General features: G+C 37.9%; 1 protein-coding gene and 1 long non-coding RNA gene across 2 annotated transcripts; both read right to left on the reverse strand.

The window, feature by feature from the left end:
• Nucleotides 1-34818: 34818 nt before the first annotated feature.
• Nucleotides 34819-44423, reverse strand: LOC145126636 (uncharacterized). Its single transcript, XM_079061965.1, has 3 exons — nucleotides 44180-44423; nucleotides 43806-43933; nucleotides 34819-35385 (listed from the first exon to the last, which is right to left on the reverse strand). Exons 1-3 carry the CDS (start codon nucleotides 44421-44423, stop codon nucleotides 34819-34821), a joined length of 939 nt encoding a protein of 312 aa, XP_078918091.1.
• Nucleotides 44424-55300: 10877 nt separating this feature from the next.
• LOC145123231 (uncharacterized) lies at nucleotides 55301-57731 on the reverse strand. Its single transcript, XR_013715059.1, has 3 exons — nucleotides 57627-57731; nucleotides 56805-56898; nucleotides 55301-55454 (listed from the first exon to the last, which is right to left on the reverse strand). It is a non-coding gene; the product is annotated as an uncharacterized LOC145123231 (long non-coding RNA).
• Nucleotides 57732-72089: the final 14358 nt, after the last annotated feature.

Genomic DNA, 72089 nt, shown 5'->3' on the forward strand with positions numbered 1-72089 from the left:
GGATATGAGTGGGTCATGTACCCCATCAAAAGTCGGGGGATTCGTATTGTTGAAGTCCCGATACTAAAAAACCCAACCCGATCCAACCCCTGCAGCCGCAACAATTGCAGTGGTTGCAGCAGCAACAGTCTCAGACAAAGCAGCATAGCGCTCATCAAAGGACTCAATCATGGCGGTCTTGATGGACCCAAACATCTCTGGCAACTGAGCTTGGAAACGAGCAACAACCTCCTCCTGCAGGATCTCCCTAATCCTGTCATCCAACGCAACTGACTCACCCAGATGGCTAGCTCCTGATCCCGAACCGGATCCTGCCTCAACTCAACGTGTAGTCGTCATACTGAAAATAAACTAGGAGCATATCAAATAACACGCATATCTTAACGGGGAACTAACTCCCAACAAATCCCTAGGGGTTGTGACTTCCTTGTTACGCATATGGGTCTTGTGCTTTTAGTAGTACGGGCCCATACTACCTTCCACACATACCCGTATTTGTCTCAGAGGATCATCACAACACCATAGCAATACTCGATAACATAATCATACACTCAATCCTCACTCCTTAGAGGAAAAGCTAAACATCTTGATACTGGTCGGGTGACCCCACACAACTCATCCATGAAACTTCCACCAACCATGTTGCACTCGTGTATGCTATCCATACATAACACTGGACCCTATAGACAGTCGAATATATGATCCTACCCTAAGCCCTTAATAAAACAAGAAACAGGAAATAAGGTCAGACCAAACATTCTCAGGCTATAAAATCTTAGTTATGCATGGCCATGATGCATACACTAAGCAACTACAGTAATGATGTCAATTCCATTAGAGAAGAACCCTAGGCTATTAGGCATCATATAATCAGGCAATTCTATCTTGCAAAATCCTGAAGATCCCTAGCCTATCGCTAGCATGCTGTTCTAACATATCACAATAACAAATAACAGTATGGTATTTTGGGGTCTACTTACTAGCTCCGACTGATCATACATATCGCATCCTCCTTGATTATTTTGAAAACCATTTGAAAAATCTTTTTCCTTAGTTTGAGACTGGATTCACACGAGTTTTCCTCCAATTCACTCAAACCAAGGCTCTGATACCAACTTGTCACATCCATAACATTTTATAAAAATTTAAACTTTTTCAAACCAACCAAAAATCATAATTGTTTACATTGTAGTTTTCAAAACAAGTTTATCATCAGAGTTTTCCCAAAATCACAAACACAACATGAGGAGGTGCACGATCAATCCTTTGCCTTCCTACGATCATCTAGGGTACCGGAAACATAATCTAAACTGTAAGCCCAAAGCTTAATGAGTTTCCCCCAAAATACCAATACACAAATAAATAGCACAAATATAATAACAACATGCAATGGGTCCATAGCTAACAAAATGGATTACTCATGATCCCACAGCATAAATCTGGCTTGTCCCGTGGGCCTATAGCTTATGTCTGGCTTGCTCCCCGACCTGATAAGTCCTGAATACCACTAAGCCCTCAGTACGAGTCTGGCATGTGCTTCCCGGTCCTCATCTAGTATTTGGAATGCTCATGAGCCCTTAGTATTAGCCATGTTAAAAATACCCGATACCCGAATTACCCGCCCGATTTTTTCAGGTATCGGATAAATCGGGTATCAGGTTAATTTTTTCGGGTATTCGGGTAACCCGATTTTGTTTCAGGTTGGGTAAAGGGTACATTTGTTGGGTTTCGGGTACACCCGGATTACCCGAATTATTTTAATTTTTTTTGTTTCGTAGAGCTTGTACTGTGTATGAAGTATTTGATCACGCTTAAACTAATTATCATTATTGTAAAATATGAATCTTTTTTATTATGACAGTATGACAACAAAAATATTAAAAACAATTGTTTATATGTCACCATGTTCTTTAAAACTTAACTGTTTTCTAGATTATAGTTTTTATTGCAACTAACAAACTCATTATCTTGACGAAAAATCAGAACATGGCAAAACTTATGGCTACAATTATCTTAAACATTTTAAACTTGTAAACTAAGATCTTTAAGTATTTGTTTTTTAACTTCTTATTAGATTAGATTAAGTTTTTAAAAAACTACTTGATATCTCAAGTATTATTGACTAAAAAATCTCAATGTTCAAAGTTTCAGTAACTTCGTTTATGTCTCGTTTGTTTATATAAACAAGAATAATAGAGCACGACATATTTATTTCATTAAATTTATTTTCAGGTGCCATTCAGAAAAAAAATATTATATTTCGGGTAATACCCGAATTATCTGAATTTAATTTGGGTCGGGTAACTGGTATTTTTTTTAACATGAAAAACCCGAATTACCCGATCCGAATTACCCGAAACCCAAAAAATTACCCGATCAACACCCCTACTCAGTATGAGTCTGGCATGCCCTCCCCGACCCTCAACTCATATTTAGTATGCTCCAGAGTTTTGTTGCCTACAGCACGGAGCAGTACAACATCAACCCAACCCACACAATATGTCAACATATAGCATATAATATCATATACGGATAAACCGACCGTATTAGGGCTGGCAATTCTCGACACGACCCGCGACACGACACGCGACACGACACGAAATAAATGAGTTTGGGTTGAGTTTTTCAACCCACCAACACGCCAACTCGTTTATTAAACGGGTCATATATGGGTTTCTCAAAAAATAAACGGGTTGACCCGCCAACCCGTTTATATTTTTAATAAAAAAGATTATTTTATTTTTAAATGTATTTATGTATCAAGTATTAATATTTAATAAGTATTATATAATAAATTACTTTAGCACTTGAATTATCTATGTTTTTATTAATGTTTAGTTTGAACATGTTTCTATGAATGTTTTATATCTTCATTTAGATGTTTAAGACTTAAGTGTCTAAAATTCGGATATGTTTGCGTCAACCATCAAGAATTTTTTTCATATTTAATTGTCAATTGTGTTTATGGAATCTGACCCACGAACCCACCAACCTGTGAACCCGTATAAATAAATTGGTTGGCGGGTCATATATGGGTTTATGTTCCAAACCTGCCAACCCGTGACCTGTATATTTAAATGGGTCGTGTTTGGGTTGACATATTTTGACCCGCCAACCCGCGACACGCCAAACTGAACACGAAACGATTGTTAGGCCTAGACAGTATCACATGTAGTCCTACAGATCTACCAGACTATCATATCAAAACTAGCATGCATATCTATTCCATACTCAGCATATCAACAATATCAGGTTATCAAACCAATGGGTCGGCCTTGGTGCCTTCGACCTGAAAGTACAGTGAGGAAAACTCACCTCACACAGTTGAATCACACTGAAAGCCTCCGGCTGCTAGCTCACTAAAATCCCTGCAATAACACAACAAAATAATCATCCAATTAATAATTGTATTACAATCCTTGACTAATAACCCGTACTTACGTTAAATGGCCGCTTTATCTTTTTCTAGATGGGCTAAGACCCAGGCGCAAATCTTGATCCAAAAAGGCCCAAAATAAATATTCACTCAAGGCCCACAATTAGCCTAATTTTCCAAATTGGGCCTTACTCCAAGGTCCAACACTTCACTTAGCCCAAAACACCCATTATCAGATGGACCAATAAGGGCCCAAGCATCAAAGCCCAAAAGGTGGCCCAAAGCTTGAAGCCTAAAATCGAAAACCCAATAGGTTGAGTACGTGGGGCGTACCCAGCTGTACGCTTAGCGTACTCTGCATTGACTCGGAATCGCGCCATTGACCATCTATGCCCAGCGTATGCGGTGACCATGCAAGACTTCGATTAAGAGCTTATCCCATTCAGTCCAACATCCAACTTTCAGATCTAGGTCCAAAGATGTGTTCCAAACTATAAACTTTCCAACTTTATGGTTATGCATGTCTTAATAAGTCCCACAACAAGATTCTAGCTTGTCTTAACCACTAAAGACCTCATGCATGAACCAAAAGAGCCAAGATAGCATTTTTATGACTTATTGCACCTTATTTATTCAGAAAGGATGGGTCCTTTGGCCTTATAGTAGCACATACTCATTAACACCATGAAAAGGGACTAAGAACACATAATTTCCTCATAGCAAGATCTAAAAGAAAACAAGGAAAGATTGAAGCTTTATACCTTATGGAGCTTCTTAAGAAGGTAAGAATCCCAGATCCACAAGTTGCTCCCTCACTAAGGCTTCTCCAAGAATCTTCTTCTTCCTCTAACACACCAAGAACACACCAAAAAGCACACACTTGAGCTCCAAAATGCACACTCAAAGATTAGGGTTTGCATAAACGTCCCAAAGGAGTGGAGGCTGAAAGGTGGAAAGGAAATGAGCCAATAGGATGCTTAAATACCCTTCAAACCCTGAAATTTAGGGTTTCCTCCTAACATGAGTATGCCCAGCATATGTGAGTGTACGCCCAGCGTACTAGGGCGCGCCCTAGTACGCTCCGCGTATACACATGTATGCTTAGCGTACTCCTCCAGCTCATATTACAAAAACGCCACTAGCGCTTCAAGGCATAATTCTTGGACTTAGGGATCAAATTGACTTATAATTTAAAACCAAGGGATGAATTTGAAAATACCTGAAAATCGGGGTGTTATATGTTTAATTGTCAAAGGCTAAAACTTTATGGATTGGAGTGGTTAGATCTAAGATATTGTCCTATGTTCTTCACGTCTAAGCAAGTTTGAATGGAAGGAACTCATAAAGTTGGCAACTTTATGACTCTCATGAGTCTCATGAGCAACATATATTGTAGATCCAAACTTTGGTTGGGGTTCTTGACGTTACATGATTTTTTGGTCATTTTTAGATCATTTAACCTAAAATTGATTATTGACATGTATTGGACATGCATGTTTATAAAGCTTCCATCTTTATGCTAGATCTGGTATTAGAAACTCTTCTAGAGGGTTGGGTTAAGGACTTTATCAAATTAAGGGCTTAATGGTTAAGACATTATTGTACTTAGCTTTGTTTTGACCTAGGGTTTGAGATTTTGATCACTTTGGGTGCCTTATTGGATAAAGTTGGAAACTTTATCCATCTAGACCATAAAATGGACCATATCTAAGCTTTGGAGCTCTTGGATTCGAAGGAAATGGATTAATCCTTTAAGTTGTTGGAGACCCAGTTCCCACGGCATGGCCATAGGTCTCCACGACGTGGTGATTGGGAAATCTTCGTCTCTATCATTTTATGGGGGCCACGGTGTAGCCAAGGAAGGCTAGGGCGTGGCGGTTAACTAGGGTCAACATTGACCGTTGACTTTTGACTTGGGTTAACTTTCGATCAAGATGGATGGATTTAGTGAGTAGAATAAGGTTGAACCTTGTTTGTTGTGATAAGTGTGCTTTAGTAGTGGTTGCGAGGCCTTGAGCTGTGTTTAGCTGATTCGTGAGTCATGTGAGTCTTCTCAATGTTCTTGTGGGTCGAAGGCACCAATGTCGGCCCACTAGATTGTGTTATGTAGGATGCTAGCTGTTTTTGTGACTCTTGCATGTATGATTGGGTTGAAATATATCCCAGGGTTGGGCCCATGATTTCATGTTTGGGTTGAAAGAAACCCCAGGAATGACCCATTATTACATGTTCAGATTGGAACATACCCCAAGGTTGGGCCCATTAATGTATGTTTGGTTGGAATATACCTCAGGGCTGGTCCTTACGGTATGTATGGTATGAGGTATTTTGGGGAACTCACTAAGATTTGTGCTTACGGTTTTATGGTTTAAACATTTTTAGGTACTTCCAGTTTCAAAAGGAAGAGCCCCGCTTGATCGCACTGCATCCCCCAGAGTTTTCCGCATTGGTTATTTATGATTTTTACTCTGATGTTTAAATGATTTCCGCATTGGCTATTTATAATTTTTTACTCTGAAGTTTAAATGATATAATCACTATGATTGGTTTCAGAACAAGTCATTTGTATGTTTTAAGTTTTTTTAAAATGAAAATTTTACTATGAATTTTTGGGACGTTACAAGTTGGTATCAGAGCCTTGGTTTGATGGATTCGGGCACACTCTTGGATGTGTCTGAACTCAAACTGAGGAATTGGTAATCTTTTTTGAAAAAAAAAATAAGTTTTCCAAAAGATTTTTACAAATAAAAAGGGGTGCGATACGTGCAATCAGCCGAGCTCAAGTAAATAATTCCCAGAATACCCATACACATTGATATCTTATATTATATGGAATGTTTTCATGGTAGGATAAGGCTAAGAATACCTTCAGGAATTGCATGATAGAATGGCTTGATGTGTGATGCCTTGTAGCCTAGGAGGAAATATATTGTGTCAGATTTGGAACTTATGATTGGTGAAATTGATTGCTAAGTGTATGCTTTAAAATTTGTATACAATTAGGATCATATATCCCTAGAAGAACTTATTTGGCCTATTTCATGTTCCTTGTTTGGTTGTGCACTTAGGGTAGAATCATTTATTTGACAGTCTATATAATCTCATTTTGTGTATAATTTGCATGCATAAGGCAACCGGCAGTGTGAGTGGAAGTTCCTAGCATTGTAGTAGCAAGTGAGTTTGTGATGTCCTTTGATTGTTTTATGGCTTTTGAGTGTTACTACACGAATGTTGCTTGCTTTGTGCTTTGTAGGACTCTTATTGATGTGAGTTAACTATTAAGTGAATATGTTGAGTTACATTCTGTGAAGGTTAAATAATTTTAGAATGATTAATTCATCCATATTGCACAGCTCCCGTCTGAGTCTAATCGTTTTAGGGTTGGGACTTTTAGTCTAAATGTTATTTAAGTTTTGTTGCATGTAATTGTATTCATAAAGTAGTTAGCTGACATTGGTAGGATTTCTTCAGTATCTGATGGCATGGTGAGGTGTGGATCTTAGGAGAGCCTAAGAAGTGACTTAGAGGATTTGGTGTGCTGTTTAGCGATGTGTATTCATTTGAGAGTGGGTATATGTGGTTGGATCGGATGGTTGTGGACATGAGTATTTAATTAGAGGATCTGAAACGATTCTTAAGGAAAGTACAGATAGGTGTGGAAGGTAGTATTGGACCGTACTATTGAAAGCACAGGATTCACACTCAAATCGAGGAAAATTTTAGGGATTCTAAGGAGCTGATTGAGGGTAGATTGTATGATTTGGCACCAAGATTCATTGCAATGTGTCCCTATCTTATTCGGTTTATCAGTTATGGTTGTTCATGAGGATGGGTCTAGTGATTTCTTGGGCCTTAGTGGCCCTGTCAGTTTGGGTTAAATGGTGCAGACCTATGTGAGTTAGTTGATTTTGAGGTCTCGAGGGCCTTGCTCGAGGGAATAAAGAGGGAAGTACAGATAGGTGTGGAAGGTAGTATTGGACCGTACTATTGAAAGCACAGGATTCATACTCAAATCGAGGAAAATTTTAGGGATTCTATGGAGCTGATTGAGGGTAGATTGTATGATTTGGCACCAAGATTCATTGCAATGTGTCCCTATCTTATTCGGTTTATCAGTTATGGTTGTTCATGAGGATGGGTCTAGTGATTTCTTGGGCCTTAGTGGCCATGTCAGTTTGGGTTAAATGGTGCAGACCTATGTGAGTTAGTTGATTTTAAGGTCTCGAGGGCCTTGCTCGAGGGAATAAGAGGGAAGCGATCATGATGATTGGCACAAGGATTGCAGTAGGATGCTGAGTGATTGGCAGATGGACTGGGATGTCACAATGTTCAACATGGGTTATGTTCTTCTAGCTTTCTGTGTTTGGAGGAAAGAGAGAGAAGGCATGAGATTCACAAAGTTAGATGTAGACACAGCATGGGGCTAGATGGTTGCGGATTTTGGCAGCAAGTATGGCAATGTGGGAATGCACAAGAGGATTCTTGTGGAATGGTTGCCCTGAGATGTGATCAAGGGTCTACTTTATTTGAATATAGTCAGGCCAGGTGCTATTTGATGGTTTTAGTCGATCTGGGAAAGCGAATCAGGAACGACAAATTTTGTTGTCTCTGATGTATCCCGACGATGAGAATGATACCTCTTGTATTATGAATGATCCTCACGATGGATTGATGGTTAGGGAATTGTAGACGAGATGTGTGGTAGTCCATTTGTTTCTAGATAGAGAATCGGTGCTGTGAATGGACTGTCAGATTTATTGTTCGTACATCTACATGGGATTCTTGATGTTAGAGGCAGTTATGATTGGGAAGTTTTTGAGGTCTCCATCTGAGATTTGAAATCTCTTTAAGTTTTCTAGGTCTTTATCTAGAAGATCATCTTGTGTTGTGATATACATTCCAAGGGTCAGGAATGTTATGTATATGGTTGAGGTGATTTGAGATTTGGTATGTTTGCAATGTCAGATGGTGGTAGTTTGAACCGTAAGTGGGGGAGAACTAGGTATTCTACTTGGAGGATCATCGATCTATTTGATTTTATGGTTTCGGAAGAATGGGTCACAAGAACCTGCAGTTCGGGTGTCACACCCTCGGTCGGCGGCAGAAGTGTCGAGGGGTGACGACAGTTACATAGATTATCCAAATCATAGAGCACAAACTATAAATACATTTTTATTAACAGTTTATGTTTATTAGATGGGATAAATAAAACTTATCTATCTTCGAGCTGCTAGTCCTTCCTTGCATTGATCCTTACTACACCCTACGAATAAATGCGGTTTTGAAAACGTAAACTTGATGTTGGTGAGTTCACAGGTTTAAATAAATATGTAATAAACTCTTTTTGAAAATTTTTAGGAATCTTTGTAATGACTGTGGTTATCTTTCTTGTTTCCTAGGTTTACTACATTGTAACTTCCAAAGCTCTTTTATTTTGAAACATTTAATCTTTCGGATGCTATTAATTCTAATATTTTGTATTTTCCTCTTTTCTCCTGAGGATATTTTACCAATCCTAACTCACAATATTTTTAGGATATTCTACCAATCCTAACTTACTATATATTTTTAGGATATTCTATCAATCCTAACTTAAGATACTTTATAGGATATTTTACTAACCCTAAATTATTATAATATATTTTAGGATATTTTATCAATCCTAATCTATAATATTAACTACCCGAAGGCATCCCTCTAGGTATTTGGTTCCTTAAGGTTGTCGGGTTTGTATTACCATGAGCCCTCATAATCGATGTTGTGGACTAATATTTTCCCCACACGACACTTCATCAGACATCGAATAATGCTTGTATACATAAAGAAAGTTATCCTGCCGAGATTATAGCAAGCAATCGAAGGTGGGGGTGTCAGCCCCATATAGATCTACATATATCTTTATGGCTCTCGCAAGATTAACGATTATAGGTTCGGGGTAGCCGAATTTAATCAGGCAAATGATGAATAATAAAAGCTCACTAACGCATTTAACCTTAGGTGTTTTATCTTTTCTTTAACTCTTTTACTAAATAACTCCTATAATTATCACTATATAATTCTTTTACTTTGTATTTTATAATTATAATCTATATATCTCATAATTATCTTTATATATATATATATATATATATATATATATATATATATATATATATATATATATATATATACCCTAGTTATGGTTGATTTGAAAACATGATATTTGGGAGATTAACGACTAGGTACAGTGCATATCCCTATAATTAACCAGCATTACTTTTATGTACTATGTTATCCTAGGAAATTCAACAGTATAACATCTACGTAAAATCTTTTCCTAGACTATCGGGCATCATAACTCTTAGGTATAATATCATAGCTTACAACTAGGTAGAGTATCTATGTGTATATTATCCTAAGGTTACATGCTTTATATAACTATTGATATATATAAATATATTTTTTGATAAAGCATTTTGATAAGCATGTATTCCCCCTCCCCCCCCTTAAAACCTTAAAAATAGTAAAATGGGGTCGTGAACTCGCCTTAGTAGCGAGATCAGGGATTTTCTAGCTATTGCATCTGAAGCTTCGTGCCATTGGGAGGATTTCCGAGATAGATCAAGGTAAATAGAGAGATTTTTAGGTTTTTAGGTGTGGAGAATTCAGAAAGTGAGCACCTCTATTTATAGTGCATATGTGCGTGACGCACTTCATGCGCGTCATACACACGACTCGTGGCTCCATTCAAGGCTTGCCACGTGTCACACTTTTGCTGGTCCACGTCTCTCCAATCTCGACGAATCAAGGTGTCAAACGTGCGCATCGAGCATGGCACGCACTTGGCGTGCATTGCTAAATTTTCTATAAAAAATCATATCTTCCTTATATGAATCTTGTTTCTTACCCTCTTTATATATCTTTGTAGCTCTCCACTAGTACTACAACTTTCCTTAAGGTTGCATTGTCAAAATTTAGCTTTTATTTCTAACCCGTATTTTATATTTTTCCAAAAATTGTATCTTCTTTATACGGACTCCGTTTTTGACCTTTTTCTTTTCAAAGTTATTATCTCTCAGAGTACTACGATTTTCCTTTTAATTACTTTAGCCAAAACTCAACCTATTTCTTTACACTATTTTGACATTGATTACGTTAATAATGTGGTTGATTTTTACTTTTTATAAAATCATAACTCCTCCAATCGGAGTTATATTTTTACAAAGTTTATATCCTTGGTATCACGTTACTATGTGCTTTCCAAATACACTAACCATTATTAATAGCGGTATAATGTTTTGGTCACCCATTTTTGACCATATTAACCTTTTTCTTACTTATAAATCATAGCATATCTGATCATTTTTTCTCGAAATATGAATCACTCTATTGTTACCATTTGTCGATGCTAATATTTAATGATGGTTGTTGACAAAAATTTCTCAGTTGTCTCATCGGGTATGCGAGACCTTTGTTCAAATTTGGTCAAGTCGGGGGTGTAGGGCAAGTTGCCATCAGATGTATGTGCTCAGGAATGCATGAGTTGTCTTCACGGCAAGAATCTGTTGGACGAGGAGCTCGTTGTAACAAGTGGTTCCTTTCGGGATGTTGATGAATAGATCAAGAGTCGTTTGGGTCGCTCAAATTGAGTATCCGTTGTCAAGGGATTTGTTAGCTCATTGTATAAATTTCTACCTCTAGTATAGGTTGGGCAGTTTTCAATTGGTAAATCGGCTTTAGGTTTTGGCATATTTAGTTTGGCATGGGTTTTGTTCAGTAGTGTATTTGATCATTGGATTAGTTGTCAGTGTATTCTCGATCGTTGGTCATTTTGTTTATTGTCTATAGTTGAGGTTCTTTGGAAATTTCAAGCTTTATCAGTTGAAGCTCAATGGATGCGTCAAAATATTGTCAAAATTTGTACATTTTACATTTTAGTTTCTGGGTATGGGTACCCTTAGTTGTTGGATATGGAATTATTGTTCATATCGGGCTCGAGTTCGAAAGTTGTCCTTGGTTTGAGAATGCGGACGTCGGATCGGTGTTGTTTAGTTTTCCAATTGTGGCTTTGGATCTATGTAGAATCCAATTTTTTCATATTGTGTCGGCATGGTTGGTATTTGGATTTATCCTACCAGGGTGTTAGCAACAATTCGGGATAACTTTGGAAGTTTTATCAAGCAAGTTACGTATTGGTGGAATCTTTTCAGTTTCAATCAAGGTGTGGGGATCTTGTTTCTGGCATTCATGAGGATGTTTTTGTTAAAGGTTGAGGTTCGTCATTTCGTTAGATCTGTTGGTACTTCATATTTTTGGTAAGGTTGTGAGGAAGAAGGAATGCAGTAGACCTAGGGTTGGTTATGTGTCTCCCCTCGGGGGTGTATATTATGGTACATACTCAAATATGGTCATGATGGGTGTATGCGGACTGAGTGTGATGGGATGAGAACACTTGGTTTGAATTTATTGGTATGATGTAGTTTACAGTTTTGAAATGAAACAAGAGTACGATAGTCTATCGCATTCCCTGGTTGTGTACGACCATGTTTTCTTCCGTTTTTGCATTGGTGTCAACCTGTTCTGGGAAAGGAATTATGTGTTATATAAAGGCATGGCTTGTGTTGTGTTGAGAGGGATATTTATCGGGTTCCTACAAGTTGGTGGGTTCAGGGTTGAGTATCTTTACGCCCTCATGGGTGCTGGTCATGAGTCTTCAGGACAGTGATGGAATGATGGCAAGATCGGCATAGTACCGTGATATTATCGTTCTAGTAGTTTGAGGGTGTCACGATATATTGTGAACCAGTGGTTGTATGACTCATATAGGTGGGACTCGGTAATATTTGAGACTCTTAGTTCCAGGATCGTTAGGATTATGGGTTTGGTTGGGTGTTAGTACATCTTTAGGAGTCGAGAGACTCAGTGACCAGTTGGTTTGGATCAAGTGGATAGAAAAGGGTTGTTTTGGTTGATGTATTGGTTGTGCATTGGAAGTCGTTTGTTGAATGTTTGTAATTGGGGACCCCGTTTTTTTGTGGGCTGTTTATTAGGAGTTTGGTTACCAATATTGGGTATTGATTCTGAAATCTTGAGTCATGAAGTTCGTTGTAAATGTCTCGAGTGATTTGTCAGGTGGATGTACACCTGATCTGATGAAGGATTTGGATGCAACGTAAGATTCTTGGATTTCCTATCATTATGCTCGTGGGAGCAGTGTGCTGGTGATGACTCTTCAGTAAGTCAAGTGTGTATTTGAGGTTTTTGGGCACAATTTCCGGGTTTGGGATTGGGTGAAATTCTCGATCAGGATGTTTTGAGTATTCTTTATGCATGGTTTGGTGGAGTTCCTAGTTAGGGAACTAGGGGAAGGTACGGAAAATGGATGATCATCAGTCTTAGAGTATGGTTTCTAAAGTTTAGACTGATGGGTTCCCAGTTTTGGGTAATATATTGATGGAGTTGGTTTGTGGTTATAGTTTTGAGTGTTACCGGTTTGAGTGGTTTTCACTGGAAGTTGGGTTTTTTGTTGGTAACTGTGGGTTTCCGAGTGGTCTATCAAGTCTTCTTTATAATATGCCTTGTTTTCGAAGTGGTTAGAGGAAGCTTACGGAACCGGTGAATGGTCAGGGTTACTGTTTTCTAGTATCGGAGGGATAATTCAGGTTCGGAGAGGTTTGCTTCGGTTCAGGTTGCAGTGTAGAGTCATTATGGTTATGATTTGGAAAGGTCCTATTTATCTGAAAGTCAGACATGGTTAGAGTTTTCATCTTTCAGGCAGAGCAGTTGGATTTTTCCCATAGTTGATCAAGGATGGAGAATTAAGGTTCGATTTTCATCGGAATATGTGATCTCTTCTAGGGATGGGGCTTGGATAGTAGAAATAGAAGATGTTCATCCGCATGATAGGACTTCTCATTCCAAATTAGTATCCAAGAAGTTCTGGCAGGGTTATCGGGTGTGGCAGATAAAGTTGTAAGGAATGATTTCGAGGAAGAAATCTTATTTAAGTGGGGGAGAGTTGTAACATTCGTGTTCTATACTGGTTTAGCTTTATATGTTTAGGGGCTAAAGATGGAGTTTTGGGAAAAAAAACTCTATGCCACAGCGCGTAGCAAGGATGCTCGCGACGTGACATCGAAGGAAAGCACGAGTGTTTTATTTGACCACCACGGCGTGGCCAAGGGTTTCCACGACGTGTCAGTTGTTCTGGCCCAAGCCCATGACTCTTTTAGGGTTACCTTCATATTTAAACCCCTTTAAGTCATTTCTAGGGTTCATTAGCAAACTCCAACACCATTTTACCTCAACTGATCGAAAATGGATTCTAGACATGTATTGGACATGCATGTCTATAAAGTATAAAGCTTCCATCTATATGCTAGATCTGATATTAGAACTCTTATAGAGTGGTTGGGTGAAGGACTTTTTTTGGATTAAGGGCATAATGTTTGATACATTGTTGTACGTAGCTTTGTTTGGACCTAGGGTTTGATATTTTGATTTGTTTGAGTGTCTTAATGGATAAAGTTTGAAACTTTATCGATCTAGACCATAGAATGGACCAGATATAAGCTTTGGAGGTCTTGGAATCGAAGGAAATGGCTTAATCATGTAAGTTGTTGGTCACCGAACACCCACAACATGGCTATAGGTCGCCACGACGTGGAGAATGGGAAATCACCGACTCTATAATTTTATGGGGGCCACGACATAGCCAAGGAAGGCCACGACGTGGCGGTTGACTAAAGTTAACATTAACCATTGACTTTTGACTTGGGTTGACTTTTGGTCAAGATGGTTGGATTTAATGAGTAGACTAAGGTTAGACTTTGTTTGTTGTGATAGGAGTGTTGTAGCAGCGGTTGCAAGGCCTTGAGTTGTGGTTTAGCCGATTCGTGAGTCATATGAGTCTTATCAATGTTCTTGTGGGTCGAAGGCACCGATGTCGGCCTACTGGATTGCATTATGTAGGATGGTAGTTGTATTTGTGACTCTTGCATGTATTATTGGGTTGAAATATACCCCATGGTTGGGACCATGATTGTATGTTTGGGTTGAAAGAAACCCTAGGGCTGGGCCCATTATTGCATGTTCGGGTTGAAACATACCCCAAGGTTGGGCCCATGGTTGTATGTTTGGTTGGAATATACCTCAGGGTTGGGTCCAACTATATGTATGGTATGTGGTATTTTGGGAAACTCACTAAGCTTTGTGAATACGATTTTGTGGTTTAAACATTTTCAGGTACTTCCAATTTCAAAAGGAAGAGCCCGACTTGATCACACTGCATCCTCCAGAGTTTTTCGCATTGGCTATTTATGATTTTTACTCTGATGTTTAAATCATATAATCACTCTAATTTGTTTCGGAACAACTCATTTGTATGGTTTAAGTGCTTTTAAAATGAAAATTTTACTATGAATTTTTGGGACATTACATGAATGCTATGATCCAACCATAGTCTTACAATCACTTCCGTTGCTACAGCCCAACTGCAGTCTTTCCTGCCATGATCCAATAATGGTCTTCCATAAAAGTGTTGTGAACTTGTGATCCAGCCACAATATTTCATGCAAGAGTCACAAAGACAGTCTAACATCCTTCATAGTATAGTGAGAAGACTCATCTCACAAACGCAGTCGATAGCTAACGTGCTCTCATAATTAAAAAACGGGTGCTACACACCTCTTACTAGATCATACATGGTAAACCCTTAGTCTACCTTCTAATGACCCTGACGTCGTGGCCAATCCATGGCCACGTCGTGGCTATCCAACTAAGTCGCTATTAGAATCAGCTACAACACCGTGGAAAGCATGCCACCACGCTGTGGCAGAATCTAGACGAGGAAATCATGATATTCTTTTTCGTCATGTCGTTGCAGCCACCTTGCCACGTTGTGGCTACTGCATTTTGGACTACTTAATGGATTCAAACCTTAATCTAATAAGCCTCTTGTTTATACTTTCCAGTAAGCTTCTTGGGACCCTAATGGTCCATAAAAATCCAAACTTTATGCACATGCATGTCCTTAACCTAACTAGGTCAAAAGATGAGAAAAATGACCTAAAACTCATGCATGCGTACAAATCTCATCCAACTTATAGATCTGGAAGATATTAGGCTCAAGGGACCTAGCTGAGCCATAAAGTTGCAAACTTTATCTCATTCCATCATTCAAACTCCATTTATGAACCAATATATACTAAGAAGTCTAGATCTACAAGAAAGGAATCACCAAGATGGAAACTTGAGGACTTACAATTAGTCAAGAACGTGTAGAAAACGATGGAGGTGGCTTGCTTGTTGGATTCTTGCACTAGAGACTCCTTCTTCTTCCTTCCAAGGACACAAAAACACCAAAAATGAGTTAAGAACTTCAATAGGTGGCAAGGGTTTGCTCAAGAACACGTTTGGAGGTGGTGGAGGATGAGGGTGAAGGAAAACCTAGCCATCACATCCTTTAAATATGGCCTTAAGCCCGAAAATTAGGGTTTTGCTATCCAACTGCCACCACGTTGTGGCAAGCATGTTGCCACGTCGTGGTACCTTTTAACGAAACATGTGCTTCATGTAGAATGTCACATCATGGTGATCCCTTCACCACGTTATGGCCAATCAAAGTCCTCAAAATTACCAAGTTAAATTTTTACCTGAAACCGGGCGTTACAACTTACAAGCACCCATAGTTTCATCTTCGTACGAAGTTTCTCCCGTTGTTTAGTCAGCTTCAACACATGTTTACCAAGTAATTGTTGTTCCTCCAGCATGTTGATATGTATCTACTACAGTTTCGTCTCTATCTTTTTAGAAGAACACTGATCGTTTCCATTCAGATCCCTTCTCAATTCACTGAGTGTCGTATTGTAGTGTCTATAGTCTCCTTCAAGCTCATGATCAATTCAACCAAAATAGCCACATTTGGTAACGATTATCTGATAACAAAGACAATCTGATTAATTCACCTTTGTGTATAAAAGAAAATTTGATCCTAGTTACCATACGTTTAGGTAAAATAGCTCACCAACAAAAAGGGACAGTTAAATAACCTTCGAGTTGGATTAAGCACCGTATACAACATTCTTTTCTTCGCAGGGTATCAACAACCGTATTTAGGGTTAGGGTTAACTGAGTTACTCCAAATGGTGATTTCTTCGTCGGTGTTGTCGTTGAAATCGAGTGTAGTTGCCATTTCTATATAGGGTTTCTTGAAGGTGGAAATGTCTTGAGAGAAAAATAGGGAACGAAGTTGATTAAAGTGGCCAAAGAAACCCTTGTGTCGGGAGCTTCATTTGGGGCCACATGACACGTTGGCACATACGTGGCCATGGTTATGCCACTTGACTATGTCATCTGTTCACTTAATCGGATACAATAGGATGAATTAAGGATATTCTCTTATTTAACATGTAATTATGGAGTTTAAGGATCCATAATACTCAAAAAAACAATCCTTTACAATTTCTTAACTTTTTATACAAAATTGACAATCTAAATGCATCACACATTAATAAAAACCTTAATCCTAATTGGTTTTAAAACCAATACACTTTCTATACGAAATTGAAAAAATGAAATTGAAATTAAAAAGAAAAAAAAAACAAAAGAAAAATCTTGAATTTGAATTTGCATAAAGCAAATGAAAAGATCGTAAGATCGCACCGGTCTTGAATAAGACCAACTCGAAAAAGACTAGTCTTAAAGAAAAGACCGAAAAAAAACCGACCATAACCAACCAAAACTGATCGAAAACCAAAACCAATAAATAAAAACCATCTAAGAAAAATGAACCGACCCAAAAATATACACGGCCTAAAATCACATACGCGCCAAGCCCACTAAATTAGCTCAGCTCACTCTAGAAAGTCTAGGCTACACATAGATCTGAAATCTTGTGGAAAAGGCCTTGAACGCATAGGCCACATTGTTTGGGCTTAAATATCAATATCATTAGCAATATATCATAGCAGCAATTAGCCCTCACGTCTCAATATTTTTGTCTCATACGCTTTTATCATTTATGTAAATATAATTTTTAATTTCTTAATATTATATAACTGGCATTAAATTAGATAAAATATTTAAGAGGTGAAATAGACGGAGCTGTTATTAATGCATAATAATGTTGTTAAATCCCGACTTGTTTTCGATTAGTTTCTAGACATTATTATGTGGGCGGTTTGGTGCCACCTAAACGATTATCTTAGTCTATACAATTAGTGAAGCTTGAGAAGCCAATGAACTTTTAACAAATTGAACAAATTCTCTTTATAAAAACTATTTGATAAACGAATAATATTATATTAGTCATATTAACATAATTGGTTATGATATTAATCGTATTTACTTAATTTGTTATGATATTAAACATATTTAATTTTTTTAAATTTATATGATTTATAATTTATGGTCTCCAACTAATCACTAATTAATACCTGATTAGGCCATTAGGCCAACTGATACCTAACCGTTAGTCAACCTAATACATAATTGTTAGTGTTAATCGACTGACTTAATATCATTTAACGACTTTTTCAATCTTAATGCATAATAAGTGTTATGAAATCCATTTAGCGACTTTTTCAATCTTAATGCATAAGTGTTATGAAATTCATATACCTAGCTATGTACCTAAAATAATGTTCTCAATATTGCTCTAGAGGTTAGTGTCATAGGTTGGTGTGTATGAGTCTTTTTCTTAACATCAATTTTTTGTCACATGGTATGTCATATCATCCTCCGCACCAACCATTTTAGGTATAAAATTGTCACCACACCTCCACACCAAAATAATTCCATGTCATCATCTTTTCTTTTCTAAAATAATTATAAAAACAAATATAATTTATAAAACATACTATTTAAATAAAACATATCATTTAAATAAAAATATAACATGTAATTACAAAATTTGTTTCTAAATATACTACTCATTGTCATCTTAGCATCATAGATATGATCCACAAAGTCTTCTCAAAGTTGTCCATATTTTTGTATTTCTTAAATATCAACGACTTTGTAAATATTTCGTTGAACCTGTTTGCAATTGCATGTGTCGGAGCTCCGTTGGCATATATTGTGCAATATTATGTCATTTATCTTCCACCACTATGTTATTGATTATGATACATTCATACATAATATATCGTAGAATTTCCATCTCAAATGGTCGTGTCGCATGTTCTACTATGTGTCACTTCGCCTTTAGAACTTCAAAAACATATTTTACGTCCTTACGTGCTACTTCTTGTTTTCTCTTGAAGAATTCTTCTATTGGTTCCGGTGGGTATCAGACTGTCTTCACGAATATGGAATACGCATGATATATTCCATCCGTAAAGTAATACCAAAACTTATATTCGTTTCCATTAACCGTGAAAAAAACATCTGGTGCCTTTACTGGCAAAATATCTTTGGATATTTGTGATTGATCAAGAATGTTGACATCGTTGTTGGAACCCGCAACCCCGAAATAAGCATGCAAAATCCACAAATCTTGGGAACCAACAACCTCTAATACCAACAAAGGCGTGCCATGAGGAACACTTGCAAACTGCCCTCTCCATGTCTGGGGACAATTTCTTCAATCCTAATGTGTGCAATCAATGCTTCCAGTCATACCCGAAAACCATGTCTCACTTAATGTGCCGCATATAGTTGTTGCATATTATTCAACTAAGGTTTTTGAAAATAAACGTCACCAAATGTTTCAGCAACACCTTTTGACAATCTATACAAACTTTCTTTTGTAGTCAGCCATGCATTCTCATAGAATCATCAATGGAATCAAATGACTCCTCGTAAATCGTCAACCGAATTGCCGCAACATATTTCTACAACCCTATGAATCCTCACCTACCTCTAACATCATATCTCAATTTTGAAAAAGCTATACCCAAATATATATTTAATAGGTAAAAATTTGTATTTATTTTGTATAAAGATATACTTAATATGAATAAAAATGAAAGAAGCGAAACCACGCTCTAAGGTGTTGGATATCCATGTAAACACACTCAAACTAAATCTACGTTTTAAATCATTTGACTTGTATATGCAATTATCTGCAAAGTAATCGTGATATAGTCGTTCGTGTCTTTCCTCGTGATTTCTATTTAACATTGCGCTTCTAGCTTGTTAGTAGAGGAGCTACATCTTCTTCTAGTAGCGTGTTAGTGTAATAGTCGTACATCATAGTGATGAACATATCATCATCATTAAATGACAAGTTAAGCGGATCCATAATAAAGAAAATTTGTTGAAATTTGTATAAAAAGATAAGATAATAACAAGAGTTGTGTAGAAAATAACAAGAGTTGTGTATAAAAAAATATATGAGGTTTTGTTATATTTGTAAGAAAAAATATATAATTTTTTATTGCATTTGATCATTTGGAACGGTTATGCGAATTAATTCTATCATGTTGAACAACATTATACTCGTAACGTCTCTTGCCTTAACGACTAAGAGGGGTGGTGTTTGCTTGGCCTTAACAACATTGAGGCCTTGCCGGATCGGCACCTCCACGACATCTTTGACTATGAAAACATTCATAAAAATTTCTTTTCTAATTCAACCGATCACACCATTATTTTTTAACGATCCATCACAACATCAATTAACATGAACATGTTGTAAGTAGAGATTTATAAACCGGACTTATTTTTTATATAATCGGTTTTCATATAACTTGATCGCATTTAACTTCGACGGTTTTCAAAAACTCTGAAGGACCGAATTTTTAGCAGGTTATGAAAATATTGGATTTTTATCTAAAAAAATGCAACTTTTTTATCAGGTATCATTGGAATAGAAATAATGTATCATATTTTTTATGTTGGGAAATTTATTGGGGGTTAAATTTGAATATCACTTAGAAAAATAAAATAAAAATTGGATAAATCCAACAACCAAATTTTTTAAAAACTGGTTTTGTCAGATCCATAAGTGACTTGACCGGGTATATACACATTCCATCCAAAAACGGAAACCCTGCCCAATTTAACTGAAGTCTAGTTTCAATAAAACCAAACCGGATTTTAAGAAAGAGTAAATTACACGAATGGTCCCTATGGTTTGGGATAATTTGCATGTTTGATCTATAACTTATTTTTTTAACTCGGAAGGTCCTTACTATTTCTTTTTGTTACGCGCTTGGTCCCCACTGTTTGTTTTTGTTACGCGCTTGGTCCCTGTCTTACCTAAAAAGACTACTATTTAAATAAAGAAAAATTGTGGGGTAGGTAAGGTAAGGTGAGGGGATAGAGTTGGGGGTGTGTTTATTTAAATAGTTTAAAAAAATCAATGGCAAAATAGTCTTTTTAGGTAAGACAGGGACCAAGCGCGTAACAAAAACAAACAGTATGACCTTCCGAGTTAAAAAAATAAGTTAATGACAAAACGTACAAATTACCCTAAACCATAGGGACCATTCGTGTAAATTACTCTTTAAGAAATTTGTTTCGGTTTTAACTAGGTTTTGTGCATCTCTACTTCTAAGAAGAAAAGGTAATTATAATTAAGAGATCATTTAGAAAATAATTATTTAAAAAAGAAACATAAAAGTAAATACACATATTCTTTCTAAAAATAAATAAATACAAATAATTATTCGTTTATACTTGAAACACTATCACTTACTTTTCAATTGATTTATAGATTTCGAACATATTCAAAGATAAACACCCAGAAAAAAAAAAACCTATTGAAGCCGAATTTAAGTCTCGCGTTTACATTTCTAGTGTGATGTCTATGTGATTGAATAAAAAGCAAAGGAAACTGTAGATATTATTTTATATTGTCAAATACCGAGTTTTCAAATGATAAAAAAAGTCTCATTGTAGATACTTTGTCCACAGAAATTTGAAAATGTTTATATGTTTTTATTTTCAAATCAAATTGATCTTAAGGCTCATGACAACTCTTTTTAATGGTCAAAAATTAATAAAAATCAAACATAACCGAAAGAAATTCTTAAATAAATAAATATATTTGAACAATAATAAAATGTTTATTGGTTACTGACAGGGTTGTAAAGGAGCATGAACAATGGTTGTTCATGTTGGTTCGTGTAAGTTAGTCGAACAAACGAACGATTTTTCTTGTTAATGTTTGTTTGTTTTACAAATTACATTGCCCGTATTCATTCGTTTATGTTCGTGAACATGCTGAACGAACATAAAAGAACGAACGGAGATAAACAAATATAATTGGACATATAATATAGTCATGTAATCAAACATGGTTGAAGATATACGAACATAAAAGGAACTTAAATGAACGAACATAAACAAAGGTAAACGAACAATATAAACGAAAGTTCAATAAGATAATTAAACGAACGGGACCAATGTTCATATTTGTTTGTTTAACTAAACGAACGATAACTTGTGTTCATGTTCGTTAATTTATTAAATAAACGAACATAAACGAATTTTTCGACGAATGATTCACGAACAGTTCACTAAACGTCCGATTCGTTTACAGCTCATTAATAGCAATTCAAGTCTATCTTATGAACTTTCAAATGTAAAGTTGTCGGTAGGTACAAAAAATTTTAAAAAGTAATGGCCCTTTTTGAACCATTCAAACATGAGGTGTAATGAATGTAAAATATCAATAATTTGTGGTTGTTGCAAAAAAAAAAAAAACTAGTTAACCACTAACCATGCACACCAACATGAGTAGGGATGTCAAAACTCCCGTGGGACCCCGCTTTCGTGGGATCCTGATTTCATACGGGATTAATTCTTTTAAAAAAAATTGGGGATGGGGCGGGGAGTGAGATTAAACCCCGTTTTATTTTCGGGACCGGGGCGGGAGTGGGTATTTCCGTCCCGTACTCCCGCGGGGGCTTCGTTTGTATATTTATATCAAAACATATAATTAATATAAAAATATATATAAACAATAACAATACATTATCTAATTTTAAGGTTTCTTGACTCTCTTCCACTTCACAACATACAACGATACGATAGTGAATTGGCCATATTTTTGGACATGTCGTACTTTTTTTTGTAGTGTTGGATTTGTCGTATTTTATATTTGTAAGTTTGTTGGATTTGTTGTTTTGTAATGTTGGATTTTTAATTTTTTATTTGTTAAAGAACTAGATTTTAAGCTTTTAAAGTTATGAAAAATAGTTTCCTTAGACCAAAATATAACAATTTATTTTAGCAAAAGAAGTCAATTTTAAGCCTATAAAACGGGGGAACAGGAGCGGGATCGGGGGTGATGAAGGTATTCGGAGGGCGGGATTGGGGGCTATGTAAACGAGGTATTCGGGGGCAGGGGCAATAACTGATTTCCGGGGCGGGGGCGGGGGCAGCTATTTCTGTTCCCGTTTGGTGTCGTTAACATCCCTAAATATGAGGGGTTAATTTAAGAATGAGTTTTTTTATGTACCCCAAATTCCCTCATTTTTTTTTGTATGTGTCTTTTTCCTATTATTTTTTTAATATTCTTAGTAAATACATAATGTTTTTTTATTGGACTATCCTCGTGATTATTTATTTATTTTTATTTATTTTTGTTTTTATTATTTTTAATAAATCTATTATTATTATTATTAATATTATTATTATCATGGCGGAATTAAGAAAATTAAGACAGAATATACCTGAATGATGCGTCGGAATGGATTGACGATGGATTGATTGTCTGGGTTTGATATGTTTATATGAATATATGGATATGTTTGGATAGGGTTCTGCTATTCAGAAATAGAAAATCTATTTCAACAGAAGATTGAGATCAACTCAAATCTTATAATCACAAATCACTGTGCTTTATTTACTAAGGGCAAAGCCCTTTATATAGGCTCCAAAGAGCCGTTTACACACGGTATCTTTACATTATTGCAATCGTATGATTGCAAGAAGACAAACTACTTTACATAAGACTTTATGTCACATTATAATAATGCTACACACTTATTGAATCGTTATCTTCAAAGATGTCTTCTTCTTTAATAATTCTTTCTTTTGTCATGTCTTACGTCATTCCTCCCGCCTTCGAAAAGACATGCTTTTTTAACGTTAATCCTCCATGAATGGTGTCTCTTCTGTATTTTCTGAACAGTGACTGCAATTGTGTCTTGGAGCATGCATAATATGTTTGCAAAGTTGTTTCTTGATATCATCGGGTAATTCAGCCAGTTGATGAGAAAATTTTTCGAAAGGTTGTTCGAATGTTTCAATTGCTTTCATTGCTTCCGGAGTAATTTCATTGTCTGTTAAAGAGTAGATAATGAAAGTTTTACTAGCATAATTTACTCTGATTCTTGACCTTTGATCTTTACCGTTGCCAATGCGTGATGATGCTAAATAAACACCGGCAAGTGCAAAGATTAGATGCTCTTGTGTTGGGGATTCACGGGGTAGATCATCTTTTGTTGGTTTTGAGCCATTGCTTATTCCCATGTTTGCAAAAGTAATACTTGGGACAATTAGTTGAGAATCTTCATCAAAAATTGGGTAGCTAGAATGCATTTTGATGAATAATCCTCTTTCTTGTTTTGCAAAACGTATTTTATAATTTCTGATGATAGTTTGCACAGCAGAAGGAAATTCGCTGATGCAGTGTAGATTGGTGCCTTCTAGATAGATGGTGTCGATGAACCCATGAATAAAATAATCCCATAAAGTCATAGGATCTGATAAGTCGGCTAAGAAGACTGCTTTAGGACCTGGTCGTCTGGCTACTGGGTAAAAGCCCATCAGAGAATGGACTTCGGTGTATGAGATTAGGCTATCCCATAATTCGGCAAATTTTTTGGCAGATGGTTTTTTCATGGCTTCTTTTTCTTTGGTTGATAGAATGGATTCAAGGGCAATTTTTGCATTTAATTGGTTAAGGGATCTTGGGATGGATACAGGTTTTTGTGGTGTGAAGCTGGTCATAGGTTTTTGTGGTGTTAGGAGAACTGTTTTTGAACATTCTACGTTATCTTTTATTACTGCTTTGTATGCTTCGTTGTATGCGGCTTCTGCTTCATTTTTCGTTTTGTAGCTTTTGTGAATGATATTTTTTTCAAGAATATATGAACTGGTGATTCCCCAATTGTCATATACTCCTTTGTTTTCTCCGTTGAAAATCACGTACCATTTCTTTATATTTTTATGATCTGCTTGAAGTGGTGGATATTCTTCTGGATTTATAGGTTGTTTTTCTGTCTTGAGCATTGTTTGTGGCTGACTATCATCGGATGAAATTTCTTGAATGTCTTTTTTTGGTTACTTCGTTGTTGAACTGCTAGCTGCTTCTTCTTTAGGTATTGATTGAGATGATAGAATTTGTATTGTTTGTCGTAGTTGTTCTTTTTCTCGTCTGACTGCTTCGAGTTGTCTGACTAATGATGCTTCTTGATCTTCTTTCTGTTTGAACTGGTGTTTGATTTGTTTCATGATTGCTTCCATTTCGATATATCTGTTGATTGAATATTTGCGTCTCTTGGGTACCTGAATAATTGCTTAATGGTGTATGTTTTAAATGATATGAGAATTTTCATATCAATGTATGTTTTTGGTGATATAATCATATCATTGTATGCTTTTGGTGATATATTCATATCACTGTATGCTTTTGGTGATATATTCATATCACTGTATGCTTCTGGTGATATTTTCATATCACTGTATACTTTTGGTGATATTTTCATATCACTGTATATTTTATCATTGTTTACTTCAGATAAGTTAGATATAAGGTTTCCCTTACTATCTAATTCCAATAATACTTCTTCCATATGATTATTTACCTGCATCTTAATCAGAATCAGTTGTATATGCATAAATATCTATCTCTGAATCTATATTTGAATCTTCTATGGGTTCGTATCCAAGGTCGTATGCAATTTTTAATATATTTGTTTCTTTTTCTTTTTTAGTCTTTTTTGGGCATTCATAGGCTTTGTGTCCTTCTTCTTGACATATCCAACATTTACAGTCTTTTTTATTTGATGGACAATAATTTGTTTTGGATTGATATTTTTGTTTATATTGTTTTCTATTCCGGAAGTATTTTCTTTCCCCTTGTTTATAATATTCTTTGTATTTAGGTTTATATGTTTGTTTTTTCCAAATTTTCTTTTTACTTTGTTGTTTTTCTTTACAACCATATTGATTTACTTTGTTAGAAAGGATGTCACAACATAAATCAATTTTTACATCTTGTGCTGTTTTTTGTTCTAAACATTTTTTCTGCATCCATGCTTTTAATATGCTTATTCGTGCTCCTAAGGTGTCTGCAACTTTATTTTGTTGTAATGCTTCTTGGAAATCTTTTATTACACTTTGGCTTACTAATGATGGTAATTTTTGATAGAACATATCTAATGCTGCCTTTTTTCTAGTGGAATCTAAATTATAATAATGTTCAGAATATTCACATATAAATGGTTCTAAATAACACATATTACAAATTCGTAAATTAGTTAAATGCCATAATGATTCTAATTGAAAAGCTTCTTTTGATATTTTATCTTCAATTTGTTTTCCTATGAATTCCTGAATAAGACGGCTTAATACATTTTTAAATGTTTCCATAGCATCAGTGGTGGCTATCATCATTGTTTCGTTTTCATCAAGAGATGAAAGAAAACGATATGCGTTACCTTGTGTTTTATGAATGATATAATTAAGAAAATGTTTTGGGTGTAAATTTCTTAATTCTTCGGTTAACTGAATTTGTACTCCCATTTTATTACTCCATTCTTGAATTTTTGCTTCAGGATTTTGGTCACAATCAATAAAAAGAATATCTGAATTTGTTGGAAATGTAAATAACTTAGGTATGTATTGAGGAGGTATTTTTTCCCATTTGTTTTGTTTATTTTTAACCATTCCTTGTCTATATAAAAAATTTTCTTCTAATGAAGGTGGTCCATAAATATATTGACTTTGATAATCATCTTCAACATATGATTGTTTTCGTTTTAATCCAAAATTGTTTTGTGAATCTCTATATGGATTTGAATAAGGATTTTCATCATCTGAAGAAAAATCATATATTACTTCTGCGTCATTATCATCTGAATTATTTTCTATTTCTATATTATTTTCTTGAGTTTCAGATGGAATTTCTAATGCTGCAAATAATTTAGTTAGTGTTTCTACTTTTTCTTGTAAAGTTTCCATATATATTGTGTGTATTAAAAAATAAAATTTTTAGTTTCTTTTTTCTAGTGAAGTAGTTATTATTAACGCTTTTTCTATCATATTTAACAAATTAATTTTGTTATTTTATCTTCAAGGTTTTTTATTTGTTCTTGTTTCCAATTTATACTATTATTTATTATATGTATTGCTTCAATATTAGATATACAATTTATCATTGATATGTCAGAATCTATTTTTAAATCTAAAAGAAATTTTTTAGATTGTTTCAATGTTTTACGAAAAAATTTTAATTCTTGTTTATTTGTATCTAGGCTTGAAGAACTCATGATTATAATTTTATAATAATAATAGTTTAGTTTCGTTTTAGATTTAAAGTTACGATTAAAATTTATTTAATAGTAGTGTTAATTATAATAGTGTTTAAAAGATATATGTTTTAGAATACAAATAGTTTTGTTTTTAGACATCGTATTTGCTTGTAACGGATTTTAATACTAGTTCTTATGAAATATCTAACATCATGAATATGGTTATTGTTTAAAATCGTACCTTGATTATTAGGTTTGTAAGAATCCTTGAGATTTTTCTTAGAATTATTTATAGATTCTTGGATTTGCTGTATTCTTAAAATAATATTTTTATTAGGAATACAATTCATCAAAATTTTGTTAGACATAAATATATATTTCAAGCATGAATTTGATTATTAAAAATGAGTATTATTTTAATAAAAATTTCAAATTTTGTAGAATTAATAGTTAGAATAACTCGAAATGATACTATCATGAAGAAATAAAAGTGATTTAACAATTGAAAATATCTTGAGACATATTTATGGTATTAAATCTTCTTATGATAAATATTTTAATTGTTGATAACTTTTTTAAATATGAATATTTAAAAACAATGGTTATTCATTATCATGTTTATGATGTTTATCATGTTTATGATGCTTATCATGTTTATGATGCTGCATATGCATATGTATATATTCTTATTAACGATAGATTGAATATGCAAACTAATAATAAGAATAATAAGAACGTTACTTAGCTCTGATACCAAATTGAAAAACATGGCGGAATTAAGAAAATTAAGACAGAATATACCTGAATGATGCGTCGGAATGGATTGACGATGAATTGATTGTCTGGGTTTGATATGTTTATATGAATATATGGATATGTTTGGATAGGGTTCTGCTATTCAGAAATAGAAAATCTATTTCAACAGAAGATTGAGATCAACTCAAATCTTATAATCACAAATCACTCTGCTTTATTTACTAAGGGCAAAGCCCTTTATATAGGCTCCAAAGAGCCGTTTACACACGGTATCTTTACATTATTGCAATCGTATGATTGCAAGAAGACAAACTACTTTACATAAGACTTTATGTCACATTATAATAATGCTACACACTTATTGAATCGTTATCTTCAAAGATGTCTTCTTCTTTAATAATTCTTTCTTTTGTCATGTATTCGGAGGGCGGGATTGGGGGCTATGTAAACGGGGTATTCGGGGGCAGGGGCAATAACTGATTTCCGGGGCGGGGGCGGGGGCAGCTATTTCTGTTCCCGTTTGGTGTCGTTAACATCCCTAAATATGAGGGGTTAATTTAAGAATGAGTTTTTTTATGTACCCCAAATTCCCTCTTTTTTTTGTATGTGTCTTTTTCCTATTATTTTTTTAATATTCTTAGTAAATACATAATGTTGTTTTTTTATTGGACTATCCTTGTGATTATTTATTTATTTTTATTTATTTTTGTTTTCATTATTTTTAATAAATATATTATTATTATTATTAATATTATTATTATTATTATTATTATTTTTAAAAATATATTTTTTTTCTTTCGGATTAATTTTGTGTTATTTTTATTTTCATTTAGACTATCAGTGTGTTACTCTTTTTCGTTCTGATTATCCCTGTGTTGTTTTTCTGTTCTAACTCTCTATGTGTCATTTTTCCGTTCGAAATATTCATATATTACTTTTTTCATTCATATTATTAAAAGAGACATCTAATACTAGGGGCCAGATCCTGGTCTTTCATACAAATACTAGGGGCCATAGCCTGGTCTTTCATACAATTTCCAGGGGCCAAAGCCTAGTTTTCATACAATTGCTAGGGGCTGAATCCCGGTCTTTCATATACATATCTCAAATATAGCTAGCACCCTATATCACAAATAATGGGTTGACCTTGGTGCCTTCGACTCATTGATAAAATGAGAAAACTCACCTCTGAATCTGAACAATAGTTGATGAGGTCTGGACTCTGAATCTCAGCTCTAACCAATACCTAACCATTAAAAAAAGACCCAACTCAGCTGCCCGCCATGTCGTGGTAGCCCTTTACCATGTTGTGGCGTCGAATACGACAAAATAGTCGCAACCAACCCCGCCACCACGTCTTGGTAACTTGGTTTTCAGCAACTTAACGCATTCAACCATTTTCTTCGATTCTAAAGGTTCTCCAACTCAGATCTGGTCCATAATAGGGTCTAGATGGATAAAGTTTCCAACTTTATCCAATAGAACCCTCCAAAGTGTATAGATCTCAACTTTAAGGTCCAAAACACTACATGGCTTAAGCAATAATCACCCAATCTTTAAGGTTACTTGTCTAAAAGCTCCAGAAGAGTTTCTAACACTAAACACATCATAAAAATCTATGATTTTGAGACATGCATGTCTTGAACTCTTAATACGTCAAATTAGGTCAAAAAGGGCCAAGATTCCATGCATGGCCTCAAAACTCAAATCTAAATCAGATCCACAGAGTCAAATGCTCCAAATGGCCTAGAGATTCATAAAGTTGCAAGCTTTATGAGATTCAACCATTCAAAATAACGAGGCATAGAGAAAAGCGAACAAAATCTAGAGATCTATCAACCAACTCATCAGGATGAAAACTTTTTAACTCCTTGAGATGTTTGAGGAAGATAAACTTCTGGATCTACTTTGCTTTGGACTCCCAATATGATCTACCACCATCTTATTCCTTCACAAGCACCAAACACACACACACACGCACACACACTTTAAGGCTAAAAAACTTACACAAGAGATTTAGGGTTTGCATGGGACGGTTTGGAGAGATGGAGGTTGATGGGAGGGAGGCTATGAAAGGTTAAGGAGTTTAAATAGGTCTCAACCCTTCAACTTTAAGGTTTTCACCAACAGCGGCCACCACGTCGTGGCAAAATCACCACATCGTGGTGGTTCATTAAACTCTCGCAGCCCAAAAGTTATCGCCATGTCATGGTGAGGTTTCACCACGTCGTGGCCCTAAAAAACACATACATAATCAAAATAATTTCATAGCCGGAATCTAGTGTTACAAATCTCCCCCCACTAGAATTAGACTTCATCCTCGAAGTCCGCTGATGCAAACAAATCTGGGTAGTGCTCCTTCATCTCGACCTTTGGCTCCCACGTCCACTTATGGCCCTTTTGGTGCTGCCATTGCACCTTCACCAGATTCACCACCTTATTGTGTAGAGTCTTAGTTTTCTTGTCGAGAATCGCAATCGACCTCTCTACATAATTCAGACACTCATCCACCTGAATGTCATCCAACGATATCACTAGTGAATCATCGACTACACACTTCTGCAACTAAGATACGTGGAAAGTGTTATGGATCTGGCTGAGCTCATCAGGAAGATCCAACCGGTAAGCAACCCTACCCACACAGGCAGTAATCTTGAAAGGACCAATAAACCGGGGGCCCATCTTGACCCGCTTCCGAAAATGGATGACACATTTCCAAGGTGACACCTTGAGCAGTACCAAGTCTCCCACCTGAAACTCAAGGTCTGAATGTCGTCGATCAGCATAACTCTTCTGTCGATTCTACGCGACTCACAACCTGTTGCGCACCTGCTGAATCAACTCGGTGGTCTTAAGCACCACCTCAGTGCTTCCCATGACCCGATGACCAACCTTGCCCCAACAAATTGGGGTCCTACACCTCCTTCCATACAACATCTCAAATGGTGGTCGGTCAATACTAGCATGATAACTGTTGTTGTAGGAGAACTCGACCAGTGGAAGGTAAGTATCCCAACTCCCTCCAAAGTCCAGCACACATGCCTAAAGCATATACTTCAGTGCCTGGATCGTCCTCTCGCTGTGGCCATCGATCTGAGGGTGGTATGTTGTACTAAAGTGCAACTGAGTGCCCAACTCCTCATGAAACTTCCTCCAAAACCTGGAGGTGAAACGGACATCCCGGTCCGAGACCACTGGAACTGGCACTCCGTGCCGAACCACCACCTCCTGGACATAAATATCAGCTAGCTTCTCTGCGGATATGCTCTCTTCAATCAGAATGAAATGTGCACTCTTGGTCAATTTTTCTACAATGACCTAGATAGAATCAAGAGCATGCGCCGTCCTAGAAAATTTTGTGATGAATTCCATAGTGATCTCCTCCCATTTCTACATAGGAATGGGTAATTGTTGCACCTTACCGTGGGGTCTCTGGTGCTCGACCTTGACTTTCCTACAAGTCAGGCACCATTCAACAAACCAAGCTACCTCCCTCTTCATGCAGGGCCACCAGTAACTCAACCTCAAATCTCGGTACATCTTCGTGGCCCCTGGAGGGTTAGAAAACTTTCACTTATGCGCCTCCTCCAGGACCGTCTGTCTCACCCCACCTGATGTCGGAACCCAAACTCTACCACACTACGTCAACAACCCCGAATGTCTCTGAAAAATAAAGGAATCTCTCCTTGGATCTGCTCGGTCTTCCAATTTTCCTTTTTCAATCCCTCCACCTGAGCCTTCTTGATCAAATCCATCAGAGGCGAAGTGATAGTCATCCTCAAATAGATATCTCTGATAGATAAGCTTTCCGACTTGCGGCTTAAAGCATCGACCACCGCATTGGCCTTCCCAGGGTGATACAGGATCTCACATTCATAATTTTTCACTACATCCAACCACCTCCACTGCCACATATTCAAATTCGGCTGATCCGTCAAATACCTCAAACTCTTGTGGTCGGTGTAGATAGTACACCGAACCCAATACAGGTAATGCCTCTAGATATTAAGGGCAAACACCACAACCCCCAACTCCAAATCCTACGTAGGGTAATTCACCTCATGAGGCTTCAGCTGCCTCAAAGCGTAAGCAATCACGTGACCCATCTGCATAAGAACAACTCCCAAACCCGAAATAGAGGCATCGCAGTAAACCACAAAATCATCCAAACCCTCGGGAAGCGAGATAAATGGGGCCTCACATAAATTCTACCTCGGAGTCTCAAAATCCAGCTACTGATCAGGTTCCCAATGAAAGATCACACTTTTCTTCGTCAAACGGGTCAAAGGCACAACAATCTTGGAGATATCCTGGATAAATCTACGATAATACCCCGCAAGACCTAAGAAACTCTAAATCTCAGATGTGGTCCTCGGGACCTCTCAACGCATCACAACCTCAATCTTGGCCGAGTCCACCAAGATTCCCTTCTGGTTGATGATGTGCCCTAGAAACAATACCTCGCGCAACCAAAACTCGCATTTGGAGAATTTTGTCATAAAGCCTCTCCCTCCTCAAGGTCTCCAACACCTCTCACAAATGCTGCTCGTGCTGCTCCTTGGTCTTGGAGTAGACCAGAATATCATCAATGAAAACAATCACAAATGGATCCAGTGTAACACCCATAAAAATTGAGCCAATTTAAAACATTTTAATTTATTCAAAAACCATTAAGTTCATACATCTCGTTTTCAAAATAGTTTAAACATCAGAGTATCCCCCAGAACCATATCACATAAATCATAAAATATGAGGAGCGGTACGATCACGCCTTCGCCTTGCCATGATCTCCTGAAGTACCTGAAACAATACACTGAAACTGTAAGCCCGAAAGCTTAGTGAGTTACCCCCAAAATACCAACCACACATAAGCATACTCATAACATATCACAAATACAGAACAGCCATGCACATCGGGTCTACTGTGTGACTGGTCCGCCCGCACCGGGCCTTCAGTCCACCTGGTCCACCCTCCGAGTCTAGTCATGTATATCGAGTCTACAGTGTGATTGGTCCGCCCGCACCGGGCCTTCAATCCACCTGGTCCACTCTCTGAGTCTACAGTATGACTGGTCCGCCCATACCGGGCCTTCAGTCGGCCTGGTCCACTCTCCGAGCCTCGACACGTCTGGTCCACCCTCTTGGGGCCTTCAGCCTATCCGGACCACTCGCTGGGCCTTCGGAATATCCGGTCCGCCCTGGGTATGTTGGCCTAAAGCACAAAGCATGACCCGCCTCAACCCAACCCCCGTCAAACAACCATGTGCACATAAACAATTAATCGCATAACAAACCTTAACCAGACAAACAGTCTAACAGATCACATAGCATATCAACATCCTAACCAGGATTCTGACCTAACCGGTCACTAGCATAACATTACCCTATATACCGGGTACCGACCTTAACCAGGTCACTAACATAACACCATCCTAAAAACCAGGATGCAGATCTAGCAAAGCAATAACATAACAAACAATACCCGGATTTCCATCCGATAAAGGGTCGGCCTTGGTGCCGTAGACCCTGTCGATATAGTGAGGATAACTCACCTGCAATTGCCGACTGAAGAGATACGACCAAGCTGCTCCGACCACCGACACGAACTTCACCACATCACACTACCAAAGAACCAATACCATAATTACCAAAATACCCTTGGAAGTCAAACTGGTCAACTCTTGGTCAAAGTCAAAGTCCTCAGTCAAAGTCAACCTTCCTGGTTGACTCTACTCGCCGAGTCAACCCGTCGACTCGTCGAGTTCTTATACTCAGAAAACTCCCATAACACGACTCAACTCGCCGAGTCAACCCGTCGACTCGTCGAGTTCAACGATCTCGGAAACCCATCTTGTCCAACTCACTGAGTCGCCAACCGACTCACTGATCCAAGACTTTAACCAAAAGAGGTTGGGTTCTGCGACCAGACTCGCCGAGTCCAAGAACAGACTCGTCGAGTCCAAGGCAATCTTCAACAGACTCGCCGAGTTGTTCTTCAACTCGCCGAGTCCATGCCTATGTTCATACAACTCGTCGAGTACACCCATGTGACTCGCCGAGTCTCTCCAGTTCTCAATCCATACAGTGGCTTTTCGAGCCATGCAGGGGCTCCAATCCATAGATCCACTCTTCTACAGTCTAACCCTCACATAAAGTTGCAAACTTTACGTGAGACCAAGGAGATATAGGCCCAAAACACATTAGGGATAGGGTTAAGGATTAGGGGGCTTCACCAACAACTCTTAGACATATACTTTATGACATTCTGGACCAGCTCAAGTCTAGATCTGAGGTAGCAACCTCAGATCTACCCTCCAAACCCGAAATAACCTTCAATCATACCAAAAATGCCCCAAATCTCAAACAATAATAGATCTAGATGCAAAAGAGCCCAAGCAACAGATTATTACCTCCAATATAAGCTCTAACTGAAGTAGATCCCGTATCTACACCACTCCTTTGCAGCAAGCCTCTTGATCTTCAAGCCTCTTTTCAAGATTCCTCCTCCAAAGCGCTATTCTCTCTAATAATGGAGGCTCACTCGATTTCTAGGGTTTACAGGCTCTCAAGAGTGGTAAGGAGGCTGGGGAAGGGATATAACATTATTTATATAGGGCACAACCCCCGGGATTAGGGTTTTCTCCCTTCAGTACCAACTCGTCGAGTCCCAGCCTCCGACTCGGCGAGTTGGCCACTTATTCCGCGACCCAAAACCCGCTCCGAATCGGCGAGTAAGAAGGCCTACTCGTCGAGTCCCTTCCTTCAATTACACTTTGAGCCCTTTGATGATACTTCTGAAATTTGGGATGTTACATCCAGCATCGGCCTACAGACACGGTTCATGAGATCCATGAACGTTGCGGGTGCATTAGTGAGCCTGAAGGGCATTACCACGAACTCGTAATGTCCAAAATGAGTTATGAAGGTTGTCTTCTGCACATACTCATCCATGAACCTCACCTGGTGGTACCCTGATCGCAAATCAATCTTGGAAACCCAAGATGCACCCTGGAGCTGATCGAACAAATCATCTATCCTCGGGAGTGGGTAACGGTTCTTAATAGTTAGCTTATTCAACTCCCAATAATCAATGCACATCCTGTGCGAACCATCCTTCTTCTTCACAAATAAGATCAGAGCTCCCCACAAAGAACTGCTCAGACGAATAAAACCCTTGTGTAGCAGTTCCTGCAGCTGCATAGACAACTCCTGCATATCTGGTGGTGCCAGGCGATACTACGCCTTGGCTATCGGAGCCGCACCGGGTACCAAATCAATCTAAACCTCAACCTGCCTCTCGGGAGGAACTCCAAGCAAATCCTCGGGGAAAACATCAGGAAAATCATGCACAATGGGTACCCTTCTCAACTCCGTCGTATCCTCAACTTGCGTGTCAGAAACATAGGCTAAGAACCCAGAACAACCCTGCTGAAGATATCTCCTGGACCTCGCAGCTGAATAGAGAGCTGGCCCATACGGAGCTCTCTCAGCAGTAATAACCAGTTCTCCTCCACTTGGGGTTCGAACTGTCATTAGCTGCCACTCACAATCAATCATGGCCCCATTGGGGCCCAACCAATCCAACCCGATGATAACCTTTGATCTTCTAAAGGGGATCGGCACCAGATCAGTAGAGAACCTCTCGCTAAACATGTTTAGGACACACCCACGGAAAAATCTTGAAGCACTCACGGTACGGTCATCCGCAATCTCCACCTCTAAAGGGGAAACTAATGTCCCCGGAGCGTCTCGAAACTTCTTGCTGAGTGCAAGAGATACAAAGGATCGTGTAGCCCCCCGAATCAAACAGAATGTGAGCAAACAAACCATTGACCAAAAAGGTCCCTACACAATATCATAATAAATATAAGCATACACAAGGAAAGAAATAAGATGTAGGATTAGAACAAATACCAGTCACTACATCTGGCGCTGCACGGGCCTCATCGGTAGTCAACTGAAAAGCCTTGCTCTTCACCACAAGAGCCTCCGCCTTGCCCTGACGGCCATCGGTAATCCTCAAAGTGGCTGGTGTAGGCACCACCATTGCTCCCCCAATCAATCTCGAACAATCGGCCTTTTTATGGCCGGTCTGATTGAAGTGAAAGCAAATCAGAGCCCTCTTAGGGCAATCCCTACTCACGTGGCCCGACTGGCCACATCTAAAACATCCTCAACCTTCTGATCTAAAAGCTCCACCATGGGGATTGCCGCACTTGGTGCACCGGCCTCGACCCTGCTAGCCTCTGGTGTGGGTATCATAAGTCTTAGGCCTCTTGTCCTAGCCCACAACTATCTGAACCTGCTCCTGCTACCGCTTCGTTCGGATCTCCAACTCAATCTCCCGCTTGCAGGCCTTCTCGATCATGTCATTCAGGGTTTTACAGCCCGAAAAGCTCACGAACTCCCTAATATTACCCCTCAGCATAGCATGATATCTCATCTTCCACATCTCCTCATCCGCAGTGTACTGCGGGACCTGCAATGCCCTCTCCCTGAATTTGGCGGTGATCTTCGCCACAGTCTCTAAAGTCTGGCGAAGGTCCTGGAACTCCCTCGCCAGCTGTTTCACCTCTATAGCTAGTGTTAAATCCCTCTATAAACTCTGAACAAAGTCTCCCCATGTCATCTCCACCAACCCTGCCATCCCCACGGCTCGGGTAACCTCCTCCCACTATAAACAAGAACCGCCTATGCTACATACCATACATATCCTAGAATCTTCAAGAAACTCTCTCAACCCTCACCACTAGCAGTACCAAGAATCTCAATCAACATCGTTGGTTGCCTTATGCATGCAAGTTGTACACAAAATAGGATCACATAGACTGTCGAATGAAGATTCTACACTAAGTCCATAACCAAACAAGGAACATGAAATGAGGCTAACTTATTCATTCTAGGGCTATACAATCCTAAACATATACAACTTTGAAAGCATACACATAGTAAATAATTGAGCCGATATCAATTCCATGTAATTAATGTCATCAAGTTCTAATGAGCTATGAGGAACCATACAAATCAAGCATTTCTATCATATGATTCTTGAAGGTATCCTTAGCCCTAATCTAGCATGATGTTCACATATCAAGAATACTAATCACAATACATAAGTATGGGTAACTTGGGAAACACTTACTTGAGCTCAGCTTGATTGCACGCATTGCACTCCCATCTTTTACATAAAAGAATCTTTTTAAAAATTCAATTTCTTTTTCTTTTGAAAAGATTATCATTTCCTCAGTTTGAGTTCAGACACACCTGAAGGTGTGCCTGGATCCCTCAAACCAAGGCTTTGATACCAACTTGTAACAACCCAAAAACCAAGATAAAGTTTTTCATTTTTAAATAAGAAATACAGTCATTCAATTATTCCAAAAACCCATTACATAATAACAATCTCAAGTCATCAGAGTAATAAGATCCATAAGTGTGGAAAATAATGAGTAGTGAATGCCATGCCATCATGTCGGGCCCTTCCGCTTAATACCAGAAGTACCTAAAACCACAAATATAAACTATAAGCAAAGGGTTAGGGAGTTTCACCAAAGTACCACATACGAAACATAAATAAGCTAGTGCTATGGGCCAAACCATAGTCTTACACGCAATTTCCTACTGAGGGCCAAATCCCGGTCTTTCATATAGTTACCACGGGCCAGATCCTGGTCTTGCATACAAATAGTAGGGGCTATAGCCTGGTATTTCATACAATTTCCAGGGGCCATAGCCTGGTCTTTCTTACAATTGCCAGGGGCCGAATCCTGGTGTTTCATATACATATCTCAAATATAGCTAGCACCCTATATCACAAATAATGGGTCGGCCTTGGTGCCTTCGACCCATTGATACAGTGAGAAAACTCACCTCTGAATCTGAACAATAGCTGATGAGGTCCTAACTCTGAATCTCAGCTCTAACCGATACCTAACCATTAAAAAAAGGCCAATTATCAAACATACTCCAAAATACCCAAAATATCCTCTTGTGCTAAACTAGGTCAAACAGTCAAAAAGTCAAGAAGATCCAACTTAGCTGACTGCCATGTCGTGGTATCCCTTTACCACGTCGTGGCGTCGAATATAACAAAATAGTCGCGACTAGCCCCTCCACCACGTCGTGGTATCCTTGCCACGTTGTGGTAACTGGGTTTTCAGCAGCTTAACGCATTCAACCATTTTCTTCGATTCTAAAGGGCCTCCAACTCAGATATGGTCCATAATAGGGTCTAGATGGATAAAGTTTCCAACTTTATCCAATAGAACCCTCCAAAGTGAATAGATCTCAACTTTAAGGTCCAAAACACTACATGGCTTAAGCAATAATCACCCAATCTTTAAGGTTACTTGTCTAAAAGCTCCATAAGAGTTTCTAACACTAAACACATCATAAAAATCTATACTTTTTAGACATGCATGTCCAATGCATGTCTTGAACTCTTAATAGGTCAAATTAGGTCAAAAAGGGCCAAGATTCCATGCATGGCCTCAAAACTCAAATCTAAATTAGATCCAAAGAGTCAAACGCTCCAAATGGGCTGGAGATTCATAAAGTTGCAAGCTTTATGAGATTCAACCATTCAAAATATCGAGGCATAGAGAAAAGTGGACAAAATATAGAGATCTATCAACCAACTCATCAAGATGAAAACATTTTACCTCCTTGAGATGCTTGAGGAAGATAAACTTCTGGATCTACTTTGCTTTGGACTCCCAATATGATCTACCACCACCTTCTTCCTTCATAAGCACCAAACACACACACACACACACACACACACACACACATATATATATATATATATATATATATATATATATATATATATATATATATAGACACACACACACACATACTTTAAGGCTGATAAAATTCACACAAGAGATCTAGGGTTTGCAAAGGACGATTTGGAGAGATGGAGGCTAATGGGAGGGAGGCTATGAAAGGTTAAGGAGTTTAAATATGGCTCAACCTTCAACTTTAGGGTTTTCACCAACAGCGGCCACCACATCGTGGAAAAATCACCACGTCGTGGTGGTTCATTAAACTCTCGTGACCCAAAAGTTATTGTAACATCCCAAATTCAAGACCGAAAATTTTTGTTTTTAATTATAATACTTGTAAAATTATTTGAGGAAAACATTACTGATATCACATCAAACCACAAAACCATAGTTACATGTCTCAAAAACCATAATGTCAAATAGTATAATGTCAGAGTACAATCCCAAGGTTCTCAAATACGGAATCATGTGTGTGCGATGCGCTGCTACCCTGCCGGCTCCTTCCCCTTAGATGAAGAGGTACCTGAAACCAAAACTGAAAACCGTAAGCACAAAGCTTAGTGAGTTCCCCCATCATACCACACACCATACAACATACATACTGTCGGGAAATTCTAGGGTGCCCGATCTACCCATGTCAAGCCATTCTGGGGTGCTGACCTACCCGTGTCAAGCCATTCTGGGGTGTTGATCTACCCGTGTCAGGCCATTGTGGGGTGCCTGCCTACCCTCCGGTCTATCTCACCCGGTTATGGGGACTATTTCACCCCTACTACTATCACATAATAACATATCATAATCATGCTGTCAGACATATCTGGGGTGTCCGACCTACCCTTTGGTCCTAACGACCGGATCGGGGGACTGTTCCCCTCCTACTACCACTATCACATAGAACATATCATACTGGCACATAGAACACATCAAGTAATAGCAAACCAGACAATTATCACAAAGACAATCATCTCAACTGTAAACAACTACTAGTGGGTCAGCCTTGGTGGCTTAGACCCACTTCTACTGGAAGGTAACTCACCTCAATGTCGTGTAGTGTCTGCACTATACACGGTACGGAAATTAACTCTTCTCGACTCCTCGATCCCTACACAACATCCTTTCTAATTTACCATTTCATACTCATAACCCCTACAAGGGTCAACTCAAGTCCAAGTCAAAGTCAACTTTGGTCAAAGTCAACATCTGGTTTACTAGACTTGCCGAGTTGGTCCACCAACTCGTCGAGTTCCCACGTCCACGAAGTGCTACAACCCCGTCCCTACTCGTCGAGTCTAGCAAGAGCTCGACGAGTTCGCCTTCAACAAAACATCAGGACCTTCTTCAACTGACTCGCCGAGTTCATCCTTGAACTCGTCGAGTTCATCTTCATCCGTATGAAGGTGTTTAGTCTATGACTCGCCGAGCGCTCCTTAAACTCGTCGAGTCCGTCTTTATGTGGTTGGGATATTGCCTTGAACTCGCCGAGTTCCTCCTTGCACTCGTCGAGTCCTTCGATCTTCAAGTCCATAAGAAACCCCAACAAGCTGAGTTTTCCTTCAACTCAACCAAAGACCATTTCCAGAAGACGTTTGGGGAAAACTGCGACCCGACTCGCGAGTCCCTATTTGTCCAAAACTATACAGTCGCTTTTAGTGGGTCTTAATGCATCCAAATCATAGATCTGACCTCCTAGGGTCCATTTTATACGTAAAGCTACGAACTTGATGTCCATGCATGAGGTTTTTGGCTCAAAAATCCATAAAAAGGGGTTTATATGATGCATGGGTCTCCCATGGCCATAAAGTTGGCACCTTTATGCCATGTGAACCCTCAATGGTTCCATATCTGAAGTTCTTATCCCAGAATCGTGGTTGCACCCAAGAATGGCTCCAAAATGGGTTCCAAAAACCCTAAGTTACTCCAAAAAGAGTATCTAATGAAAGGAGAAGCAAGGTCTGGACTTTTTACCTCCAATAAACAGGAAATGAAGCAAAACCTCTGGATCTCCTTGCTCCTTCTGAAATCCCAAGCTCCTTATTCTTCTCTTCAACCTTGTAACTTGCACAAAATGACACAAAGAGTTCAAAATCACTAAAAAACGATTAGGGTTTCGTGGGTATGGTCTGAGGGTGTTGGAGGATGTAAAGGGAACCACTTAAGGTGTTTAAATAGGGTGCAAACCCTAAATATTAGGGTTCTATCCAGACAGTCCTACTCGCCGAGTCGGGCTCCCGACTCGTCGAGTAGGTTACTTAAAACTCGCTTCCAAAGTCTTGTCTACTCGACGAGTTGGGCTTCCAACTCGCCAAGTCCCAGTGTAAAAACATAAAATCTTTAAATTTAAAATACGTACCGTGAACCGAGCGTTACAGTTATCGCCACGTTATGGTGAGGTTTCACCACGTCATGGCCCTAAAAATACACATACATAATCAAAATAATTTCATACCTAGAATCGAGTGTTACACACTTATGAAGCTGCGAAACATGGAAGGTGTTGTGGATCTGACTAAGCTTCACAAGCAAATCCAGTATGTACGCTACCTTGCCAACCCTCGAAATCACCCGAAATGGCCCAATATATCGGGGCCCCAACTTGCATTTCTTCCTGAAGTGTATTACACCCTTCCAGGGCGATACCTTCAGCAAAACCATGTCACCAACCTGGAACTCCAACTCGGATTGACGCTTGTCGGCGTAACTTTTCTGCCGACTCTAAGCTATATGAAGTATCGGCCTAATATACTGAATGAGCTCCGTCATCTGAAGGACTAACTCAGTCCTGCCCATGACTCTATGAACCACCTATCCTCAACATACTGGGGTATGACACTTCCTCCCATAGAGAAGCTCGACATAGAGAAGAGACTCATGGATGATATTAACATACTGGGGTACGACACTTCCTGCCCATGACTCTATGACCCACCTCTCCCCAACATAGAGAAGCTCGAATGGCGGTGCACCAATGCTGGAGTGATAGTTGTTGTTGTAAGAAAACTCAGCTAAGGGAAGGTAGGAGTCCCAACTCCCACCGACATCAATCACATAGGCTCGAAACATATCCTCGAGCGTCTGAATGGTCCGCTCGCTCTGACCATCCGTCTGCGGATGATAAGTGGTGCTAAAGTGCAACCTTGTATCCAGTTCCTCGTAGAACTTCTGCCAGAAACGAGATGTGAACCGAATATCTCGATCCGATACAATGGAGACTGGAATACCATGTCAAGAAACAATCTCTCGCACATATAAATCGGCCATTTTCTCAGCCGTAGAGCTCTCTCGAATGGCTAGAAAGTGGGCGCTCTTGGTCAGACGGTCCACTATAACCCATATCGCGTCGAATCCCATCGTCATCTGAGGTAACTTGGTGATGAAATCCATAGTAATATGTTCTCATTTCCACATGGGAACCTCTAATGGCTGCAACTTGCCATGCGATCTCTGGTGCTTGGTCTTGCCCATCCGAAAAGTCAAGCACCTCTCAACATACCAGGCTATCTTTCTCTTCATGCACGACCACCAGTAACTAAGTCTCAAATTCCGATACATCTTTGTGGCTCAAGGGTGTATCGAAAACCTGGACTTTTGCACCTCTTCCAACACAGTCTGCCTGATCCCACCAAACTTTGGCACCCAAACCTGTCCATACCGGGTCAATAATCCATGACTGTCAGTAGCGAACATGTCAATATCATCCATAAGTCTCTCCTATTTCCAATTCCCCTTCTTGACTCCTCAGCCTGAGCCTCCCTAATCGAATCTAATAATGGCGAATCAATCAAAATCCTCATACATAGGCTCTCAATAGCAGAACTAGCCGTATTACGGCTCAAAGCATCAACGACCACATTTGCTTTCCCAGGGTGATAAGAAATCTTACATTCATAATCCTTGACTACATCAATCCATTTGCGCTGTCTCATGTTTATATTTGGCTGATCCATGAGATATGTCAAACTCTTTTGGTCTGTGTAGATAGTACACCGAACCCCATACAGACAATGTCGCCAAATATTGAGGGGAAACACCACCGCCCCAACTCTAAATCATGTGTCGGATACTGACCCTTATGCGCCTTCAGCTTCCTAGAAGCATACACAATGAATCTCCCATGATGCATAAGCACCGCTCCCAAACTAGTGATGGATGAATCACAATACAAGAAAAAAAATCCTCAACACCCTCAGGGAGGGTCAACACTGGGGCCTCACACAACTTCTGTCTCAGTGTCTCGAACGCAGGCTGCTGCTTAGGCCCCCAACAGAAATCCATGCCTTTCCTCGTCCGACGAGTGAGGAGTACCACAATATTGGAGAAGTCCTAAATAAATCTCAAATAATATACTGCTAATCCGAAGAACTCCTGATCTCCAAAGGAGAATTGTGAACCTCCCACTGCATCACAGCCTCAATCTTGGTCGGATTGACCAGAATCCCATTCTGGTTAATGAGATTCCCCAATAACTGGACTTCCCGTAACCAAAACTCACACTTCCAGAAGCTCTCGAAGGTGCTCCTCATACTGCTCCCTGTCTTGGAATACTCCAAGATATCATCAATGAAAAGAATAACTGATCGATCGATCATCGAACTGCATACCCGATTCATTGAATCCATAAATGCTGCGGGCGCATTGGTGAGCCCAAATGACATCACCACGAACTCGTAATGACCATAGCGAGTCCGAAACGCGGTCTTGTCCACGTCCTCCTCTCTAACCCTCATATGATGATCCCGACCTCAAATCGATACTGGAGAACCAAGATACACCCTGAAACTAATCAAAGAGTTCATCAATCCGTGGAAGTGGGTAACGGTTCTTCACTATCAACTTGTTCAACTCCCGGTAATCAATGCACATCCGGTGTGAACCATCCTTTTTCTTGACAAACAAGATCGGTGCTCCCTACAATGAACTGCTCAGTCTAATAAACTGCTTGTCCAAAAGCTCCTTAAGCTGAGAGGACAACTCCTACATCTCATATGGTGCCAAACGGTACGAATCCTTGGCAATCGGAGCCACACTAGGAACCAAATCAATAATGAACTCAACGTGCCTCTCAGGAGGCACACCGGGTAACTCCTCTGGGAACACATCAACAAAATCTCTAACAACAGGAACATCTGAAACCAAAGCCAACTTCTCAGCCCGAGTATCAACCACATACGCAAGATAACCCATATAACCATACTAAATATACCATTGAGCCCTGACAGCAGAACAAAAGGTTGACCTAGTCCCAGTACCCTCTCCATAAATAACCAGCTCTCACGCACTTGGGGTTCGACCTACAACCCACTAACTCTCATAGTCAATCATAGCCCTAAACTTGCTCAGCTAATCCATCCCTACTATCACGCATATATCCCACATGGGGATAGGAAATAGATCAATCGGATAAGGCACCCCAAATATCTCCAGTACATACCCCTGATAAATGATCGATGCAGAAACCCTGTGTTCGTTGTCAATAGAAACCTGCAACGGACACTCCAACTCTCCAAGATTCATATCAAAACCACTACTAAAATACTGAGATACAGAGGAAGGACTCGCACCCGAGTCGAAAAGCACAAGAGCAGGCAAGGAATTCCCTAAGGAGGTACCTAGAATAATAAAAAACATATGTATACCATAAAATAACTACAGAATAATAAAGAAAATAATAGTAACGACATATGGCGCCACCCTGGCCTCCTATGTAGTGAGCTGGAAAGCATGACCTCGAGTCCTCGGGTGCTGCGCCCTACCCTGATGCCCATCTGTGATCCTTAAGGTAACCGATGTTGGAGCCTACGCCGGCCTCGCAGTGACTAAGGGACAGTTTGCCTTAATATGGCCAACTTACTCACAGTGGTAACAGATCCTGGTGCTCGTTAATGGGGCCTGTTGACGACAATCCTTGGCATAATGTCCCTCCTTGCCACATTTGTGGCATCCAGATGAAGATCGACAAGCACCATCATGAACCTTGCCGCACTTTCCACAAGTGTAGCCTCTCTGTCCCACAGACCTCGAATCAGCGGGCTTGAACCGCTTCGCTGCTGGTTGTGGCTGAACTGGAGCCTGCCTTAACTCCCTCGTCTGAATCTCCATCTCAATCCACCGCCTCCTCGTGGCATCCTGAAGCTAAACGAGGGAAGCATAACTCTGGGTGGACACGCACTACCAAATATCCATCTTGAGCATGCTCAAGTACCGAGTCATCTAAGCCTAGTCAGAAGCAGCAAACTCAGGGCAGAAAAGGGCCCTCTCAGTAAATATCTTGGTGATCTCTGTCACCCTCTCAACCATCTCTCCCTCTCCACCAAGGGAACGTATATCGCACGGAACATCTCTGAGACATGCTCCCAAGTAACAGTAGCTCTCTGCTCAGGAGTGTAAGAGCCAGTGACCAATCTCCACCAATCCTTTGCCCCTGATCGGATAAGGTTCAGGGCGCACTTGACCTTTTGGTCAACAGGGAAAGAACATGTGAATAAACAACCCTAAACTTCATACAACCACCTCATCGCCACAATTGGGTCCCTGGCCCCATCGAACTCTGTGGGCTTCATATTGTTGAAGTCCAGGTACTGGAAAAATCTCTCCCCACAAACCCCTGCGGCAACAACAACCGTGGTAGCTGCAACAACAACATCCTCAGAAAGTGCAACATATCGACCATCCAAGAGCTCAATCATGGCGGTCTTGATAGACCTAAACAACTCAAGAATCGATCCCCGGACAGCAGTAGCCACCTCAGTGGTAATCATCTCTCGTATCTGATCATCGGTCAATCCTAGCCTCTCCGGGCCACCTGCTCCAAATCTAGAACCTGATCCCCTTGTAAACACCATACTGAAAATAAACTAGAATATATAAAAATGCCGCAATCCATACCATAAAAACCATTCCACATAGATGAAACCCTTGGGGTTTGTGACTTCCTTGCTACGCATACAGGTCCTATGCTTCCAGTAGTACGGACCCACACTACCTTCCATACCTACTTGTATTTGTCTCAAGGATCATCATAAAATGCCCAAAACAAATACAACAACCAAGATATGCATACATCGTATCCTCACTCTATCGAGAGTGACTAGATTCCTTATCAGGTCGGCTGCTCACACACATACTCACTCATGAAACTTCCACCAACCCTGCAGCCACTCATACATGCTAATCATACATAATGTTGGATCCTCTAGACAGTCGAATACTTGATTCTACCATAAGCCCTTAATCAGAAAAGAACATGAAATAAGGCTAAATCAAACATTCTCAGGCTATCAAATCTTAGTTATGTATAACTATGATGCACACACTTAGCAACTACGGTAATGATTTCAATTTCATCTAACGTACAAGAAATCCGCCTCGGCTATCAGACATCATACATCATACAATTCTATCATGCAATTTCTGAACATCCCAAGCCTACCAGAAGCATGTAGTTCTATCATACTCATCAATAACAAATAGCAGTGTGGTAATTTAGGGTATACTTGCTTTCTCCGACTGATCGTACACATCACATCCTTCCTTGGTTATCTTTGAAAACAATTTTGAAAATATTTTAAAACTTTTTGCAGTTCCTTAGTTTGAGTCTGGATTCACATGAAAGTTCATCCAATTTTCTCAAACCAAGGCTCTGATACCAACTTGTTACATACCCAAAAATCATAGAAATCTATTTTTTGTTTTCTGAAAAACAACCCATTAGCCATAAAGTGTTTACAAACCATTGTTTCAACAGTATAATCATAATCAAAGTTTCCTAAGATCCAGTATCATAAAAACATGAAAATATGCACGATCACGCCTTCGCTTTCCCATGATCCTCTGAAGTACCTGAAACAATAAACTGAAACCGTAAGCCAAAGCTTACTGAGCTCCCCCAAAGTACCACCACACAACACAACAAACAACAACATGCAAATATGAGCTTTCAGCCTAACTGGACCGCCTCAAAGAACCTACAGCTTATCTGGACCGTTCTTTGGGCCTTCAGCCTAACTGCACCGCCTCACAGGGCCTACAGGCTATCCGGACCGACCCGGGTATCTTGGCCTTCAGCACAAAGCAGAACCGCCTCAACCGAACCACAATATATCAACATATACAACAAATAAACATAAACACATATCCAACAAATACAAGTAATCATACAGATCTATTAATCTATCATATAACTAGCATAAAATCATCCTATATACCAGGATACATAACCTAGTGGGCCGACATTGATGCCTTCGACCCACAAGTACAGTGAGGAAAACTCACCTCTCAATCTGAAAAAGATCTCTGAACAGGACACAACTCCGAATTTCAGCTCAAACCGTCACCTATTCATCAATTAATGACCAATCCCAATTACCACTAAAAATACCCATAACACCCTTACGCCAAAACTTGGTCAAACCCTAGTCAAAGTCAATAAGTCAAAAAGTGTACCGAGTTGACTCAGGCTGAGTACGCACAACGTACTCAGCCATTACACCCAACGTACTCGTGTTCTATCACTGGGGGCTTAAGGGAGTACGCGCAGCGTACTCTGAAGTACACCCATCGTACCCTGCACCCAACTTTACCCTTGAGAAATGCTTAATGCATTAAGACTTTTTCCTTTCGAGTATAGATCTAGACTCAAAACAAGGCTCTTAGTCATAAAGTTTCCACCTTTATGACTTTCCATGGATAGGCAAGTCCCAAGAGCTATAACCCTAGCTTCTTATCCTATTAAGACATTTCAACACTTGCATGGAGGAAAAAGAAGATCCAAGATCACACTTTTATCACCCAAAACACCCTAAAACGTCAAAAAGTAGAATTTATTTGGTCTAGGGTAGCTCATACCCAAATGGACCAAGATTATGGACTAGAAATCATAAACTTCTAACACTAGCTAGATCTAGAGATATGATCATCAAGTTCAGAACTTTATACCTCAAAATGAAGCTTGGAGGTGAGGTGTTTGTGGATCTAAGTGGTCTTGATCTTCCAATGTGGTTCTTTAATCTCCTCTTGCTTCAAAGACACCAAATCACTCACACTTTCAAGCTCAAAGGAACACACACAAGAAATTAGGGTTGCTATGGATGAAATGAGGGCTGGAGGCTGGTAAGGGAATGAGTCTTGGTAAGTTAATGATGTTTATATAGGGTCCAGACCCTAAATATTAGGTTTGGGGGTGTTGCCATGTATGCCCCGCGTGCGCCATATATGCCCAGCGTAGTGTGGTCCGCCAAATAATTACAAAAATGCCACTGTGGGCCCTTGTTGCAATACTTACCATACACAAGGGCTAAAATTCAAATAATGATCATACATAGCGTTAAAAATGGAAATACCTCATCATCAGGATGTTACAAGTAAAGTGGAGAACTTGGATTCTTGGGTGTCTTTCTTTATCGTGTGCCTCGGTTCTTTTTAGCAGATCACTTACCATTAAATTTCCTATTACAAAGGGTGTGCGACAAGGAGATCCTTATCCCCATTTCTTTTTATATTCGCAATGGAAGGGCTTAATGTATCTCTTAAAAGTACTTGCCAGAAAGTCTTTATTTAATGGCATCGAATTACCGAACTTCAGGCCAATAATATCTCACATCTTCTATGTTGGCGATGTCATATTCATTGGTGATTGGAATTGTTCTAGCGTTAAAATCTCCTCTGTATTATTAAATGTTTTCGTATTTTGTTCGAGCTTAAAGTTAACTTTATAAGTCTCGTTTCTTTGGTACATGCATGATAGATTTGGAGCTCAATTATATGGCATGTGTTTTGGGATGTTTGACAGTATCATTTCCATTTACATATCTCGGGGTCCCGGTTGGGGAAAATATGTAACTTAAGAAGCATTGGAAGCCTATTCAAGATAAATTTCACTCGAATCTTTCTATCTGGAAAGCCAACTCAATATCATTTGGAGGTTGGCTCACCCTAATTAACTCTGTTCTTGGCAGCCTCCCCACCTATTACTTCTCCGTGTTTAAAGCTCCAATTGGCTTTATTGAATCTCTTGAAAAACTAAGATGCAGGTTCCTTTGGGGCGGTGAAAATCAATAAGACAAAATCCATTGGGTCGATTGGAATAAAGTGGTATCATCTAAAAGTAATGGCAGACTTGGAGTAGGTACTTTAATAGCACAAAACTTGTCTCTTTTAATCAAATGGTGGTCGAGGCTAATGAATGAAGTAGACAGTCTTTGGAAGATGGTTATAGTGAGCATTCATAACCTTGAAAAAAAACCCACTTCTTATATCGCTCGAAAAACATCAAATAGTGTTTGGTGCAACGTATTCAAGGCAGTGAAAAACTTTTTTTTCTCTCATTCATGATTCTCGTATCAACATCGTATTTTGGAAAGAGCGGTGGTGTTATACTTTCACATTGCAAGAACGTTTTCCTCGTCTTTACCAACTCGAAGCAATTAAAAATTTTCTGCTCTCTAACTGAATATCAATTAATACCTTCTCATGGTGCTAGAAATCGTCTCCTCGTGAAGTTGACACTTTGGTGGAATTATCTAACCTGATGTTTGTCTTAATCCTTCTTTGGGTTTCGATTTAATGTAAATAATGATGGAAGATACTCGATGAATAACATGAGAATGTTGATTGATTCAAAATTAATTCTAACAAATGGTCCTTTAGTTTTTTGGTCCTGGCTTATTCCTTTAAAGGTGTGATGTTTTGCTTCGAGTGAAATAGTGGGTCGGATCCCGATTTGTAGATACACTAGCTTGCAGGGGCATCAACATTCAATCTTTGGAGTGCAAGCTTTGCAGGATTAAATTGGAATATGTGGATCACTTACTAGTTAAATTCAATTTGTCAAGGTGGTCCCAGACTGGGTGCTGATTTGGTGTGGGATTCAAGATAGGAATTTCATGAATGTTTCTAAATTCCTCGATTATGTTGCTTCATGGGGAAATCACCCTCGAAAGAGTTTGATAACTAGCACTATATTTTTCTGCCTTATAAGGAACGTTTGGTAGGCAAGAAATGATAAGGTTTTCAAAAATTTAGGCTTCTCCCCAACTAGGGTTGTTGATAATATCATTTCCCTTTCATATGTCTAGTGTAAATACATGAGAAAGCATGGTTGTGGTATTTGGGTAGACTAGTGATGTTCACCTTTTAATCATCGTACTATGTAATATCTTGTACCTTGTCTTTGTTGCTTGCATTTTAGCTTCTTGCTAAGCATGGGTCTTATTTATTATAACACCCCCTCTGGAAAATATCACAATAGCGTCCGCTTTGGGCTCCCAACACAAAAACTTCCCAGGGGATCACCCATCCCTGAAGGTATCCACACCCCTTATAAGGAATGCTTAGTTATCCTTGTTGGGTTTTGAGCATTCTAACACTCCTAAGGTGTTCATGCAACCCTAAATACCTTGGATCTATGTTTTCACTAATTATACATACAATGGTGTTTCCAAGGTATTAAACCTAAAACTAGCATACAATTATCATATACCACACAATAATCTAGTTAACATAACATACCTTATGGTGGAAATTGAAGTCTTGATGTATCTAGCCTTAAGAGCTTAGCCCCAATAGTGTGGAAGCCTCAAGTGGAATCACAACACATCATGGACAAAGTAGGAACTTGAGAGAGAATCTCCATGCACCCAAAACCACCATGAACTCCAAGAATACACTTGTGTCGATTTTGGGCAATGAAGTATGTATTTATATGTGGGATTTCTAGGGTCATGGATATAACCCAAATCCATACCCATGGGTCTTATGATCCATGGTTCATGTGGCCCAACTCTTTATGTATCCATACATAAACTTGGTCCAACAAGGATCATAAGCCCAACACACATAAATATAACTAATTAACATAACTAGTCCCCATAGATTTAATTAGTCTCCTTTTGATCACTAAATCAATTCTAAATTAATTCTTGATTAATACTAATTAAAACCATATGATTTCATATTAATATATTAGTACTTATAATATATTAATAAATCATATATAACCTTCTCTCAAGAGTCCATCCTAACAAATTGTCTTGATGATATGCAACCCAAATGGACCATGCTACTCTCGGGTCAAGTACATACCGATAATAGTTATGGGCTTAGACATCTAATCCAACAGTCTCCCACTTGAATAAGTCTAAAACTATTATTTCAAGTACGACTTCATAATCCGATTAGCAATCACAGCTCTTAAAGCCGCTGTCGAACTCTGAACAAATCAATGACGCGTCCATTAGATAAGTGATCATATATTCCTCCATTCTAGATATCATATGGACTGAGACATGGATTATAATCATTCTCTTTGTCCATTTGTTGTTTCCCGATTTTCGATTTATGACAACTGACTAATTGAACAAATCAAATTAGTCCAGGCTTGGCCAAGCACTTAGGGGTGTCTGTTGGGTTTTGAGCATTCTAACACTCCTAAGTGTACATGCAACCATAAATAACTTGGATCTATGTTTTCTCTATTATACATGCAAATATGATTATTCCAAGGTATTACCCTATCTAGCATACCATCTTTTGATACTTGGGTAATAAAACTAGTTATAAGACATACCTTTTATGTAGCTTGAATCCTTGATGCTTAAGAGCCGAGTGCCCCAAGTGTGACACCTCAAATGGTTCACACAACATCAAATGCACTTGGAATAACTTAGAGAGAAATGAACACTTCTTGAAATCGGCTAGCCCTCACCATTTCTTCATAGTCTCATATGGTTGCCAATTTTCGGAAGAATAAGATGCTTATATAGTGTGCATAATTAGGGTTACACCATGTTCTCATACTTCGAAGTATGAAGAGGGATGCCGTAATCATAATCGAATTTTGAGGACGCTACATAACATTCATATATATCCTGGACTAGAGTTGATTAAAATCTCAATCTAAGCTTGTAGAATTGGAATGTAGTATAAAATCTTCTTCCTTAATTATAGCAAAACAACTTTTCAAAGAGAATTGAAACTTTTGTTTTCTATAATTAACATTGCTAACTTGCAATACGAAACATAATAATCATGCTCCTACTTACATGATAATTATAATTTAACCAGCATAACACTTTATGCTCCCACTAGCTTTGACATGTACCCAGAAATCAGCTGGACTTCTAGAAATCAATATTTTATTGACTTTCTTACCATAGTTCAGTGTTTTTATACGAGATGCTTTGATAAGACTTTATCAAAATCATACACCTTTTCTTAAACAGCTCACATATGTGTCTAAACAATTTTAGAACTATGAAAAAGGATGCCGTAATCATAGTCTCAATTGTTTAGACCTTTGCCATTTCTCACAAGTACATGCTAGTGTGCCGGTTAACCACACGCGCTCCACTAATGACTTTGAGAATGCAAATATCACAATTGCTATCTACTTAAAATCTACCTAGTGAAAGAGTTTCCTCACCATCATTTTCATGAATCGGAGAGAAACCTTATGACACTTAGATTTTATTTTTATGGTGTAAGTGTTCCTATCCATGCGAATTTGTCAAAACCATAATCATAAGGCAAGGTTAGTGACAAATCCAGACTCATATGGATTGAACTTGTTTAATCTTACTTTCTTGCCACCTGGCAGCATAGGGCCTACCATTGCTTCCAGGTTGTTATGCAAACAATTGAGAACTCATAGAACTCACAAGCATAGTCAACTTTTAACTGGAATAGACATAGAAATAAGAATATGTCAACACGATAGGTTACAAACCTCAATTCGTGGGCTAGTGATTAACAATACTCATGATTAGTTCTTGAAACTATCTCAAGATCTTTTAGACTCCCACTGTCCTCTTGACATATAAGAATCTCTTCTCAAGACCCATTCTTTGACAAACAAATATCCAAGAGATAGTGTGGATTCTTATCAAGACAAACACTTCATCCAATTGGTCTTAGTTGGTTTTTTTCTTATCCAAAACATCACAACTTACCAATTTCAGATGTACAAGAGTAAGAAACATGTTACTCTACATTTGATAAGTGTTATAAACCTTTATTAGAATTATGTCACTCAAGTTACAATCTTAGAGTATGACTCTCAGACTTGATTTTTTGGAACGAAGTATGATTTATCTTTTGTTTTAACCATTTCAACATTTCATGATTCATGTCCTTAGCCATACAAATGCACTAAGGTGTCTTTAGAGGATCAACTGTGATATGGTTTTATAATCACTAAGATAATCATAAAACAAGATACTCAAGTACTCTCCCATCTCTTCAGATTGGAGAAACTTTTATCTTTCTGCCTTATTTGATTCTTCTTATCTGTCCTGCCATATATTGAAACTTTTCCAATGTTTCAGAATTACACTTAAACTTGTAAGTATAACCATATTTACTAAACTTTAGTAAATCATAACGAATAATCTTATCGATCTTTGTGGTGGACCTGACCAGTGCACAACCAAGTGTACCCAATCCTTTAGTCCCTCACTCGACTCACACTTGCATGTGAGCATGGAGTTAGTCTTAATTTCCCAACGATGAAAAAAATTATTATTCATCATACAATACAAGTTGCATGAATCCAAGTTTCTATCCAACTGAAACTTGGGTGATGAGAATCTTTACTTATTTGGAAAATTGTGACACTACCACAAACGAAAGAATCAAATCCGTTTTCCAATATTGCTATCAATGAAATCATATAAACAACAATTTTTTCACAAATGCCATCGTAAGGATACTTAAAATAAATAAAATCAACACTTTTCTTTTATTTTAAAACTTGCGGAAAACTTATCCTTACAATGCAAATACATATGAAAACATGTTGTTATCTATTCCTAAGCAATATATCATAACTCTTAAGCAGCAGCTTAAAATTCTGATCATCGAACCATGCGATCGAAATCCACCTATTCGCGATCAGAATCAGCTTACTCTTTCTTTAAGCTTCCTTACTTTTCTTTGATTCTGCAAAACATTAAAATGTAATTACATTACATCATGTATTAAGAATCTCCAAATAAGAACTTAATAAAGTTAGATAGTGGACTTTACCTGAAGTAGAGTCAAACCCCTTTTTGACTTTACCATCCTTATGATCTTTCAGGTAAAATGGACAGCTTCGCAACCAATGTCCCTTCTCTTAGCAATAGAAACATATGGAATCTTTGGAAATGGTGCACGAGACTATCTCAGAATTCGCCTTTCTCTTTACCATTACCAATGTCCATGGAAGCATGGGAAGTAGATCTTCCAATCAAATTTGCTTTACCATTGCTCCAAATCATTGCTGATTCAGTAGCATCGAGCAAATATGTAAGATCATTAAGGGTCATGTCATAGTCTGTCACATAGCAGTCCTTAAAGAACTCACTATATGACTTAGGAAGTAATTGAAGAACTCAGTCAACAGTCAACTTCCTAAAGACTTTGACACCCAACTCTCCCGGCTTGTCAATATGTGACTTAATCTCCAAGATGTAAGCACATATAGACTTTGCTTGCCAAATAGGGATTGAGTGACCTTGAACTTGTGGGCCAGGGAGAATTATTGGAGGAGGTGGAGGAAGTGAAACTCTATCCAAAAGGATGAGGAAGACCATAGTTGTCTGAACTTAGACATTTATGAGGGAGAAATTCAAGTTTTAGTTGATTTAAGTCCTTAACATAACACCCAATATGAAATACTAAGGCTAGGACCCAACAAACTTTTTTATAACTTGGAAGAGGGATGCCGTAATCCAAGCTACAAAATATTTGAAGGTAGGTAAATGACGATTTACCAATTTCCACCATGAAAAACAAAATAAATTATTAAGTTTTAATTGGATTGAAACTCCTAGATCTTTTGAGATTCATTGAACTTTCAATGGCATGTTTAAATCTCGATTGTGCCCTCTCAAGTTTGTGACTGGGATGCCGAGGATCACAAACAAGGTGTGAATAACCATGCAAATTGACTTGGTACCCTTAATTTTATCACCCAATCGATATGCCGGTGAACCACACACGCTCCACCGATATATGATAAAACTTAAGTCACCCTTTGCCACACATTGTCAGTCCCATGTTAGTGTGCCGGTTAACCACACACGCTCCACTAACGACTTAACAAGGGTGAAAAGTATAATTTCATGGGTTAGCACCAAATTCACATTTTCCTAAGTAACTAAGATTAGGAATTTATAAGTGTTTAGTTACTTAGGGTTTATCATTGTACTTTTAATGAAAGGAGAATTAGAGTCATCTCCTACCCATTCAGCTAACAACCCTCCACCAATCAAGGAAGCGGTGGGTGAGAGTGGACACCCATTAAACTGCCATTTTATAGGCAGTAACCTTATACCCCCCTTAGAGAGTGGCTTCGTGAATGAGGCCTACTAACGGTAAGATTGAATTCACTCTTATACATATATACATAATCATTAACTTTTAATATTATAATAGTATAAGGTTGAATTTTAAACTTTTAAAACTCTAAGGTTTAATTTGGAATTAAAGTATACATGGGGAGGTAACTTTGCAAATTCCAAAACTTGAGGGCTAGCTTTGAAACTTTTCAAAACTCTTAGATTTTCATAACTTATGAGTTTAATTAAGGTTTTCAAAAAAAACTTAAATGAAGAGACTCTTGAACATCCATAACTTGAGGAAAAGTTGTGGAGTTCATAAAACTATTTATGACAAAAAGACTCTTCATTTTGTAACCTATGGCAATTTTTATGAGTTTTAAGAGTCATAAGTGTGACTTTTCATATAACCTTGAGGACAAGTTACAAAAACACATTTTATGAACTACTTTTAGATCAATTTAGATTGAAAACAACTAACACATATATTTCTTCATTAATCTAAATTAGCTCATATAACAAGGTAACATGAAAACTTTTGGTGTTCCATAACTTGATGTCACACCCCCGGCCAAGGCGGAACACGCCGAGAGCGGGACTAAGTTCATGGATCACAGATAAACTAAATATATAGCACAAGTACAACGATAAACAAAACTGCATTTGTATTCCATCATTAAGTTTGAATACAGGGTTCTTACAGATAATAATAGTACAGTAGTTGCCTTAAACAGGTAAGCAGATAACAAAAACAAGCTAGCTAGGTCGTCTACAATCCACGGCTAACCTTCTGTCTGAACGCCTGTCTGATGATCCCCTAAGAATACATGTAAGTTTGAAAGTCAACACAAAGGTTGGTGAGTGTCACAGGTTTTCTGCTAACGCAGTAATACTTTTAATAAGTCTAAAAAGTATTATCTTTGTATGTATAACAACAGTTAAAACAGTGTTTGCAATGAGTCTTTAAAAGCCAAAATGTATAGTTTGTATAAGTAAACCCATACGTAAAACTGTGTTTGTAATGAATCTTTGAAAGCCAAAACGTTATGTTCCATAAGTAATTACATACTTAAAACTGTGTTTGAAAGCAACCAAATCCATGGTTGTACGGGTAACGAATAAAGTTTTCTGCCAAGGTTGTACTTAACAACCGCAGATATGGATAAACAAAACATACGGATATACGAATATAGTTATCTGCCAAGGTTGAACTTAACAACCGCATATACGGATAAACAACAAGTATATTTGATAAGCATACACGTAAAGTGTACGATACTTGTTTAAACAGTTGACAAAACTTAGTATAGTGTACACAAGCACATGTATGAGCCTAAGATACAAGTTCTATAACTTGTATAAATGTATAAACCTATATATTTATGTCATAAACAGATATACGGATATACGGATAAAGTTATCTGTCAAGGTTGAACTTAACAACCGCAGATACGGATAAACGGATAAACAACAAGTATATTTGATAAGCATACACGTAAAGTATATGATACTTGTTTAAATAGTTGATAATAGTTAGTATAGTGTACACAAACACATGTATGCGCCTAAGATACAAGTTCTAAAACTTGTATAAATATATAAACCTATATATTTTTACGCACATATGAGGTATATTGAAACTATCAAGTTGATAAACGTATGTACAGTCATAGCACATTTGTAGTCGAAATGCGTATGTTATTTTTATTAGTTGTATTATTTTAACAACATAACATATGTAAATATTAATGTTTTAAAACAATTTTCTTTACTTAACATGTAAGCGTTAAAAAAAAATCATTTCCCAAACTGATAAAGTGTTTACACAAAACATTAATATTTCATGTGCATTTTGTATGATAAATATTACTTAGTACACGTACTATCATGTACAGACGAGGGCCAGACATGAAACACCGAGGGCAGGACCATTTTGGCATTATAGCACTTCTGAAATCCAGTAACCCATGCAGCCCTTCAAACCAGATTCCCCATACCGTAAATCGTAGCGTAATAAATACTATTTCCGTGTGATTTATATTGCAAAAAAAAAACGGTGGTGTTGTTTGTTTAAACATAGTATTTATAAAATAGATATATACTAGATATACAAGTACTACATGTATTCCCCCCCGAAAATATGTAAAAGTGGGGCCGTAACACTCACCTTAACGTGTGGTTGATGATTTGTTTCGAGTATTTGACGCGAGAAACCGAGAAATGTCGCTTTGATAATGAACCGCCAAGATTTATTTAGTTTCCTATGAAATTTTAACATAAATTAATATGTGGAGGGTTGTTTGGTAATTTAACCAAAGCATAGGGTTCATTTACTAATTTAAATAAATCAAATGGGACTAGGTTTGTCAACACTTTTCAAATAAGGGACTAAAATGATTTATTTAAATTCTAAGTTTAAGTTTTGGATTTATTTTGCAAATAAATCACAAGGAGGGGTGTAATTTAAATAAATAAAATAAAAGTTTGCTGATTTGGACTTGGTTTGTAAGGTATTTTCGAGTGAGGGGTGAGTTGTGGACTTTTAATTGATAGTTTAATGACTTAGGACCCGATTCGTAACTATTTATCATACGAGGGTTAAAATAATTAATCCAAATCAAGGGAATGGCTAAAGTTGTACAAGTCCGAAAGTTGGGGGGGGGGGGGTAAACATAATAAATTTGCAATAAGTTTGGTATATAGTTAGCTTTTAACAGGAGGACGTGGACGTTGCACACCAAGAAAAAGAAACAACAAAAAAAATTGCAATGGTCATGTGTTTGCTGTGATTGATCGACGAAACAAATATATATAACAAAGGTGATGGTTTAAATATATTGAGAGTTTCAAAATTAGGAGGTTTATAACCTCCTGTTGTTTACGTTGAGCATTGCAACACAAAAAAAAACAGACGTGGTCTTGTGGTTTGGCTGTTTTAATCGACGAAGGGTAAGCACCAAGGAACAAAAGGGTGGTGGAGGTTACTTACAGCAGGTGGAGGTGACGGATGGCGGTGGTGGCAGCTTGCAGAAACGGTGGCGGGTGGTGTGTGGTGGTGATTCAATCTAAGAGAGATAGAGAGATATAGAGGGAGAGATTGAGAGATTGAGAGAGAGCTGGAGTTGTGTGAAAATGGAGGTGGTGTGAGCCTCCTTTTATAGTTGAAGTTCCCACCCATGTCTTGTAAGCCCATGCCTTCACCCATGCATGTACCTTTGGAAAAACTTGCACTCAAGAAGAAGAGAAGAAGGGAGAAGAAAACCCACGTGGGCTAGAAGGACTATTGGCTGGCTTCTAAGCCATGTGGGTCCCACATATGGTCTCCCATTTATTAAATGTCCAAAAGTTGACTTATTTTTGGTGTATCGGGACTCGGGTATCGAGAAAGTTTTCCGAATGTACCGTTAGATAGAGTTTAATTCAAGGATTCCAGAACATTAAACGGATTAATTTTTGGAGTTACGGAACTCCGGGAAATCGCATTTAAAGTTTTGCGTTTAAACGGCTCGTGGTGTCCGTTTTCGCGACTTTTGCGAATATTTTCGTAAAAATTATTTCAAGTGTGAAATTAAATAATAGACTATAACCTGAGTACAAAAACGCTCTCGGAAATCCCGTCGGCAAAGCGTAAGTGCCTCAATGGATCGATTCGATTTTACGCTATTAAATAAAAACAATGTTTTACTGTCTGTTTTCTTATAATTGTCGTATTTTTTGCATACGAACTCCGTTTTGGACCTTCTTTATATTTTCGGAAACAGGGGAACATGTACTATAATATTTTAATGTTTTCTTTTCTCAAAATTGCTTAATGCAAAATTTCAATTTTTTCAAACGCATTAATTAGTGTTGTCGTTTAAGCGATTTAATATGGTTTACATTTGAAAGCATGATATCATCAGATATCATATAATAGTTAAATTGAATTTATTTATTTTACTTAAGATCCATTAAACTTAGTAATTCGGGTAAACAAGAGATTCACGGATAGATTGGCGGTTATAATAATAGCCCTAAATTCCTGGTTGTCACATTACCTCCCCGTTAAAGGAAATTTCGTCCCGAAATTGAGTTGGTATTGGTAGTACAAGGGCTTTGATAAATATGTTGGGTTATGAGCATTCTAACACTCCTAAGTGTACATGCAACCCTAAATACCTTGGATCTATGTTTTCTCTATTATACATACAATTATGAACATCCAAGGTATTATCCTAATCTAGCATACAAAATAATAAATATAACAAGATAGAATACATACCTCTTTGATGTAGAATGTCTTCATAAAGCTTGAGTGCCTAGTGCCCCAAGTGTGACACCTCAAATGATTCACACAACACCAAATACACTTGGAATAACTTGAAATAAACTTGAACACTCCTTGAAATCGTCTAGCCCTCACACTCACACATTAGTGCACGATTTCTTGAGCCATGAGATTCTTTTATATGGTGGCTATTAGGGTTACACCATGTAACTCATAACTTTACCCATTCCTTATGCTCCATGGATTTTAACCTCCATGGAGTATCCATGGGTCACCCCATGGACTTAGTCCAACATAAGGAATCTTGGATCACAAGCCCACATATATAAGAATGAATGATTTACACAATCAACCCATATACTTAATTAGCCTCCTTTTGATTACTTAATTAATTCCAAATTAATTCTTGATCAATACTAATTAAATAACCTTATTAATATATTAGAACTTATAATATATTAACCAACCTTAAGTGTTATTTCTCTCATTATAGTCTATCCAAATGCATGATGCCATGCAACCCAAATGGACCATGTCGGGTCGGGTCAAGTCTTACCAATTATAGTTATGGACTTAGACATTAATCCAACAGTCTCCCACTTGGATAAGTCTAAAACTATTATTGCGTATGACTTCAGGAACCGATCAGCAATCGTACCTCTCAAAAGCTTCTGTCGAACTCTGACCTTGTCGATGAACTCTGACCTTTGTCAATGACTTGTCCATTAGATAAGGGATCATATATTCCTCCATTCTAGATATCAAATGGACTGAGACATGGATTATCAATCATTCTCTCTGTCCATTTGTTGTTTCCCGATTTCCGATTCATGATGACTGACTGATTGAACAAATCAAATCAGTCCTGGCTTGGCCAAGCACTCACATGTATCATCTTTAAATCATCGAGGGGCCCATATATATCGCTTTTATCCCGAAGGTAAAAGGAATGGATAAACTTCGACTCATATGGCTTGTTCTACTACTTGTTGAATCGTACACAAAGGCACGTTTTATAACATCGAGTTACCAATGCGTTTTCGTGCAATCAATGTATAACCAACTCATAGTAACAACTCATATCTCTAGGTTTGAAGAATATAAGATATTATCGTCTCATGATCACTCGTGATAAAATCCATGAAGTGATTCAAATGAGCGCGGGTTGAATCCAATACTCAGAACTTATCAGAACTTACAGTCTTGATTCATATCTACTTCCAACATATGACCGACTGTGGATGGTTTGAATAACTTAATCATTCAGGAAGAGCGACTTAGTTATTCTTGAAGTCAAAACATGCAAAGTGAAACACAAGAATAAATGAATCAAATATGGTATCAAACCCTATGAATATAAATAAACACTTTTATTTATCACCATACTGATTACTCATTATTCATTGTTTCGGTTTTATCAACTTTATACTTGAATTTAAAACAATAGTTGTCCCATGCTCCAAGCATGTACACTATGTTTTCTAAACACTAGTCATGCCATACACCAAGTATGCATACTATGTTTGTCTATGATCTTTACTTTGTAAAATAGATCAATTGAACATCACTCCAATGATCCTCTTTTCACAGTCCCAAATCCTTACTGCAAATGCAAGAATTCCAAATTCATGCCATTTACTGAAATCTGTTAGATTCTAAACTTATATGCATTGATCCTCTTAATGATTATGCACAAAGTCAGAAAGACTTGACAACAATCATTACAGAGCATTCCAAAGGAGATCAGCTCCTTGGAAACATCCTTCTTTCATTAAGTTTCCTAATCTTACACAGATTGAATAATTTCTAACTTTGAAACATTTCCATATTCCATTTTGACTATCACTTCTGAACAAGAGTTGCCTCCTTACAGATTATGTCAACATGGTCCTTCCAGAATTAACATTATACTTCCAACTGTCCTTGAGCAACCAATCTTTGGTAAACCTTAGATTGTCCTCGACAATTGCTTAATCATTTTAGTCATATCCAATTCTAGACCTTTTCCCTTCATAATGCCCCAGGCATTTGGAAAATTTTAGAAAGGATGAATATAGCACATGTAATCGATCCTATATCCGAAGCATATGGGACACGATTCATGATGTCTCACATAAAGACTAAACCAGTCTTTTGCTATAATATTTCCATTTCAATTTGCCAAGTTCTCAAAATTCAGATTATGAAAAGGGATGCCGTAATCATAATCGAATTTTAGAACGCAAATAATGGACCCATATATAGAATTTCCTTATGTTGAGCCATTCCAACATGAAATTCATATATATATCCTTGATTAAATACGATTAAAATCTCAATCTAAGCTTTTAGAATTGAAATGAAGTATAATTTCCTCTCCCTTAATTATAGCAAAACAACTTTTTCAACCCCTGCAACCTCACGAATTGAAACTTTTGTTTTCTATAATTAACATTGCTAACTTGCAACCTTTGTCATAATTATCATGCTCCCACTAACATGATGATTATTAGCATAACACTTATGCTCCCACTAGCTTTGACATGTACTCAGAAATCAGCTGACTTTCTTACCAAAGTTCAGATTTTCTGATACTAGATTGTTTTAATAAAACTTTATCAAAATCATACACCTCTCTTAGATAGCTCACATGTGTGTCTAAACAATTTTAGAACTATGAAAAGGGATGCCGTAATCATAGTCTCAATTGTTTAGACATTTGCCACTTCTCACAAGTCCATGTTAGTGTGCCGGTAAACCACACACGCTCCACTAACGACTTTGAGAATGCACATATCACAATTGCTATCTAGCTAAAATCTACTTAGTGAAAGTGTTTCCTCACCATCATTTTCATGAATCGGAGAGAAACCTTATGACACTTAGATTTAATAGCATATGTGTTCTTATCCATGTGAATTTGTCAAAACCATAATCACAAGACAAGGTTAGTGACAAATCCAAACTCATATTGATTAAACTTGTGGAATCTTAAATTCTTGCCATTTGGCAGCTCAGGTGCCTGCCATTGCTTCCAAGTAGTTGTGTAACCAATTGAGAACTCTCAGAACTCCTATGCAAAGCCAACTTGAATAGGCACAAAAATTTCAACACGATAGGTTATAAACCTCAAGTCGTGTGCTAGTGAAGGACTTTAGGTTTTATTCTTGATTAAGTCTTGAAACTTTCAAGAGCTTTAAGACTCCCACTGTCCTCTTGACATATAAGACTCCCTTGTCAAATATTCAAGAGATAGTGCAGATTCTTTATCAAGACTAACACTTTACACAATTGGCCTAAGTTGGTCTCTGTTTTATCCAAAACATCACAACTTACCAATTTCAAATGTACAAGAGTAGATAACCTTTTACTCTTACATTTGACTAGTGTTAACAAACCCTCTTTAAGATATGTCACTCAAGTTACAATCTTGGAGTATGACTCTAAGAATTGTTTTGGAACGAAGTATGACTCATCTTTTTGATTTAACCATTTCAACAATTCATGACTCCTCTTCTTAGTCATAAGAATGCACTAAGATGACTTTAGAGGACCAATTGTGATATGGTATCTTAATCATTAAGATGATCATAAACATGATACTAAAGTACTCTCCCATCTTTTCAGATTTGAGAAACTTTTATCTTTCTGCCATACTTTGATTCTTCTTATTCGTTCTGTCTCACATTGAAACTTCTCCAATGCTACAGACTTATACTTAAACTTATAAGTATAACCATATTTACTGAACTTAAGTAAATCATGACGAATAGTCTTCTTGATCTTTTGTGGTGGACTTGACCAGTGCACAAGAATGTGTACTCGATCCCTTAGTCCTTTCCTTATTCACATAAGGAATTAGTCTTAATTTTCCTAGCTGAAAGTTCTCATTCATCATACTGTACAACTTGCATGATTCCAAGTTTCGGTCCAATTGAACCTTGGGTGATGAGAGTCTTTCCTTATTTGGTAATATTAGACACTACCACAACCGAAAGAATCAAATCCATTTTTCCAATATTGCTATCAATGGAATCTTATAAGCAACAACTTTTCACAAATGCCATTGTAAGGATACTTAAAATAAATAAAATCAAAACCTTTTTCTTTTATTTTAAAACTTTGCGGAAAAACTTATCCTTACAATCCATATGAAAACCTTGTTGTTATCTATTCCTAAGAAATATAAATATCATAACTCTTAAGTAATAGCCCAAAATTCTGATCACCGAACCATGCGATTGAAATCCATCTTCGCGATCAGAATCAGCATGTACTTAATAGAGTTAGACAATAGACTTTACCTGAAGTAGAGCCAAACTTATTGACTTTAACATCCTTAGGTAAATTTGGCAGCTTCGTAACCAATGCCCCTTCCTTTGGCAATAGTTACCTATGGACCCTTGATAATGGGACTATCTCAGACTTTGCCTCTCTCTTTACCATTGGGTCAACCGAGTTGACTATGGCCGATCCCTTTCCATTGGGAAGAGAGAGCTTTACTGGATATCCAATGTCATCATTGTCAATGTCCATAGCGTTTTAGGAAGTTGATCTTAGCAAATAGATAAGATCATTAAGGGTCTTGTCTTAGTCTGTTTCATAGGATTCCCAAAAGAACTCACTATGTGACTTAGAAAGTAGTTGAGCCACCAACTTTCTCAAGACTTTGACACCCAACTCTCACGGCTTGTCAATATGTGACTACATCTCCAAGATGTGATCACACCTAGACCTTGCCTTGCCAATAGGGCTTGAGTGACCTTAAACTTTTTAGGAACTTGTGGGTTAGGGAGAATAATTGGAGGAGGTGAAAGAAGTATGATATCCATGGGACATCATCTTCATTTAGGAAAGCTTGTTTCAAGAGATTTGGGAAGATCATAAATGTCTAGACCAGACATCTTTTTGGGAGATATTCAGGATAGTTGATTTAAAGTCCTTAATATGACACCCAATATGAAATATTAAGGCTAGGACCCAACAAACTATTTTATAACTTAGAAGAGGGATGCCGTAATCCAAGCTATAAAATATTGAAGGTAGGTGAATGACGATTCACCAATTTCCACCATGAAAAACGAAATAATTTATTAGGTTTTAATTGGATTTGAAAGTCCTAGATCTTTGAGATTCATTGAACTGTTCAAAGGCATGTTTCAATCTCGAGTGTGCCCTTCAGGTTTTGTGACTGGGATGCCGAGGATCACAAAACAAGGTGTGAATAACCATGCAAATATACTTGGTACCCTTAATATTTACCCCTTAATCAGTGTGCCGGTTAACCACACACGCTCCACCGATACTATGATAAATATTAAGTTACCCTTTGCCTACCTTGTTAAGTCCAGGTTAGTGTGCCGGTTAACCACACACGCTCCACTAACGACTTAAGCAAAGTGCAAAGTGTAATTTCATGGGTTAGCACCAAATTCACATTTTCCTAAGTAACTAAGATTGGGTATTAATAAGAGTTTAGTTACTTAGTATTTATCATTAATACTTTTAATGAAAGGAGAATTATAGTCCTTGTCCTACCCGTTCGGCTAACGACCCTCCACCAGTCAAGGAAGCGGTGGGTGAGAGTGGACATCCATTAAACTGCCATTTTATAGGCAGTAACCTTATACCCCCTTATAGACCGGCTTCGTGAATGAGGCCTACTAACGGTAAGACTGACTTTACTCTTATACATATATATAAATATTATTAACTTATAATATTATAAAGTATAAGGGTTGAATTTTAACTTTTAAAATTCTAATGGCTAACTTGGAATTAAAGTATTCATAAGTGAAAACTTTTCAAATTCCAAAACTTGAGGGCAAGTTTTGAAACTATTCAAAACTAATTAATTCCATAACTTATGAGTTTAAAGTAGTTTTAATTAAAAAAAAAAAAACTCTTCAAGTTCCATAACTTGAGGACAAGTTATGGAAGACTTTAAACAAATTAATATAAAAAATAACTTTTTTTTATTGTAACTTATGGAACTAATTAAGGTTACACTTTTTTTTTAATTTAATGAAGAGACTCTTGAACCTCCACAACTTGAGGACAAGTTATGGAGTCATAAAACCATTTAATTAGAACTAGACTCTTCATTTTGTAACCTTTGCCAACTTTTATGAGTTTTATGATTCTTAAATGTGACTTTTCATATAACTTGAGGACAAGTTACAAAAACACACTTTGGAATCAACTCTTAGATTAAAATGGATTGAAAACAACTATTTCACACAACTTTTCTATTAATCTAAGAACCTCATAAGAACAAGATAATTCAAATCATCAATCTTCAAGAAATTAGCATGAACATACAAACTAATACAAATCTTGAAATTATGACAATTATCTTAGAAATTGGATTAGCATGAACATTACCACATCAAAAACAAGTTTATAAGTCCAAAAACATCTTAGGGTAATGTTCCTAGTCCAATTCCAGCCAAAACAATCGAATATATGCATCCAACTCGATTTTTCAGCTACTTTTGCAAGTATAACAAGAAAACAAGCCTAGACTCTGATACCACTGTTGGGTTATGAGCATTCTAACACTCCTAAGTGTACATGCAACCCTAAATACCATGGATCTATGTTTTCTCTATTATACATACATTTATGAACATCCAAGGTATTATCCTAATCTAGCATACAAAATAATAAATATAACAAGATAGAATACATACCTCTTTGATGTAGAATGTCTTCATAAAGCTTGAGTGCCTAGTGCCCCAAGTGTGACACCTCAAATGGTTCACACAACACCAAATACACTTGGAATAACTTGAGAGAAACTTGAACACTCCTTGAAATCGTCTAGCCCTCACACTCACACATTAGTGCACGATTTCTTGAGCCATGGGATTCTTTTATATGGTGGCTATTAGGGTTACACCATGTAACTCATAACTTTACCCATTCCTTATGCTCAATGGATTTTAACCTTCATGGAGTATCCATGGGTCACCCCATGGACTTAGTCCAACATAAGGAATCTTGGATCACAAGCCCACATATATAAGAATGAATGATTTACACAATCAACCCATATATTTAATTAGTCTCCTTTTGATCACTTAATTAATTCCAAATTAATTCTTGATCAATACTAATTAAATAACCTTATTAATATATTAGAACTTATAATATATTAACCAACCTTAAGTGTTATTTCTCTCATTATAGTATATCTAAATGCATGATGCCATGCAACCCAAATGGACCATGCCGGGTCGGGTCAAGTCTTACCAATTATAGTTATGGACTTAGACATTAATCTAACAAAATAGTAATGTAGTTTTGTGGTATGATCCATGCCTGGACCTTCTATATCGCCCTGTGCATACAAGTCGTATATAATCAAGATTGAATAGACAGTTGAATAAGTGATTTTACTCTAAGCCCACAACCAAACAAGGAACAGGAAGTAAAGCGGAATCACAAATCCTAAGTCTGTAGAATCATAATTATATATAACCCTAACGTATACACTTAGCGATCATAGATTACCAACAAGGGTCATTAGTTTCTACATGAATGATGTGATTAATTCGGGTGAGAAAGCAACTAGGGAGCACTTTTGCCATATCGATAAAATATACTTTCGTGGTGCATGATCCCTGGCTGGTCCTTCTACATTCCCTTGATGTATACAAGTCGTATATAATTAAGATCGAATAGACAGTCAAATAAGTGATTCTACTCTAAGCCCACAACCAAACAAGGAACAGGAAGTAAAGCGGAATCACGAATCCGAAGTCTGTAGAATCTTAATTATATACAACCCTAACGTATACATTTAGCAAGCATAGATTACCAGCAAGGGTCCTTAGTTTCTATGTGAATGGCATGATTAACTAGGGTGATAAGGCAACTAGCAAGTACTTTTTGTTATAGCTACTGCGTTGGTTTCATTAAGTTTGCGAAATTTTATATTTTGTCGCGTGTTGAAACCTATGGTCGATAAAGCTTTAATTGGCGCTAGTATTAATAAATACCTAGGCCTAAACATTGTTGTTATGAAACGTACCAATAACCACGGGTGGTTCCGGAAGAGCCTCTCCTTCTGTGATCTTAAGTACCCTTCCATTGCCACCATGATTCTTTAGTTGTGGGCAGTCCTTCCTAAAATGCCCTAGCTGATTGCACTCGTAACAGTTACGGCTTCCTTCTGCCGTACTGGTTGGGGTTCTTCTACAGTACCTCGAGATGTGACCTCTCATGTTACACTTGTTGCAGATCACCTCCCTATAATTTCCGACATGGTGGAAATTTCACTTTATACAATGAGGTAAAGTCCCAGTGTAGGACTTAGCTGGGGTGGGAGTATTGGTAACTGCGGCGTAGACAGCCAACGGTTCTGGTTCGGCCTTGTGATGCTTAGAGTCCTCCTTTGTTTCCCCATGGAACTTCCTTTTAGTATTTCCAGTATACTTCTTCTCTGCCGGTGGGGCCATGGTACCCTGACGGACACACTGTTCGGATGCAGTAACCAGGCCTTGTGATGCTTAGAGTCCTCCTTTGTTTCCCCATGGAACTGATAGGCTAATTCCTTAGCACTATCGAAAGTGGAGGGTCTGGATGCAGTAACCAGACCTTGAACAGGTGAAGCTAGTCCCCAGATGTACCTTTCGATCTTCTTGTCTTCTGGGGTCACCATTCCCGGACAGAGGCTTGCAAGGTCCTTGAATCGAGAGGTGTAGGCAGCTACTTCACATTCTTTCATGACAAGGTTCCAAAGCTCCTGCTCTAGAGCTTGTACTTCCTGTCGGGGGCAGTATTCTTTCGTCATCATCTGCTTCAGGGATTCCCAGCCCATGACATAAGCTTCAGTGATCCCAATGGACTTTGCATGATTATTCCACCAAGTTAAGGCGGAATCCATCAACGTGCAGGTTGCGTACTTAACCCTGCAGTCATCGGGGCACGCACTGATGTGAAAGATTGCCTTAATCTTTTCTATCCAACGGGCTAGACCAACAGCTCCTTCAGTGCCGTAGAAGGATCGAGGTTTGCATCCCATGAAATCCTTATAGGAGCAGTGTCTAGGGTTGTTTTGGTAAGTTGTGGGATTGCCACTTCCACTATTCCCAATATTTCCATTTCGAGCTGCTTCGTATGCTGCCAAGGCCGTAGCAATTCCTTGTGCGAGCATGTTCTGCATCATATCGAAATTCATCTGGAATGTTTGGTTTACATTTGTTACTTCTGGGTCTCCTCCCTGGTTTGTAGTTTCCATTGATGTTTGAGTTACTGGTGGGGTTCTCCTCGGGTTGCCTCGGGGAGTTGGCGGTGGACGAACGCATGGTTCCTTTCGTGGGACCATCGTCTTAATATGTTCAAAACGGACATGTTAAGCTGTCTTAACACTATAAAGTCCTAACAATTATGTATGGGGTGCATTTTATGATAGCGTATTAGTATAGTTTGTTTATAAAATCCTACGGATTATAAGAAGAAGGGATTGATTTAGAAATCCTCTAGATTTCCAAATGATAAGGAGAAGGCGATTTGTTTAGAAATCCTCTAGATTTCCAAATGATAAGGAGAACGTGGTTGGTTTAGAAATCCTCTAGATTTCCAAATGATGGAAAGGGGACCTTAATTGCTAATTAAGTGTTTTAAAATGTATATATGGATTCTAAGGTACTAGGTTGTTGTAGCGAATCTGGAGAACATCCTTCAATCTCTAAAACTTTCAACCGTTGTAGTCTGTCAAACTCCTTGCTCAAGGTTGGTAGTGCACCGGCTCGACCATAAACAACATAGGTGCGCATTCCAGATTTATTTATGGTATGACTTATATACGGTACTAACCTTAGTTGAGGCTTTTGACCAAAAGGGTTGAGTTGGTAGTTTTAGCTGAAGGGATGTTAAAATTTTATTAAGTGTTCTCATCGCGGGTCAGAGTATATATAAACTCTTATATATTATGGTTGGTGGGGTTTGTAGTATTATTAATTTTTGATTTGTACTTCCCGACTACCGAGCATAGATGACGGCCAGACATCAAATGCCGTAAGTAGTCGAGTAGTGTCATTATTAATAATAATTTTATTAAAAGCTAGTCTGCTATAGTTGTATTCCTCTTTCGAGGATACAAGTTCTTTATAGCCAATTTAGCTCTGATACCATTCTGTCACACCCCCGGCCAAGGCGGAACACGCCGGGAGCGGGACTAAGTTCATGGATCACAGATAAACTGAATATATAGCACAAGTACAACGATAAACAAAACTGCATTTGTATTCCATCATTAAGTTTGAATACAGGGTTCTTACAGATAATAATAGTACAGTAGTTGCCTTAAACAGGTAAGCAGATAACAAAAACAAGCTAGCTAGGTCGTCTACAATCCACGGCTAACCTTCTGTCTGAACGCCTGTCTGATGATCCCCTAAGAATACATGTAAGTTTGAAAGTCAACACAAAGGTTGGTGAGTGTCACAGGTTTTCTGCTAACGCAGTAATACTTTTAATAAGTCTAAAAAGTATTATCTTTGTATGTATAACAACAGTTAAAACAGTGTTTGCAATGAGTCTTTAAAAGCCAAAATGTATAGTTTGTATAAGTAAACCCATACGTACAACTGTGTTTGTAATGAATCTTTGAAAGCCAAAACGTTATGTTCCATAAGTAATTACATACTTAAAACTGTGTTTGAAAGCAACCAAATCCATGGTTGTACGGGTAACGAATAAAGTTTTCTGCCAAGGTTGTACTTAACAACCGCAGATACGGATAAACAAAACATACGGATATACGAATTTCACTTATCTGCCAAGGTTGAACTTGACAACCGCAGATACGGATAAACAACAAGTATATTTGATAAGCATACACGTAAAGTGTACGATACTTGTTTAAACAGTTGACAAAACTTAGTATAGTGTACACAAGCACATGTATGAGCCTAAGATACAAGTTCCATAACTTGTATAAATGTATAAACCTATATATTTTTGTCATAAACAGATATACGGATATACGGATAAAGTTATCTGCCAAGGTTGAACTTAACAACCGCAGATACGGATAAACGGATAAACAACAAGTATATTTGATAAGCATACACGTAAAGTATATGATACTTGTTTAAACAATTGATAATAGTTAGTATAGTGTACACAAACACATGTATGCGCCTAAGATACAAGTTCTAAAACTTGTATAAATATATAAACCTATATATTTTTACGCACATATGAGGTATATTGAAACTATCAAGTTGATAAACGTATGTACAGTCATAGCACATTTGTAGTCGAAATGCGTATGTTATTTTTATTAGTTGTATTATTTTAACAACATAACATATGTAAATATTAATGTTTTAAAACAATTTTCTTTACTTAACATGTAAGCGTTAAAAAAAATCATTTTCCAAACTGATAAAGTGTTTACACAAAACATTAATATTTCATGTGCATTTTGTATGATAAATATTACTTAGTACACGTACTATCATGTACAGACGAGGGCCAGACATGAAACACCGAGGGCAGGACCATTTTGGCATTATAGCACTTCTGAAATCCAGTAACCCATGCGGCCCTTCAAACCAGATTCCCCGTACCGTAAATCGTAGCGTAAAAAATACTATTTCTGTGTGATTTATATTGCAAAAAAAAAAACGGTGGTGTTGTTTGTTTAAACATAGTATTTATAAAATAGATATATACTAGATATACAAGTACTACATGTATTCCCCCCCGAAAATATGTAAAAGTGGGGCCGTAACACTCACCTTAACGTGTGGTTGATGATTTGTTTCGAGTATTTGACACGAGAAACCGAGAAATGTCGCTTTGATAATGAACCGCCAAGATTTATTTAGTTTCCTATGAAATTTTAACATAAATTAATATGTGGAGGGTTGTTTGGTAATTTAACCAAAGCATAGGGTTCATTTACTAATTTAAATAAATCAAATGGGACTAGGTTTGTCAACACTTTTCAAATAAGGGACTAAAATGATTTATTTAAATTCTAAGTTTAAGTTTTGGATTTATTTTGCAAATAAATCACAAGGAGGGGTGTAATTTAAATAAATAAAATAAAAGTTTGCTGATTTGGACTTGGTTTGTAAGGTATTTTCGAGTGAGGGGTGAGTTGTGGACTTTTAATTGATAGTTTAATGACTTAGGACCCGATTCGTAACTATTTATCATACGAGGGTTAAAATAATTAATCCAAATCAAGGGAATGGCTAAAGCCGTACAAGTCCGAAAGTTGGGGGGGCGGGGGGTAAACATAATAAATTTGCAATAATTTTGGTATATAGTTAGCTTTTAACAGGAGGTTGCAAACCTCCTGCTTCTCGTCGAACGTTGCACACCAAGAAAAAGAAACAACAAAAAAATGCAATGGTCCTGTGTTTTCTGCGATTGATCGACGAAACAAATATATATAACAAAGGTGATGGTTTAAATATATTGAGAGTTTCAAAATTAGGAGGTTTATAACCTCCTGTTGTTTACGTTGAGCATGGCAACACAAAAAAAAACATACGTGGTCTTGTGGTTTGGCTGTTTTAATCGACGAAGGGTAAGCACCAAGGAACAAAAGGGTGGTGGAGGTTACTTACAGCAGGTGGAGGTGACGGATGGCGGTGGTGGCAGCTTGCAGAAACGGTGGCGGGTGGTGTGTGGTGGTGATTCAATCCAAGAGAGATAGAGAGATATAGAGGGAGAGATTGAGAGATTGAGAGAGAGCTGGAGTTGTGTGAAAATGGAGGTGGTGTGAGCCTCCTTTTATAGTTGAAGTTCCCACCCAAGTCTTGTAAGCCCATGCCTTCACCCATACATGTACCTTTGGAAAAACTTGCACTCAAGAAGAAGAGAAGAAGGGAGAAGAAAACCCACGTGGGCTAGAAGGAGTATTGGGTGGCTTCTAAGCAATGTGGGTCCCACATATGGTCGCCCCTTTATTAAATGCCCAAAAGTTGACTTATTTTTGGTGTATCGGGACTCGGATATCGAGAAATTTTTCCGAATGTACCGTTAGATAGAGTTTAATTCAAGGATTCCAGAACATTAAACGGATTAATTTTTGGAGTTACGGAACTCCGGGAAATCGCATTTAAAGTTTTGCGTTTAAACGGCTCGCGGTGTCCGTTTTCGCGACTTTTGAGAATATTTTCGTAAAAATTATTTCGAGTGTGAAATTATATAATAGACTATAACCTGAGTACAAAATCG

Source organism: Lactuca virosa, chromosome 7 (assembly GCF_052849685.1).
Source record: "Lactuca virosa cultivar CGN04683 chromosome 7, Lactuca_virosa_CGN04683_v6, whole genome shotgun sequence".
In the NCBI taxonomy this organism is placed as follows: Eukaryota; Viridiplantae; Streptophyta; class Magnoliopsida; order Asterales; family Asteraceae; genus Lactuca; species Lactuca virosa.

Bases quoted from the DNA above. Each gene is read 5' to 3' on its own strand.
- LOC145126636 (XM_079061965.1), bottom strand. From the start codon at position 44,423: ATGGAGATTCAGACGAGGGAGTTAAGGCAGGCTCCAGTTCAGCCACAA. The intron at 43,934-44,179 runs GTGAGTAAGTTG...TTATTATTCTAG, and splicing joins CACCAGGATCTGTTACCACT to GTACCTCCTTAGGGAATTCC. The intron at 35,386-43,805 runs GTTTCTATTGAC...GATATTGTGTAG, and splicing joins AGTTGGAGTGTCCGTTGCAG to GGACCTTTTTGGTCAATGGT.